The sequence below is a fragment of the Opisthorchis viverrini genome (assembly GCF_000715545.1).
Source record: "Opisthorchis viverrini unplaced genomic scaffold opera_v5_440, whole genome shotgun sequence".
NCBI lineage: Eukaryota > Metazoa > Platyhelminthes > Trematoda > Opisthorchiida > Opisthorchiidae > Opisthorchis > Opisthorchis viverrini.
Window position 1 is genome coordinate 246,934 of NW_008752103.1, and position 66,083 is coordinate 313,016.

The following is a 66,083-nucleotide window of genomic DNA, read 5'->3' on the forward strand; positions in this document are numbered from 1 at the left end:
TTCACCGTTGATTCACAGGGGTAATCAACAGTGTTGTTTGGCGAAATAATGGCACATCTCAAAACCTGGTACTTTCCACCAGGCTACCAACTATCCACTGAAAAACCTTTCAGTGAATCGGTACATGTGAATTCTGAGTTGTTTGTTACTCCATTACTGAGTCCACAGGTGACTTTGTACTGGCATCAGTTTTATGGGTCTGTGCTGGCTCGAAAATTTGCGGTCGATATATATATATATATATATATCACCTGAAGGAAANTACACCGATCCAAATGCAGTAACTGGCTGTGAGAGGAAATATTCCCTTGTCGGAGTTTCCCACAGATGGTTCCGCGTGCGCGATATATTCCACGGTAGGAAATTATTCACGGCTTAAAAATGTCACAGGGATTTATTGTGACGCTCAACAGTTGACACAGACACAGATTTGGTTCCACTCGTTCAGCAGTCAACAAACAGTTCAACGGAGCTTAAATACGCTCGTTCAGCAAGAAGTCAGCGCGCCGGGCCGGAAAATTGTGTATTCGTAACATTAAAACAAACGTCATGATACAATGTGAACGACAGTTACAAAGTGTGGTTTAAGGAGGAATGGTAAATGTGACAACGGAATGTAGACACTACAAGTCACTGCCAGTTTGTCCAGTCCCGACGCCGAGGTTGGACTCATATCACTCTCCTGAGTGGTTTGTCACAGATCCCAGATACTCATAAACTGAGAAGCATTTACTCCGAACCTCATTCATGTATTTGCACACACACACACACACATACACACACACACACTAAGCAGACAGAAGTTTAGCAGCATTCACCGTTGACTTAGTCTGTCAGTAGAAAGAGATCCCACTATCAAGTTCTCCGTCTGACCTAGCGATCAGCTAACAGCATGATGTTACTCCTCTGTCAAAAACGAAACAATGTTCATCAGTAGATTCACTAACTGTTCTTTAAACTTTTTCTAAACTATGATTCCCAAATCCTCTGCAAGCGTTTTTTGATTAATTGGAACGTACACTCTGTTTTGCAAAGTAGTTGCAGCACTGATCCACACGGGATACATTGTTCCAATCTGAAACAGGAAAAACGGAACTGCACTCGATTCATTTGGTAAATCACAGTTAAAGTGTTTCTGAATGAGTAACTTGGATGTTTCAATTGGTTTAGTATTTCTGGCTGTGAAACATTGCTCCTTACTTTTGATGGAGCGGCAATGACTGAAAAAAGTACTGATCGACCTCGCATGGACTATCATGAACTAATTGGGTTAGCTCCTCAAATACATTCATATAAACTCACGCTGCTGCTGTGTTTGATGGAGGAGACTGTGCTATATGGAACTCGTACGCAGCTAGAACTGACTGTATTGTGCCGGTCTGATCACGTGATCAATCGATTCCTGCTTCAAATCATCCGAATTGTGCTTATTCCATTTTCTCACCAGAGACAGTCCACATGACTCCAAAGTATATTGCATTGATAGCTTTTCTCGCAGTTTTACAGTTTCGAGATCTTCAAGCAAACTGTTCGAGGGCAATCAAACAGTTTATTCCACAGTCCATCAGAGAAACCGGAGGATATCGTAATCTTTGTTGAAATGAAACTACAAGGATTATTTGTATCTAGGTCTCAAATGTTTCGAATCGAAGATCACAAAGGGTGATGATCAATGTTATGTGCACTACGTTCGTAAAATGGGCTTCGATTCGGCGGTAAAGGCCTGTGCAACTTTGGGCGCCAGGATTATCACCATATATAATGAGGAGCACAGCGTAAGCCATCATATGTGGCTTTCACCAGAGTTATACACTTCATTTGTAGAGTCAAATTTCCGCGTGGACTGAATATAGTTTCTATATAAATGCAAAACGTTTTGACGCCAAATCGAACTATTTCATGTACTATGATTATCCACCGAAGTACACGTATGTTCAATCATTTCAACGAGATAGTGACCAATGATATCTCAGGAATATCGGTTGCGACACCAGCATTAAAGGACGAGACTGTATGATTGTTCGTACCAATGGAGTGTGGTGCACCGCCGACTGCAACGAACACCACTCGGTTGTGTGCGAATTTTGATCTGCTGTTGCTAGAACGTCCGAAGCATAACCAAAATGATGTTATGGTAATCTTATCCTGAAGGTTGAGTACTTTCCTTTTCACTCAGTTTTATTGGGAGGTAAACCATCATTTTTGTGTGAGTCAGTCACTAAGCATGAGGATAGAGATCCGTATTTCCTCTTTTGGTCCGGACCTGAATTTTCAAGCAGTCGATCGCCAATCATCATCACATAGTCCGTCAGTCAGTTAATTCTGTAAACACTGTTAATCTCGTGTTGTTTTTTTATCATCTACCGGGCTTCCAACACAGCGATATTTCTTTGAATAGACAGATGATCCATAATAACGCCCTGGTATATACAGAACGGGTTCCACTAGTTACCATTTGAAGATACCTACGTTGCTTTCTGCTAACTGCTACTTTGAAACTGCCGAGTCTCAGTTTCCATGTTGGTTAGTGCGGTCACAGTTAAATAGCTCATTCCGAAATATCCACCAAGCAGACACTACGTCCACTCGCTTTTCTGTCTCCTAAGGGAGAGGTTCGTCTCTATTATTTCGCTTCGTGTCTGGACGTTTCGCTAACTGCAACTCCCGACTCCAGGATAGGACTCACCTAACAAAATACAACAGATTTATTGATAATAAACGATTGCAAAGTTACTGGGAGTGTCAGGACATTTAGGGCGTATTTTTTACTTTAATTAAAGACTGTCCGGCCGATGCTGAGTGATTGAGTGACATCGTCTCCAGGATCCGCCTGAGCACTTGAGTGCCTTCGGTTGTCATTGATTGGCTGCCCGAACATCGCATCGATAGTTGACTTTAGCTCGGCACTTTAGCCTTATTCCTTAAGCGTTTCTTATGAAGCTGATGGTCCCGAATAAGTTTCAGGCATTTTTAGGATTCTGACCTTCCTGACGAACAACACACGAACAAAGCGTTTTAGCCGACAAAGGATCAGGTCGTGATGTCATATGGCGATAGCTTCAGTCACTGTAATTGTACGCTGCTGTACTGATCTGGGTCGATTAGCTGGCGCCTTGTAAAAAAACGCGGAAGCTTCGGCTAGGTATCACGTTGCGTGCAGTGCCAGCTAAATGTCGTACTACGGAGCTGGTTATCGTCTTCCTAGTTCCAGAGGCAAGTCAGGGTGAATTGTGTTCATTCTTTGGCCGAGTTGTTTATTCGTGCGTCCGATGTATTCCGTTACACAGCAGCTAGAGAGTGAGTATACTAGCATACTGTGGGCGTGAACAGACACTCTATCCTTGAGATTAAAAGAGCACAGACGATTGCCGGTGAACCAGGTTCGGAGTGTTGCGGCCGGTAAAACTTTGTTCAGACTGGCGGAAAGTCTTCTGTTCGGTAGGTCGACCAGTATATCTCCCTTAAACGCGAGGCTAATGTAAACTGGTTTCCTTCCAACTGTGGCTGTGATGGTGTTTGCTTTTTCCCTGTTCAAATGCTTTGTAATAAACTTGTCGGGGAATCCATTGTCTCTCAGGACAACTAAGAACTGGTTGCTTGTAACATTCACCCACTATTTGAGGGTCCAGAGTTCTTCTTCACTAAGCAATCATTTACAATCAACCGTCATATTTGTAGTTTCATCCCAACATTCTTCAGTGGCTTTTGGGTGGAATAGGCACCTTTAAAGCAAAAAATTGTGAAGTTTATTGGGAATGTATTAGTGCACTGTTGATGATGACCATATTACAAATAATAAAGTTTTTACTATGGTCAACAGTGGTGGGTTGCAACACGCATAAAAATAAATGTAATGCGAAATGGGAGCAACTGCTACACGTATTCCATAATTGTCCGTGGACTTGGAGTGTTTGGCTGACTCCTTGCTCCCTGCGCGCGCGCGAGACTGTGTGCTGACTGCGTTCGGTTTCCTTGTATGTAGGTCCGTTTGCGCGTACGTGGGCGCATCAGCACGTGAATGGTTGGTACGCTCACTAGACGGTGCATACAATCGACGTCTGATGTGACGTGGTTGTGGGCATGAAAAGAGACAAGTCTCGTGATCTAGTGAGCGACTGTGGGCTGAACAGTCAAGTGTGTGGGTGACTGGGTCGCTGCAGATGCGGCTGACATCCAACTCGAAAGTCTCCGTGGCGATAGTGCCAGAGTAGACCAAAGCCTAGTCCACGAGCTCAGCTACTAATCTCAGCGTCAAGAATCTTGAGTTTCTCGATTTCTGTCATATCATTCGACAAAACTTATGGTAGCAAGGTAGGTGGGACTGCTCTTCTCACTAGATGGGACGCAAATGTAAAGTGAGTCACCTCTCGGCTTACTCATCTCTGATTGCTATTGGTGGTACCAATAAAACATGTCCACAGCTTACCTCCACCGATCTGTCTAGAGAACTTTGATCGCTCGCCCTCACTCCTTACCGTCATTCGTGTAATTGGCCTCGACATGCGGTATCACATTCACGAACATACGGATTTATACCTTTTTCTCAATTTTGCCCAAATGTACCACTTTAGCCCGTTTGTAATGATTTTAAGTCTTACCACTTAGTCGAAAAGAAGTGGTAGTCTGATCGGTCTTTCTTCTCTCACACGTAGTGGGTGGACATTGAATAGCAACTCACACTCGGCTCGCTTCACCCAGAAGTCGTGTTCTTCTCCCTGTTGTAGTCATAACAGTCGTGAGGGCAGCCAGTATGGTAGCCTCCCGATTACCTGGTCGTGGGCGCAAAGCGCCCAAAAAATAGCGCTTGCCATGCTTCCTTACACTTTAAGAACACTCATTGGTCATTCCCCTTCCGACGCCTTGTGATTTGGCATCGACTGTCTCAACACTGTTGACAGTTAAAAGCCTGTCTTAAGTATACCCACTGTCTACCTCCTACTTGTCTGTCGTTTTTTTATGTTATCGCCTGTTACCTGTACAAGTGCATGTAAAGAACGAACTTGTCTTCTCATACCTAGATTTGGCAACAGAGCAACAAGTGAGACCACTGATTGATCGTCTCAGATTCAGCGTTGGGATAGGAAAATAAATCGCCTTAAGGAACTCGCTGAAAGAAATACATCTTGTCTCAAAAGCATACCAGAGTAGCACAGAGCCAGCACAAATCTCTCGCAAAGCATGTGTTGTTTTTCGCAATCGATAAAAAAACGGCTCGCTCCCCTCAAGGGAAATCTCAGTCTATTATTACAAAATCACGGAGTTTTCACTAGATTACAAGCATTGTCGAGCTGCACTCTTTGCATACTTCATTGGGTGTTCAAATATTGTCATGTTGGGGCCGCAGCAGGTTCGGATATGTTACATTTTTCTTGGTTCTGTTTACCCACCGACAAACCACGTAACCTAGAACGTGATCGGAAGCAGTCATTTAATTGAACATGAAATAAAGATACTTTCTAAGTGTAAGTGACAATAAGAGCACACAGGACTTACAGAATCTGCTTTGAGTCATCACCTTGATTGCTACCCCCATGAAAGTACCGCCCGCTTAAGCTCGAAGCTCGCAAGTGTTCGGATTTTTGCCTATTTGAAATCTGACCACTTCTCTGATCCGACCATATTTTCTTTGATTTTTCGGGTTCATAACAGAGTAGCTCTGCCTACTCATCGTATATCCTGGGCTTGTACTTATACCCCACTCAGACTTGCGGTTAATGGTTATGAATCTGAAAACTAAACTGTAATAGTAGCATTGAACCGATCTGACATGGATTTTGACATTAAAACTTAGACGAATGGTATTCAGTGGGCACTAGTCCCCTTAAACAATTTGTGCTCTAACTGATTAAGTTCAGAAATAGACAGCAGTAAATTAAACTGCCCATGCTCAACTAGATTAGTTGGTCTAGTTCAACCTAAAAACTTTTTCAAACAATGCACCCGGTATGGACATGATTTCTATGACAACAAATTTTCTAGCATAGAGCCTCCTGGTAGTATCAGAAAACCAAATTACGGTAGGCTCCGAATAGCTCAGGAGCACAAACAGGTAGAATCGAAATCTTATTTTGATGAACCCATTACGTAACAGGTCAAGCGCCCTTGAACCCGCTCAGCGTCACTAAGTCTGAGTAGTTCCGATCACCGCCTGGGATCATTGGTATATGGCTAGTGGCTAGCCATCACGAGACCCATTTAATTTAGCTGTTTGAAGCAGCGATTGCAGCACAGAAGATCAGGGAACTTCATAACAAAATCGGGGAGCACAGGAGAAAAATAGACGGGCTGTCGAGGGACTCAGATGAATATTGAGCGTTACTGAAAGACTGAGAAATCGTGAACATGCACCGAAAAATAGACGGGCTGTCGAGGGACTCAGATGAATATTGAGCGTTACTGAAAGACTGAGAAATCGTGAAACATGCACCGAACACAAAATAGATTTGGCAAATGTTGAAGTTTGGAGGCGGGGACTATAGTCCACCCCACAGAGACTGATGATCGAGGGGCTATAAATAGACAAGGACCCTATTGTTAACAGAATAGAAATCACAGAGGCGGTAAACGTGTGAAGAACGGTTTGGATTAGTCGAACTGACACGTGACGGTGTATAGTTATAGAAAAGAGGAGCCGTGAACAGAATTAGCATACATCTGAATTGTGCTTAACCTAACCCCCCTTTCATCCCTTACCCTCGCAAATAAAATGTCGTAGCACTTACAAGCCCACACAGACCGGTAAACACTCAAAGCGAATCATCAGTTGAAGCGCTTTGAACCGGAATATTTAAAAACCGAATCCGATGGAAAATAATTTGAAACTCCCCTAACCCATTAATCGTAGGATTAGTGGGGTCACACAAACCTACAAGGCCCCTTAGCTGACACTCAACACTGATCTAGTGTGTTAATATGAAGAGGTCTTACTGGATGGTTCCGCGTCTGCCCTAAAACCTGGCCAAATTAGCGACCTACTCAATCAGCCTGATCCAACTTCTGTTTCAAAAACGAAACGTTGCCGAGTTAAAAACCGCCGGTCATTTGTCAAGACCTTCTGAAACGGTAACTCTTAATAGTTATGTATTAGTTTTCATTGACAGCGAACACTTGTGAAAGATGATGATGAGTTTAACTCGGAGATCGGATTTGTTCATTCTCTAAGGCATCAACCAATACCGACTTGTAATACGGCTCAGTAATCAAAACTCCTCCGATATCTTGAAGATTGGCCAAATTGAGATGTGAATCAGCTTTTGAAACACAAATCCAGTCAACAGCGTAACAAACATAAGCTACATTCCAATTGGAGGTGTGTGAAGTGCTATCGCAGCTAGGTAAATATTACAAAAAACAAGTATTAATCTGTAGAATCCTTTCAGCGCATCCCTGTCATGCAACTCGAAACAGACACATGGACTGAGAGAATGCTGGATTGACCAAGTCTGGAAAGGAGCAACCGAAAACCCAAGGTTGAGGTTCGAACCATGAACCATTCGGTCAGTAGTTCATCAACCTAACCTCTGATCTAAATGTCGGGCTCGGTGAAGAACCCAATTTTCAACTAAACCGACTGACCAAATCTGATCAGCCGATTAGCCAGCTGATCAGTGGTGTGCTAACTGACCAGTGCTTGACCATCGATCACACCCTTCTGGCAGCCGACAATGAGTTCGCTATTTACCGACTGCAGTAGAGTTGTAAGCTTTCAGTCAGCTCGTAAAGGTATTCTGTCAGTGACCTGAGGTCTAGAAGATCCACTTTTGTATGCGTAAATTACAGGCATGGGGTAATGGCTCCACTTTTCACTAATTAGAGTTTATGCCCAGTCCACCAAGTCAGTCAGGCGGTTGTCCTAGAGTAAAGCACGCTCCCCAATGCAGATGCACGCAGCGATGTCCAACAGCCCTTAGTTCAAAGAAGGGGAATTTCCCGTGGCTTCTGAGGCAAAAACATAAAGGAACTTTTCGTGTTTTCGGTATTGATCGGTCCCACAGCAGACAGCACAACAATCTTGGTGACTTTGTCTCTAGGATCCGCATCCTCACATAAAAAACGAACCATTCAGCCATCCCATCGTCAAAAGTGCGTGTCTACGAATCATTCGCAGTTGTGTTTGTATAATTGGTGATGGACAGTGGTTGCCATCCACACGGTTCCGACAAAAGTGTTTTATCTTAGGTATCAGTCAACATTGTGATTTAGGGGTCGTGAGTCAATTCTCGTTGCACCCTATGGCTGCTTTGTTTATTGGTGACACTTTGTAATACACATGTGTAGATTGACGAAAACTGTGTCCTCTAGAAGGATGATTGGGTGTTAGAAGTTCCTTGTTAAAGATAATTATGTAAATAAAATAAGTGAATTCACGCTGTTCTGTCGACATTTTGCACCTGCTCTAGCGCGAGATCCAAAGGAGGCGTGTTAATGTGCCTACTACAAACTTTTCAGTAGCTTAAATTAACTAGTTGGTTCGGACGATGGGTTTTCATGCGAACGCACTGGATTTTTTCAAAACCTCAGCACGCTCACTTTGTAATGTCAAAAGACGAATGTTGCCATCGATAGCGGAATAATTTTACTTGATGATTGCAATCCTCTTCGGGTTGCCATGTTGGGAACTCATTCAATAGAAGTCGTAGGTTCACCCTGCATATGAGGTATAAAAGATGTGCATGTAACGTGTAAAATTTCCTCAAGATTATTGCGTATCTCCTTTGGTAAACAATAGGGCAGTCCAGTTGAATATTCCCCTTGGGTGCCGTTCGCAAAGTCTGGAAGTATCTAAAGGGTTGGTAATTCCTAATACAATCGGAAAAAATGTGTGAACAGTTGAAACGGACTTCAGACGGTCTGTTTTTTTGTACATCAGATTCAAGCCACTTGTATAGAAGACTCCTTTTCAATGATAATCACATACCGCAACGTGTTAAGTCGGCTAGTCTCACGTTCTTGCTTGTCAGTAGAGTCCTCATTTCTTGGTCGTATATCAGTTCCTTCTCCTAGCAGGCCTACAGATCACCCAATAAATATCCTTCTAATTGCTCATGTTCGACAGACGGATCCTTCTTCCACCTTACGGATCCCTTGTTTAGGTTGGCAATTTTTCAAACGTCTGGTTAGCTGGTTTCATGTTGTCAGAAAGAAATAACAGTGGCAAGTAGTACTCCAACACTGAAAAGTCGTCTAAGTTTAGACTAATTGTCTGACTACCAATACTTCAAACTTTTTGCGTGTCTGAAAACCCCTGTTACTGAACTTTCACAGATGGAGTTTGACATTACATGCCATCGATAACTGATTACACTTGATCGCTCCTTTCATTTATTCAGAATTAAAAGGTAGTTCGGCCGCTTGTTATGAAGCACTGGTGCATTTTGTCATTTGTGCATTTGTAGGGGTCTATCAAGGAGATCTGATGCAAGTATTTTCGGGTGGTGGTGATGAACGCCTCGTTTGGCCTGTCCAAGACTGCTTCACATACCGGAGCGGTTTACTCACCTTCGTCGTCAAAATCTCACGTCAGTCCAGACACCTATGGGTGTCCCCCATGTAGATACTCTTCCACCGTCCTTTTCCCTTCTTTTTGTATGTTATTTCATTTCAGTGACCGAATGTTTATCCGGTCAAGTATGCTGCGCTGTGGTTGTGATGTGCCGGGACGTCACACGAATTTCCAGGACTGGCTCAATATAAATAAGGGGAGGTCTCAGTGCCATTTGCTGGCTGGTCCAGGGTAAGTCTTGAAATTGCCAGCAGGTTGAGGTTCCAGGTACAGAACTTTCAGTCACGCTTAGGTTTGATGGTTCCAAATACCAAAAGGAGGAATCGGGTTAGGAAGTCTACGGTACTACCTATACAATAGTGAACAAAATTATACACAGCAAACCTCAACTGTCCATGTTCGTGGCGTTAACAAGTCACAGTGCACACCAAACAACGCCGAGCAAAATGCTGGATCGTGGGTTGCAGCTGTCGCTTCCGAAGCCACCCTAGTGATTATGATTGGTGGCGCAATTATACGGACATCATGACACAGCAGATCAGGGAAGGCTCAACAAACGGGGAACGAACACCCATGGGTACGTAGGTCACATTCACATATGCAAATGTGCCAGTGTCGGGCGGGACAGCCTTTGCGAAGAGGTGAATGGAAAGTGAAGATAATAAGTGCATGGGCGGAGTAAGCAAGTGACTCCGGAACTGATCATGAGGTCAGGTTGGATTCAATACCGTGGTGCACTGATTACACACTTCTGAAAGCGATGCGAGCTAAGGACTCCAGTGGTCATTTCAAGAATGTTCATTGTATGAAGAAGCACAGTGCTCACATTTATTAAGATCTAACTAGGAGGAAAACCCTCAAATGTAGAAATCGAATTCGGCAAACAGAATTTATTATGGATTGTTCCTATCATCCAAACATGACGATTAACATCTTGGTAGACCACAGCAACGCCACTGTTGAGTGACCATATAACAGTGGTAGTTCCAAGACATCCGATCAGTGGAACCTGAGGACAAACCGAGTCCACGCCACCCTAATACCGACTAATGTGTTTCTGTCAGAAATGAGCTACGCCCTTTAGAACAACCCCTTATTCGTCGAAAAACCGTATTAAAACGGGTAACAGATCTGGCGAGCAATATGACTGGATTGTCATCTAACCCAGCTCTCTTGGCTTGCATTTAAGAGTGCCTGGTCGATTCCAAGGTGCTTAATAATAAGCGTTATATCTTGCGTGAGGAGAGATTGAGAGCCTTATTTTCTGGCAAACGAAGAGTGTCAATGAGCCGTCTGAGGGAGTAAGTCTCCTAAAACCTTGCGATAAAATTCAGAATTATGATAAGAATCTGTCAGACCGAAATGCGGTCGGTCAAAAGCTACCACGGAGAGTAAAAGATCAACACTGAAAAGTGCACGAGGTATAAATGACCTTGGAACACACAGTTTATTGAATTTGATATACTAGACATTTTGTTAGTTGCTGCTTTCAAGCCACTTTACTTTAATCCAGACGCCCAGACAAGGCTGTGTTACACCACTTAAAATCAAATTCAGCTGAAAACCGGCGTAATTTCGACGCTCAGCAGCTGAGCTTAACACACAACTGTAATTAGCGGCTGGCAAATCAGCAGTCAAAATTTTGGTGAATCCCCACCGAGAGCGAAACGGTGGAGTTGCATCTAATTCCGATGCCATTGCTATAGGTTCCGTAGAACTGCACACGTTGCGATATATTGGATACTAGGCACCAACTGGTGGACATTTCTAAAGCGATATATGTTTGGTGGAATATGAACGAGATGGGCAACTTTTTCCTGCATAATTCCTGGATGCCTCGCTAATATCGACTGGGAAGGCGATTACTTCTAAAGGCCTGTTGATAGAGGTGTAGTTCGGGAAGTGATGAAATGAGCGGCTGTGGAACGAAGCGAAACTTGTACAGGTTGCGATGGTCATTTTGTATTTGCGTGAGGAAAATCCAGTGGTCTCTCTGACAGCCGAAGACGAGCATAGACATAGAGAAGCTAACATTCATACGGAACATTGCTGTCGCCTAGTGCCATGCTCGAGAAAAGACAAGCATCCTCATTCCCCAAAGTCTGAATAAAAAGACTCATCCTAGGCCAACGTTTCCCTCGCAAGTGGTTTTTTACTGACCGAAGTACTGATTCTTCGACGTAATCCTGGCACATCGTGCCTACGCTCACAATCACGTTCGCTAAATCATGGTCCCTATGTTATACTTCCTGCTAAGTTGTGAAGTAGGTCGGTTAGGTCCTAACTAGATCACGAGCAAGCGGCATTCAGGCAGTATGGAGGGATAAATATGCATGAATTTGAGGTCGACGGTTAGCATACATACTATCGAGAGGTCAGTCTCCGAAGAAAAGACGCCTGCAGTCTCATTGCCTTGAAACCTGGCTTTGCGCTAAATTTTGGCTGAGGTTACGAAGCCTTTCTGTATGAGTTTGGGTGTCTTGGCGATATCTCAGATGACAAGAACATGCGTCCCACAAGTGGATGGACTTGGTCCACATTGGCCGTCGACTTGATTGTATCGATGCCCTTCTTGCACCGAAAGAATCGATAACCAACACGCAAGTCCGCAAGTACTTTTCGGACATTGTTCCAGTCACCAACCTACAAAATCCCGGAAAGCTGCCCTACTGCGCGCCATTGATGATCCATCGATATATTTACTGCATTTCTGAAATCCGAACGCAGTATTTAAGCCTTCAATATATGTATGCCATCGATTAAAGATTTTCGGCGATTCAACAGCTCGTGCAGCGCAAAAAATCGTTCACCTTTAGCACCCTTTCGGTACCCAGCTGCACTGCCAACGGAAGGAGGCACGAGAGCTGGTGTACTGCCAGGTTGCCCATACCTAGACAGGAGCAGTCAAGACGCTTTGGTTGGGTTCGAATCACGGACCCTGCGGTCCGTAAGCTGGTGCCTTAACCACTGAGCTTTCTCGATTCCATGCAGCAGACTGGTGGTATAGCTAGAATTGCAAGAGCCGAGTGTTCCCTACTTCACTAGACAAACGCAAATAACTGTCGCTGTGCAGTTCTCTAATCATACATTGTTTATAATTAGTCTACGCTGCAACCAGTTGAAGATACGATTAGGATAACAATGAATTTGAATATATTTGTAATGCGCTTTATTTTCACGCTTCCAGTTGTGTTAAGTTTTAAAGTGAACGTCCGGAAAGTTTCCCCAAAACTAGGTTTATCCTTCCTAGGCCCTTTATGTTCACTTTTATCGTCGATGACCCCATGGGGTGCCTGATACAAGGAACTATGAACCCATTTTGGAAACGCTAGAGAATTCGGTTTATGCGGATGATATTACTACTGCGTTTAACGATCGGGTACATACAAATTCTCCCCATGTAGAAAATCAGAAGCGGTCCCTCGTTTGATGCGCTTTTCGCGCCCAAAGAATAAACAGCCTAATCAGGGAATTCCCAAGTCCTTGGAAAGATCAGCAAGAGGATGTTGAATTTGACCGATTCATGTACCCTGGCAGCCGCCCATACAGCAACTGTGTTGTAACTGACGAAGTCCGTGCACGCGTAACCAAAACAGGTGCAGCATACGTTCTGGTATTGCCTTCGACGCCAGAAACGCACTTTAGTGAAACCTAAATACCGTGTCTACAAAACAACCAACAGCTGTTGTGCTTTGTAGTTGTGAGACTTGAGACTACCCTTCAAACTATTAAACACATCTTGGCAGCAGAGGGCGCTGCAACACAGCGAGTTCCGTGAAACAGGGCCTGGTTACTGATTCCAACTGCTGGAGCATTGCCGATGAAGGGGGGTTAGAAAATACACCATAGTACACTTTGTTTTCCACCCTTGGGAACAAGCGGTTCGCAGTAAAAGGGCCATAACTTTGAGCGAAGGCGGGAAGTACTAAGCGGAAGCAGTCTCCTGGCCGGGTTCAGTTAGTTAGAAATTTGTACGTGACCCATCCCAACGGTGAACACCCGCTACCTCCTAATCGGATCGGCTAGCTGCAGCGTTTTCGCTGTATAGTCTGTCCATGATGAGTGGGTTTCAAAAAATATGTTGCACAATCCCCTGATAGCGTCTCACCCCAGTGGAGTGGTTAGATGTTTTCTCAATATCAATCATCTCATGTCTGTTTCCTCTAAGGTTTAAAACTATATGCACCCGATCCCCATCTTTCTGTAGCTTTTTACTCTTCGCTGCGACTTCCTTCGATAGTGTGGCTCAGCAATCAGACATAGGTGCTGGTGCTTCTTACGTCTAAGTTTGGGTGCTTTTCAAAACAACCAATATCATTGTCATCATCAACAGCTTGACATCAGTGTTTAACACCGATGCTTCGCTGCCGTACACCCATGATTTATTTGAAAGGCTTATTGTCAAGAAAAGAATAAAGGTGGAAGGGAAAGGGGCCTAGTACCGGTTACTACAATCATTCGGAGGTGCCCACACCTCGACATTCTAGATAGAAACTGACAAGAACGCCACTGATATAGATTGGTCGCTATATCTTGTAGTGTCTCAACCAGGCGCAGTGGGGATCACGCGGTCCTCATCCTGGAAGGCGAGTAGTACCGAAAGCACCCGAGCGTTTCGTAATCTCCTTCATACTCTTCTGCCAGGTCAAGGGTTGGCCACCTTTCTGCTTCCGCTACTCTAAATTAGGCATGAAAAAAGCACTCTCTTCGGCAAACGATAGTTAGGCATGCGCAACACATGCCTCAACCAATTCAGCTTCTGGTGCTGGGCACATTCTTTAATGGAAGTACGCGTTTTACGACCCAAAACTCGTTTTCTAATTTTCTCGTTACGGATTAACCGACACCAACCCACACGATCTATGATTCTGAGACAATGGCTGTCAAACACCTGAAGATGTCTCAGTTCCGCTGATCGAACAGACCAAGCCTCACGAGCATACAACAAAACAGCCCGCACCGCAGCTTGATACCCCCTGAGATTCAGGGATGCACCAGTTTGACGCCATAGGTTTCTGAAATTAGCAAACGCGACCCGAGCCTTGCAGATTCGTACATTTACCTCATCCGTTACATTACAATCAGAACTAATGCAACTTCCAAAGTACGTACAACGGTCCAGTTTATTTGTGTATGTGCAAATAAACTGTGGACCGTTTTACGTACATACGGCAGTGAAGCACCGGTGTTGAACACTGATGTCATGCTGTCGATGATGATAATGAAAATGGTCCACAAATTCGAGTGCTTCCTCCTGGATTGTAAGTAGCGTGTTCAGTGTCTGCATGACCTTATAGTTTGTGGGTGCAAAGTGAATACCCAAGGACGCGATGACTTCGGTCAGTTCACTGGTGCCTCCTCCTTCTCTTCGAAGATGAGGACGACGTCATCCGCATATTCCGCTGAGAAATTTCTATTCAGGCTTACATTCACGGGTTTTCAGTATAGAGAAAGTGGGTATCTGACGCTTTCACCTGGTTCACGATCTATTGCTTGCCTATCTAAGAGAGCTAGCTAAGTACTGATTCAAAACAAAACAACCAACCCGTTCTGGTGGATTGGGAAAACGGGACTACTTTCAGAAAGGGAGACAGGCTAAGCTGACCAATTGTCCTGTATGTTCTTTGTTACCTGTAAGGTCGCACGCGGCTACACAAATGCATCCTCGATCAAAAGAAGGATGGTGCTATCCATAGTGCTGACGCTTCCCTTTCACATACTTTTTCCTCCCCCTCTCCCTATATAATTAATGACTCTATCCTTGTAGGCCCGGTGGTCAGGCCTGATAACTCAGTTCATCCGGTATCGGCTTTTCAAGTGCTCTTTCTGTCAACCTAGACTCGCTTGGCATTGATGTGTGTTGTGTCAGAAACAAGAATTCAAAATGCAGTGTTTGGGCTAACCTCTCCATCACTCTCCACTCGCTTCTGGTTGCGCACCAATGGCGAACCAGAAGCCGCAGTGAGCAGGATGTGCAGGGTTCGGCATCACTCTATGCCATCGGGCGGAAGGATCCTCGCTTGACTGGATACCCGTTGACAGTCGCCTCTGTGCGATTCGTCTGGCAACGTCTCTGAAAGATTCTCATAAGAGGAAAGTTGATCGATGTTTGTTTAGGGACTGCTCACGCCCCTACTGAATGTAACTCTGACACCACCAAAGACAGGTTTAATGACGCCCTGAATGCCGCGTTTCTGAGAGGTGAAAACTCAGATATCATTGGAGATATGAAAGAACAAACGGGAACGCTTAGCGCACCTGAGACCAAATTAAATGGTCGATATGAATTGGACTCGGCGCGTACGGACAATGGGGAACGATTGCTTCAGCTGTGCGCTGACTGCAGGCAGTTTTTGTGCAGCGTTAACCTCCAAAATAGCCAAAGTTGCCTGGCCACGTGATGTCTTACAACCATTTGCCAGACAAGAACTCACTTTCCGATGGCGGTTGTCAATAACTGACCGCCACACGTTTTGGAACACATTTGTGGATTTCGACCGCAAACTTGTCCAGAGTCGCTTCTCCCTCCGTTTCCAGGGCCGCGCACTGTGTGGGCGCTGCAGATCCGGTTGTCGGGCGAATTTACCAAGATCATCTCCTAGAGTCTCTTCCCAATGTCCCAATACCAGATGCGAATTCATATCGGGACGAGGTTGCCACCTCCTTACATAGTGCTGAGAGCTTCGCTTGTGGCACGGCTCACTCAAGCACTGGATATCTAGCAGAAAAGTGGCACTGCTCAAATCTCAGAAAAATATCCCAGCCAGTCCCGGTCAAACTTGACCCGACGAATTGTCAGACATCAAATGAAAGTAAGCGTGTAAACCGACCGTGAGGTCTGGTGGACACGGAAAGCTAATAATGAATATTATTGAAATTGATCGGTTTGACCGGTTACCGAAAAACACCTGAGTGAAATCTTCAGGGATCAACTTCAATAAAGAACACTTCGACCTATGGGCCGAATAACTCCAACAGTTTACTTGATAGCAATCTGCTATTAACCTGGAGCCCATAGTTGACATACAACCCTAGACGGTGAGCGTGGAGCCCTCTACGGCCTCGGAAGTTTATGACACCATATGTTCTCTCAAGTACCACCAAGCTTCTGGTCCGGGTGATCTCCCAGCCGCATTATTCAAAGATGGGATTGATGTTCAGAATCATCGCACGCCTGATTTATTTGCCTGTACTGGGGAAATGGAGGATGTCCCAGACAACTGGGTAGAGCCTGCGATAGTGCCCATTTTATAAAAGGGGCGCGTCGTGAGTGAGGTAACCACAGGGGGATCAGCTTCACCTGTTGTAAAGTGACTACCGGCGTCACTTGTACTCCGTTGTGAAATACCGACTTGCGAGCAACAAGAGGGATTCTGGTCTGGTTGCGATGGCCAAAACTTTACACTCCTTTAGGTGCAGAACACTGTCGTACGTATAAACGACCCATAGTTTCAGTACTGTTGGCAACCCAAGGTGCATTTGACTTGCTTAAGAGGTCTGTTCTTCTTAACACCCTTACTCATCACGGAACGCCACAGAAGTTTGAGAACATAGTAGATTCTTTGTATTCTGACTTCCGGAGGTGGGAGTATGAGAAAAGCGCCCCACAAACTTCCGTTCACAGAGCGGTATACCCCGGTGGTGCTCGCTCTTCGATCTCATGTGATTTCGCGACCGATGAGATAATGGAACGAATACCGGAAAATCTTGTTCAAACAGCCTCTGACGAAAAGCTTGTTGATCTGGAGTACGCAGATGACATCGTTCTGGCCTTCGAAGTGGAAAAGGGCAAGGTATTTTCGGATGAACTGCCAAGTCACCAAGTGCAAGGTTGTGCTGGTGAACACCCTGTCAATAAACAAATCACTTACAATCCAGGGACAGACACCCGAAGATGTGGATCGCTTTACACATCTTGGAAATCGTATTAGTTCTGATTGTAGCCTAACAGATGAGGTCAATGCACAAATCTAGGTTTGGGTCGCTGTTACTAATTTGAGACACGTATGGCATCGAAAGGGTACACCCCAGAATTTCAAGGCACGGGTGAACCAGGCTACACTACTGGCCGTGAGACTAGGGATACTCAAGCAGCGAAATTGAAACTTTTTCGGGTCTCCAAAAACCAATCTCAGGAACTCAGCTCATGTGCGTTGGCTCTAGCGAATCCATAGCGAAGCGACTACAAGACGTGTTCTGTTGTGCTACAGGTACTTCGATTGAAGAATGTATGCGGCGCCACAAGCTACGTTGCTAATGCCATGTATTCCACATGCCGAACCGCAATTTGCCGAAGAGAGTGCTGTTTTCCATGCCCAATTCAGAGTGGCAAAAGCAGAGGTGGCCAACTCTTGACTTGGCAGAGAGTTATGAAGGAGATTATGAAACATTTGGGCGCTGTCGGTACTAGACACCTTCCAGGATGGGGATCGCGTGGTCCGTATTGACTGGTTGAGGACGCTTCAAGATGTGGCTGCTAATTTGCGTCAATGGCGTTCCTGTTCAGTTTCTATCCAAACTACCTGCGTTTGGAGGACTGTAGGAGGCTAGCACTAAATCCCTCTTCGGTGAACTTCTATTCCTTTCTTCACAATAAGGCTCGTACGGCAGCAAAGCTACATTGTTTAACACTGACGTCATGCTGTCAGTGATGTGATTCGGTTCATCCTACGGCAGCCCATATACTGGAATGACTACAAAGCAAGCTGGGGTTGTGGTGAGAAACCTTCCAGTAGTTGCTGGTACGTTCATACGCCACTCAGCGCTGCCAGCCAATATACCTGCATGCGAAGCCCCTACGATTGTAACTGTCTAAAGGACTACTGTAAATCACTGAACCTGACAACTCTTGCTAACTCTATCACAGTGAACCAGTGGGTAGCTCAGACAACCATGGGGGTGAGATCGCCGTGTACAACTGACTTAACAACGCTTGTCGCATAGAACTCACCACTCCCAAGATTTGCAGTGGCCCCTTCACAAAAACCCGCGTGAAACTAGTGGTAGGTGTTAACGACTTCGAGCCAGTATCTAATAAACACCACAAGGGAGAGCTCTGTGAACAGTCGCGGTAAGCAGTCAACAAAACTTAGAGACTTGATGGTTGCACGTGGACGGAATGCTCCAGGTGGTGGGCGAGACAACAGGCATTACATACTTGACCGGATTGGAGTTAACCAGCGCTGTGGAAACGGCTTGTTGTTGCCGATACGGTGATTCAGTGGCCTCGAGAAAATTTACTGGTATAGTACTGAAATGAGTCAAACGTCCCAGATATAGCCCATGTTCCGATGCACGCATGGTGGGCCTCATCATGTGGAGAATCTGTATCTTAGAGGCACACGAAACTCACTACAGACTATTGCTTATCTGTGAAGGCAGGTATACGGCAAGATCACCGATTTCGACTGGCGTACGATACCGGTATGGTGACTTTGCTGTCCATTGGTCACTAAAACGTGCTCAGTTGGGTTCCCAAAAGGGTGATCCGGAAATCGTTGATGACACCGTTATGCTGGGTGAACTCCATGTGCTGAACAAGTCGACAGACTACCTATGCCTCCGAAAATTGGAAACAAACACGTTTGAGACTAAAAAATATTCTCTACATAAGAAGTTTCAACATGAGGTGCAATAACCCATTGGGTAGCATACTCCAAATACCATCATTCTACCCAACCGGCACGATAAACAGGAAATTCAACGCAATACCGACATACAGCTGAACACCAGATTGTGCGAAGGATTCGGGGTTGCGCAAAAAATCAGGGTATTCAACACCGTGACTGTCCAGTAGTGTGAAACATGACCCGTATGACCATAGGATACCCATTTTTTTCACCACCAGTGTCCCCAACGTGTAGAATTGGTTATCTAGGGATGTCCAATAAAGGGACCCGAGAATGTTGTCACGACCGACGGCGAAAATGGCTAGACAAGGAACTCGATCTCTACGTGATCTACAGAGTCCGTGTTGGGATTATGATTCAGGCAGATCTAGCTCATGTCAGTGCCTGGGCGCGGTTACCCGGAATAATGCTGAGGCCGGCCGACACTGACCTAGGAGTTGCTCGAATGTTAAGCCGACCCGGGATACGAAAAGTGATCACAAACTCCACCGAAAGCTGATAAAGTGCTCAGCAGTCGTACTCAGCAACCAAAGAGAACGGCACCCAGCTACCGAACAGGGATGATGAGTGTAGCCAAGTACCTTGCACATGAGCACTAGAGACGGAATATGAATGGTCTCGCATCCTCGACACATCTACATAAGAACCGACAAACCACGTACAAATTTTAAAAAAATCCGTCGATTGGGAATTGACGTTGTGTGCACCTTTAAATAAGTCGTCGGTCCCCCTCTGGATAATCGGCAAAAACACCCCTTTAGAAATGAAAAACAACTTATGCAAATTCGTCGACCACGAATCCATAAACCTTCTACTGATACAACTGTTAGAGAGGAATCTCTCACAGGTAGCTGGTATGCTAGTGTTGTTATAACCAAAACCATTGGTGCCAAGCGTACGATGACTAATCACGACAGCAATTCATCAAGAAATCAGAGCCCCATACCAAGTTTACAACACTGAGAACGCAGCAGATGTCAAGTAACCGAACTCCGCAAGATGTTAAGCCAACTCCCTGTGTTCTAAGAAAACAGAAGATAAGTGTGGACACGATTCACTCAGATGGAGAACCAGTAAGAACAGCTCTAACACAATAGACCCCGGTTGAGACTGCACAACTGGCGAAGGGAAAATGAGCTTTCGAAACAGTTAGTACAATAATCAGTTTTACGAAGTGGCTGGGGGCAATTTGGGAACATAACGTTTATTGCTGGCGCGACTGACATGGCCTGTGAAGGTCGTACGCGGCATGCTTCGGGCGCAGGAAAGATGATGGGTCTGGAAACAGTGAATGCAGAGTAGGACAAACTAAAAGAGCTGAACTAAAATAAGCTGCTGTTTGTAGTCTCGATCGCTTCGGCGTGGCGGCCTGGGTGACCGAAAACATGCCGATGGAGCATCCGGAACCAAAGGAGAGGACCGAGCATCCAATTTGGGGGAAGGCGATACGTTGGCGAGGTGAAGTTAGAAGAAACAGGAAAAATTGGGTTCCAAGTCAAAATATGGTGGACATATTCAAAGAGACGTGACTGGAGATATGAAAAAGCACACACACACCAAACACGCAGGTACGGGGACACGAAGTAATATAAACGGCGAAGATGTAACATAGGAAAACAAACAATAAACAGATTATGCGTAAAATGAGAAATCTTCATGACTGATGGACGAAAGTCGTGGGAGACCAGGAAATCATGCACTGGAAATAGGCATGAGAACAGCCAACAAAATCACGAGTGAATCGGTCGTAGCGGTTGCGAAAATAGGCGCAACGAGCTTCGTGTTCATCCAGGGAGCTAACTGGATAAATCACTAGTAACAAGATAGTAGGATGGAAGAATATGGGCAACAGTCAGCATATAGCACAAAAACCTGATCTCGAGGGGATATGTGTGAGTATACCGAACAATCGGTGGCAGGACGCAGAGTGGGCCGATATCCAGCCAAAAACGGGATTGGACAAGGGATGGACGTCAACGCCCGAATGCGGAAACCAGGAGAGGAAGAGCGCTATTTACTTGTGGACAGCGACAAAAATTGGACAGCACAGTTTGGCAAGACACGATGCCGCAAGGTTCGTTATTCTCGGAAGCACGTCCACCGTGTATGATATGAAAAACGCCCGCGGTTATACAGGCATAGAAGAAAGGTCCGGATCACATGAGCCACAATATCCCTGGAAAATACAACGTACTTGATTTCCACAGGACTCACAATACTAGGTTCAGGAATGACAAGAAGCTAAAATACTGACGGAACAGGGATATATGGGTGGCGCAAAAAGGCGATGGGGTAGCTAGATGGGCAGGACTAAAAATCACAGTCAGAATAGAGTTGTTGCAAAAAAAAGACAAGTGCACAATTATGGACGCGTGTAGGCAGGCGTACGCACATCAACAGATTATGATGAAGACAAATACTGCAAAATAGCATAGGTGGTTAATAAAGGCATCTTAATAGTAGTAGTGGCAGTAGGGATAGAGAACTAGACGGAAAAGTATGAATAATAGTAGTAATAAGAATACATAGTTCGACTACAAAATAGCACGTCAGATTATGGAAATTAATTTATTAGTTCACTAGTGAATATGGAGTAGTACATCAAGTAGGGTGACCGGAGAGCTGATTCGACGGTCCCCAGCCCACAGACACCGGAATGGCTGTACGATCATGGTACACAAGGCGCATAGAGGACAAGCAGCGGAGTAAAATGGGCGTGTGGAAATGATTGGCCAAAAATGAGAATACGAATAACGGTAAACAACAGATCTACTACTGCTGCTGCGGCAAGCATGAACCAGAGCTGCCAGGTATCATTCTCACACGCACAGACACCTCATTCGAAAATGAAATGCAACAGTCGCCAAAGTTCATTCACAGGGACATGGGTAAATCGGAGGATGCTGACAATCTACAAAGCAAAAACTGAACAGAAAGACGCTTGGGTAGGTCATCGCGGTGGGCGACGGAACAAAGATGAGCGACTTGGAGGACCAAAAGTTTCACAATTAATAGGGGGCCACCGCACTACACTCGAAACAACACTAAAGAGTGTTGTCATTGGCACAACGCTTTCGGATAGAAAATGGAACGATGGACAGAAAATGCGGTACGATCACGTGCCGGCTTGAAACCCGATTGGCAGGAACGAATACACGTGTCTACGATACGGGGTGAGCTCGGGTTGGTCGAAAAACGGCTTCTCATACACATGGCCGGGGCGGACAAAATGACTCAGAGCTTTGGTGGAATGAAATGAAGAGATAAGAGGCAGTACTACTATGTGAGATGACTTGTAATGCGGATTATCAAGTGTGCGGATACACGCAAGCGAGGTAGGCGATCAGTCTCTGAGGTGGTGGGATGAGATGCTGGAGAGTGAATAGTTAAGGTTTGCATTGCACCGGTTATGGAACGGAATTTGTCAACACCAACACTGAGATCACAGCTTGAACAAAATTGATAGAAAGGGTCAAGGGATAGATGGACATCAGCTGTAGGAACAGAATCCGCAAGAATCGACAAAAAAACGGACTGGGTAGAAAAGCAGGACTCCAAGGGGAAAAGGGAACGTGTAATGAAGAACGGAGTTGATTTCAACGTAAAAAGGAGCCGGATTAGACGGAAGAAATAATGAGGCAGCAGAACAACTGTTCACCCTCTCACCACACATGCAACCGTGGAAACAGTATACGTCATGGAGAAGCGAACAGTCGCCGAAACATTTGATAGACACAGCAACATGGCGAATGGATTTGAAAGCTAGGAAGGGGTGAAAGACGGAAAACCAATCGGTGCGTAAAATAGTTATTTGTGGGGTCGTCCAGATAAGCCGGAGGAACGATAATACGACGATAAAAAACGGTGAGGATGGCACGAGTCGGAGCGGTGGGGGCGGATGCATTCGTGTGGCGAGACGAATAGCACTCCTACCCGTAGGCACATATAAAGTGAGCATGTAAGGCAATAGTATCAATGGCATGATTGGGCCGGGGTGGGAGGCATAATAAATTGTTGTGCAGAGGATCACAATTAAGGCAAGTCGTTCTGACTAGTGCTACAGCACACATCAGTACAGCGTTGCAGCAAGGAATTGAGCGTTTTGCCTTCATTGTCAGTTTTGTGGCAAAGTCTGAAAAGCTGATTGACTGAGTGAGTAATTCAGATGCATCAATGCTAGTGTAACCTAGCAGTTGGAGAATGGACGGGAAATGAGTCATACACTCATTGAGTTTCGTATGAAAGGATATTGGTGTTTGTTCAAATGCGGAAGCAAGACGTTTTTCACGGGGACGTGGAGGAGTAAAGAAGCATAGTTTGGAAGACGTTACAGTATGGTCTTTCAGATAAGCCGGAGCGTGAATACAGCGCCGTTCGTGAGATCTGCACCATGAAAGGTCAATTTGCTAGTGTATTCCTGAAACCATAACACCTAGACGGGATGAATTGTGAGCAGTCGTTGGCTTCTTCGTTGGAAAGGCAGTGTTCGCAGCAGAAACAAAGGTTGGGTTGCCAGACGGATCACAGAGTGTCCAGCTGGAAGCTGTAACGGATGTATCACAAGGTGGACTGAATTGACTAGGTGCGTAGTTCTCCCGAGAGTTCATGTTCTAAGAAGGAAAAGAGCATAAAAATATGAACTAGAAAGCGGAAGTGACGAAAGCACCTCGTTAACTAAAGATCTATAAAAAAAATCGCCCAGCTGTAACAAACTTTCGGTGCCTAGCTGCCATGCCACCCGAAAGAAGCGCGAGAGCTGGGATACTGCCAGGCTGTCCAAGCCTACAGAGTCGAGAAGCCGGGGTCAGGTTCGAACCACGGATTTCCCGATCAGTAAATTCGCGCTCCAAGCATGAACCATCGTATATGGCACATCGGTTAGATAACATTATATGGATGTATTGATGAAATGAGAAGCTCCTGAGAGATAGCAAATCCCGATCGATGCGACATAGATGCAATTCGTGTTACCAAATCAAGAGCAACAGTGATTTCTAGTCTTTGGCAGGTCAAAATGACCGAGAGCTCGGGCGTATCGGTTACCGAAGTTTAGTTGTATCTGTGCCTCTTTTTATCACCTGACGGCAAAAGGGGGGCCCGCCTGACAAGTACTCGCCCATCTGTATTCTGCGCAAGAAACTCAAGGCTGAAATACTGTCGTACAGACTCCGGAAATGTCATCCCAGTGGGTCATTAATTGAGGATCTATGGTACAGGATTTGAAAAACATCAACTACCGGAATACCGATGGCTTTTGGATCTCAGGACATATGCCCTTCAAAATAGGTTTAATAGAGAGAAGATCAGGACCAGAAAACTCATTTTTGATATGGGGATTTATCTTATTGCAATGGGTCCCAAAGACCGAAATATGGACAAATGGGCAAAGTAACTAAAAAAAAATGAACTAACTCTCTGCAATTGGAGGAACTTTTCCGGTTCCGTAATCGACTCCACAGTAAGCCGATCACCCAGGGCGCGCATCATTTGGAAGGCGTACTCAGGAGACTGAAGGCGTACCAAAACACTCCCCGATGCTGGGTTCAGAGCGTGGAAGTAAGTCAAACCATAGTGGCACAGGAGGTTATGTAGAAGGTTCAAGTTTGACCCCAATCCACCGGTAGGTGTGGGTTGGATAAGCAGCCAGGGGCCAGATGACTGTTGTTCCGCCATTCCACCACCACCACCAACAGCCGGTTGTATATTGGAAGACTTCAACCCATTTGGATGCGTCATGGCTATAGCACCGTCAACGTGTGATGCGGACCAGTTTGAGGTATTATGAACGTTAGTCCGATGGTAAGTAGGTTGCCAGGTGTTGCTACCCCAGGTGGGGTGACTTCGATTCTTTCCAATAGCAGCACGTTGTCCGGCTACCGACCGCGGACCTAATAGGCAATGCAACGTTGGAATTTAATACCGAAAAAACGTTGGGAATGAGGTCTGCTCAGCGCCTTTGCCACTTGTCTACGCCATCCGATGGGGACTGAACAATATTTTTAGCCGAATGAACAAACATGGTTACGAGTTTATACAAAAATTCGACCAGATGCATGAAGGTCTGCTACGTCTTTGTCACACCAAACGTGAGCTTTCCAACTACAGTGCATGGTATACATGTTATTGTGTCGTACAACCTATCAAGGTACCTTACTAAAGTAGTATCCTACCACAATCGTAAGCCGAAATGTATGACCTAGTTTTTCGTTCAATTCTTCAGGCTTGACAACCACAACTAGGGTAACTACTGGAGTGAGCCGCTACATAAGTGTGCTGGTCAAACACTGGTCTTTGAAAGTAAGACGTCCACGGAAGCTTCAATCAACGTACGACCACGCAAGTTCGGACCAAAGCTGAGTACCCGGAAAGGCTATGCCCTGGTACTCAAGACTCAGTTAGTCAAGCCAAAGTAGTACGGTATCCAAACTCAGCTAGTTAAAGCTCGCGGGATCAACGAATATGGCTTCCCGACAATGCACACCATTACACCATGTTTACGACTCATCGGTTGCGTCTTACACTGAAAACAAGTGCATGATGGAACGGGTCTGAAGGAACAATTGAGGTATATTTTTGACTTGGAATTATTTTGTTTGGCAGATGGTTCTAAAACCTCAACGAAGCGGTCAAGCATAACGCTCAGCAATCGCTCAGCTGTCACACCCGGTGCCTAGCTGCCATGCTGCTCGAAAGAAGGGCTGGGATACTGCCAGGTTGCCCAAACCTAGGCAAGGGAAGCCGATAGGCAAGAAAGCGCTCAAATCCCTGTAGGAACTCCGAACTCGACCGTGTTTATACTAATGGTTGATGACCTTTGTTCATATTTTGCAGGCAAATTAGCGTAGCTATTGAGACCATAACTGCTTCGATGTACATCGCTAGTCCATCGGAACCAAATTAATTTCACAACTTGAACCTGAGCAAATGAGACTGAGCTGCGATCTTTTGTTGAAAGCTTTCTCCCCGAAAATAGTTATACTAACAGATTAAAACAAAGATCTGCTGACAAGTATTCAAATAGTCACGGAAAACTGTTGGTAGGACAATCGTCTAGTGCCGAACATCCGAGATTGAGCTAATCGGACCCGCCACCATTGCCATCACAACTCATTCGGAATAAGCAACCCTCTAACAGACTGGAGAAACTGTCGCGAACCAAGAAATCATTACTATGGGAAAATCGTAGAACACAATTAAAGACCTCTAGAAAGATCTCGTCGACAACAATTATCACATTTATTCTATATCCACCTTTCGACTACAAACACGAGGCTAACAATGCCCATTAAAAACTGTCCAAACCTGTGGAAAACCAAAACAGGAACACGGAAATGTGATACTGGTGGGGGTGATTAAATGAAATAGGAAACCGGAACGTCTGTTCAATGCAGCCTCTTGGCCATCGGATATGGATTCAGACAAGTGAAAGTGACATACAGGCTAGTTTAGCTTTCAGTAAGGGATTCTGCTGGAAGGGTAAATTAAATGTGGAATTTCTTCTGTATTCAAATGAGATGAGTCATTTTGTTGTTTCGCCGTATGGTAGTTACATCCATGAGAACACCCGAGGCTGGATATGAGACCCTTCGCATCTGATGGAGTGAAAACAGCTCCTTATCCGGTGCAGAAAATAAATGCATTTACACGGTGTCATCATTGTCCAACTAATCAGTCGAACCCAGGTTCAAACTTGCAAGATTTGCTTCTGTTGGAAAGTGGAAAGGGAGGCCTCGGTGCCTATATTTTTTCTGAGCAGTTATTCTAGCACCGGTTAGCTGGATGTGCAAACTGTGCAAGGGGACCAAAGCATATTACTCAAGCTGATGATTGACGCACCGCTGTTCTGATTTTGCAACACGCTGTCGGGGTACTCAAAGGGTTAATGAGATTAATTGGCGCGAAAAGGAAATTCAAATGGGGTTTGAATGGTCTTCAACCGCATGTGCAACGCGAAAAGCAAACCCTGGATCTAGAATAGTGAACTTTCAAAATAGCGATGTCTTTCAATACAACCAGAACCATACACCAGATAGGCATAGATTAATATTGTGAAGTTTAGGGAAGTCGCTTTTCTGGACAGTATACGCTTGTGGGATGCTAACCGGTACGTTATCGCGCATGCATATTCAAACATAACACGATCCGGCTTCAGGTGACAGACGCCGTCGTACTTCGAGTAAGAATAAACGAGCAGTGAAGAGTAGAATTATTCGACGTTGTGATAAGACTACACCCACCACTACTACACCTTAGCACGACGGTAGCGTCGGAATCATCAAACAATCATAACCCATGTTAGTCCCCGACAGTTTGGCATCAATATTTACTACTGCTGTATTGCTGTCAGTAAGAATTGTGGTTCGGCACCTTTGGTAAGCACAAATTCGAAGTTTGAGTGGACAACCTTCATTCAAACAGAAGAGGAAAGTTTGGGTAGTTAAACCACGCTAACAATCGCAACTGTCCTATTGTAAGTCACTGGACAACTAAGCCGTTTTAATAAACTACACTGAGAAACTGAAGTTCCGACAGCAAGAACCTGAATTCCAACGCTGTTAGCTGTTCCGCACAATGTGCATTATGCCCTACAAATTTTCTCGTCATCAGTAAACAAATATTGACCTGGAAATACTGCTCGATTTGCGGAATTCTACAAGTAACAATCACTCTTCGACAAATATGGTTGCGAAATCACACACGAACCCGGGACCAACGATGGAAAGTCAGCGTAAAACCGATCAGGTATGCAAACGACACATCCTAAACGAGTTTGAGCAAGCTCTGAACTGAGTGGGATTCATATTACCGCACTGTCTGCCTATCGATTTAACTTTTCGAAAGCAAGAATGAGTGTTTCTGGGACGACAAGTAGGGCCTCTTTGATCGGGATCCGCTAGGATTTCGATACCACGATAAGTTCACAGGACTTCTGTATGTACGTGGAAAGAAAGCAGACATGAACGATCACACCGAGAATGTAGATTCAGTCGAAGAAATGAAGATAATCCTCTAGCAGTGGTTGTCATACATCTGATCAGTCCACCAGTTTTGACAGGCAACTAAGGTGAATTGGAATTAGCCAATACTCACCGGAAACATCCTTATCAGGGTTATCCATGTTTCCGCTTCTGTAAGGTGTCCATGTGCCGATTGTCGGAAATTCTGTTTCTCCATCCATTGCCGCTAAAATAGTGCAAGAAAAACACGATTAGAGCAGTGGGTTAGCGAAGAAAGCGCACAACCCGGCCAGCTGCCAGTATTTACCAATGTAGGGAGGTTGCAGAACATCCTGCAGCAAATCTCATTAATACACATTTCAGCTGATTTCAATTTGGTTTGTATACCAAAAGATGAGCGTTCACTGCAACACCTTTTCGGCGCCCAGCTGCCATGCCACCGAAAGAAGTACGAGGGCTGGTATCCTGCCAGCTTGCCCAAATCTAGACAAGGGAAACCGAAAGGGTTAGAACCACGGACCTTTCGGTTAGTAAATTCGCGCGTCATCCCATTGCAATGGCAATGAATCTGACCTTGTTCTTCGGTATCAGTTGCTTACCGCCGATTCCGTGTACGATACACTTTGTCACCCATGAGAGCATTCACAGGAGTATTTTTGAATTTCGTGAGGAGCGGTTGTAACCAGTTACTAGCGAAAACGTACTATAGCAGATGTATTGCGAGACTTTGTTCTACAACCGCACATTGCATTAAGTGGACACCGTTTCGATGGATAGGATAACCGCATTAAAAACAAGAACGACAGTGCGTTTAGTCGTTGTCTTCATGGGTCCGCAAAACCAGATATGACCACATGAATGGAGACCATTGTGGAGGAAAAGACTGGGAACCATCGGTGGAGGTTAAACAAGCACGGAGGATCACATAAAATCTCGCAAAATGTACGTTCAAAACATGTCAGTCTTTCTCCAGTACCAGACGGTTTCAAAACCCTCAACGATGCTGACGGTATTTAGCGTGAGAAAACTATAGAGATGGCGTTATTAACCTACATCCTCCTGATGATCCGCCAGGTCGGAGACGCAACTCCATTAGTTGTTGTACCAACTGATCTGGATTGGTCCGACTGTGCTGAAACACACCCAGAGTCTGACCGTTGTTGTTGGTGAGTGATGCATTGCCGGAGGGGACAGATGAGGGAGCGTTAGGATTCAGCACGGATATTCCGGGGCCGTTAACATCTCCCAGGGGAGAAGACGAATGCCCCAGGGTAGATGAAGCTGCAGCTGCGGCACAATCCTGTGCATAGGCAATATTCAACTGAGCTTGTTTGGCTTTCAGCTGAGCCTCGATCTGCTGCATTTGACCCTGCAGTTCCGTAAAAAGGTCTGCATATTGTGGCTGAGAGCACATTGTTGGATTGTTTCGGTACATAATTATCTGTTGTTGTATGCTCTGTAATATAAAAAAAGGTCGGTGTTCAATATTACAGTACCAGTAAGATGAGTTTACAACAAAGGCATGTGCGCAGGCTTGTGACAATCGTGTAATTTATAGTGAACTCAGTCATGAGATAATCATTCAGCAGTAAAACCCTTCTGGTGCGTAGCTACCATGCCACCCGAAGGAAGCAGGAGGGCTGAGATAATGCCAAGTTGCTCAAGCTTAGACAACAGCAGTCGACATGTTGAGATTGCGTCCGAGCCACGGATCTTCCGTTCCATCATGAGCTGCCCTCTTAGATGGTAATCGTTTGCCCAATCCCTTCGGTCATCTCTGTGTGAGGATGCGTATTGCAGTCACTTCGTCCACAAACGTACAAACTTAGATGTTCCACACAGAATATGGTCCTTGGTGTCGAAACACTACCGAAGCAAATTATGTGCGAGAAAGCGCATAAAACGTATCACAGACGTGGAAGTGACCATGGGTATTTTACAATCTATGGCATATCAGTGCTTGACACCTGCCGTCGATCCTTCCGCACATCAATCATGTGCAAGTTACATAGGATGAGAGCCACGCGATCGGTTATTACCAGTAGAATCTGGTTAGCACAGTTAAGCTGTATACTTAAGTCAACTTGCCCACCAACAACAGTGACGCTTACTGTCATGAAAAAACAAAGTCTAAACTTTCGAGTGCCGAATACACCGTAGCGGGTTGTCCGTAGAGAGTGTTCACTTTTCAGTTCGCGAGAGACGATAGCATTTAAGCTATTTTGGACGCTTTCGCCTACCTAGTTGGAAACACACCAGCCTTTCAGCTGCAACACCCTTTCTGTGCCTAACTGCCATGCCACCCGAAGGAAGCACGAGAACTGGGATACTGCCAGACTGCCCAAGCCTAGACTGGGGAAGTCGAGAGGAAGAGGCCAATTCGAACCACGGACCTTCCGGTCAGTAAATTCGCGCTCTAACCAGTTGAGCCATCTCGCTTCCACCTGGTTAGAAAACTGATGACTCAAAATGGTATTCGATAGTACGGATTACCTGATGTTTTTTGTGTAAGTCCTGTATCGCTGAAATGATGGTCATTTGCCGGGCTGAGCGTTTTCCTGTGTTAGGTAAGTTGGATGCAAAAGGCGTCAACGCGCCAGGAATACCGCCCGGGTTCCTGCTGTGAGATGATAAGAAGTTAGGTCCATTGGACGGAGTTAACGCGCCTGGCAAGGTAGCACCCGATCCGCCATTGAGTAATGGGGGAGGTGGCTGACCCAAAAGTGAGGTTCCTGCGACACCAACGGAATTGTTCCCGATTGGACCGTTCATGGGGTTAGATGGAAGTGACAAATTCAGGGCAGATCTTACCTGAAACGAAATAGACTACTGATATGTAAACGTTCTATGACGACTCAGGACAAATCTAGTTTGTCGTACTATAATCAAAGGACTGAAACCTTCAGACTACTGGATGAATGAGCTTCCTGTGTGCTATGCTATACCGAGGCAATTCTAGAACGCGTTTCTTGAATTTGACTGCCGGATTATCGCCACAACCCTCCCACATCTCAGCATCGTCTCATACATATGCTCATAATTAATCAATGGAACAACCTGTGATATTGGACTGGTCTTTAAAATAAGTTTCCTTAACGACAGGTGATAGCTGTTTTGACAAAGACTCTACAACGGTTCCGTTTAAAAATGTAAAATCCTTCGCCAAGTCACTCCAATGAAATGGTGCGGTCCACTTATCCTTAATGCACGGCGTTATTGACCCACAAATGAACAAGTCGTTTGGTACCCTGAAAAAATCCATGGTTTGTTTTCCGTACTATTAGGTGCCAGAGAACTTATCTGGGCAAAAATATCACAGTAACTGCTACGTCTGAAAAGTATCAGTCGGATGAATAGTGGTAGTAGAAGAGGGTTTCAGTGGCTTGATTAAAGCTTGAAAAACAAAGATCCAGCCAGTACAACTCAACAAGACGCCGAAACGGTGAAGGTCAACTACCATGGTAAGGTGTGCTGGGAGGAAACCCGCGCCAAAATTGCCTTACCGCCTCTGCTACAGCTGAGAAGCGTAAGTCGAACACGATTGGCCAGAAGACCGCGCTACCTGCATGTCTAGCATCAAAGCGAGCTCTAACTGGGGGAAGCGTGGCCCAACAACTAATCATGTTTCAGTGTCCGCCGAATGCCAGTCGCAAGTGCCACGTTCAGAGGCGTCCGAATTTCCAGAATGTTTTCGCCTCATACATTTTAAATATGACGCTTTGCGCGTGACATGGTTATGGACTTTGTACACCTTTTGCCGAAAACGCTATTTTCGAAGGTACAGACAGAGGACTGAGTTAGGGCATTATCACTATCATAAGATGACAGCTAATGGTCGGGACTCCCTGTCAGGATGGAGTATACGATTACAATGCGCTTTTGCCATCGACAGCCGACGGTTTGGACAAGATGCAAAGATCCAAATCGGTTGTCTCACTGTTTATCGTGGGACAAACGTTTCACCATAGACACAAATGATGGAGAGACCAAGTTCCAAACATGGATGGCAGTTATCCTCGAGGACACAGGATGATTCCATGAAAATGCTCACGGGTAGAAAACCCACGCTGTCCGGTGAGACAAGGAAGAGTAGGCCGAGTTCTCCAACAACAGAACAGGTTTTTCTTCACTGGATATAAATTTCATTACCAAAAGACTTGGTCTTTCATTTTCACATCTTTCAAAAGCGGAAGAAAACACAGACTTCATTCGAAATTCAAGCTGGGACGGGAGCTAGTAGCAGTCGGTTCCGTAGCACTCTGAGATGCTACATGTCCTGCGAAAGCATGTTTTTCTTTCGGACGTTACCTCACAAGAGCAAATGGCCTTGGTGAGCAAGCGGTCCGCGGTTTTGCGAAAGCTTATCTTCAGATGGTTTGCGGATGCAGTATTCACCTAATGCAGTCCCTGCTCAACTGACACCACGTGGTCGCGTTGACTGGCCCAGATCGTAGATTCGTGATATGCATTACTATTTTTCTGAGGTAACTGTGGTTTGTTGGCTATTTAGGGGCTGAATTCTAGCCATTCACCGGTTGTCTGTATGAGTCAATGCCTAGTCCAGTCTCATGAAGTTTCAGTGAACCCAGATATTGACACCTGTATTATCAGTAGGTTAGCTGCAGGTAGATATCTTAATGAACAGTCACGTAACTAACCTGATTTAAGTAGGATCCGAAGCGGAAATAAGTGGACCGAAGACATTCCACAGCATAGGGAGGCGGTCCTCCCATCTGCTCTTTAAGACAAACTGGCTGACAGGAGGAAAAAGCGGAGCTAAGTGTAGGAATGACGGACTTCATACACGCTGAAAATCCTGCTCCTACTAGGAAGTAAGAGACGTATACACGCATGCCCCTAGTTCGGCAGCGGCTGCGCAATCAGATCTGGGTTTCGGACCCTCGTGCAGTTGAGACACTGCCATAGACCTCCCTCTTAATAAGGCGACGCAGAAAAATGGCTGCTGGTGGCGTTCTTCCTCAGTGTGGTCATCAGTAAGACCGGTAGTTGGCATTCCGTCACAACCCTGTGTCATGAATTCTTAAACTTCACCCTCGGTTCAAAAAGTTGGTAATCATCAGGATATCCGACCGTCATCCTAACCCAGTGAGAAACCGCACGGGAAATGTCCTGGTAGCTGGTGCCCGTTCACCATAGCCCACTTTCTGTGGCGAAATTGCGCGCCATTTACAATCCAGAAAGCACCCAGACCAAAAATTATGATTGTGTTTAGTGGTAAACTCTAGCTGAGCTCGATCAAATCCATCATTCCCATCACCTTAATTCCCGGGCTTCCCTTGCATTCTCAGAAAACCCCGACACCCGTCAGTTCCACAGGAGCTTACTTAGATTTTGTTACCGCCTTTATTGTCCACATGTGGTCGTACCGTTATTCCATCTTTTCCCCGACATGATTGTCAGCTCATTAAACTGCTACCAAAATGTACGCCGATTGATATGATTTTCGTTTATTTTCCAGTTGAAATCGTTTAAGAGTTCATAAACGAGTGTACAAAACCCTACTTGACTTAACCATACCGAGGAAAACCCATGATTGCGGCCAACCATGTTCGAAATCTCCGCGCAAACTTCAGCCTGTAGAGGTCACTCATCAGATCACGCGTCACAAACACTCAAACCACGTGACAATTCCTGTCCCACTTGCAACCTTAGCCGACAACGTGTACACTACAACTTCTCACCCATTTTTGTTCACTCTGCAACCATTTGCGTCACGCTTAGGAGCTTCAACCACATCAGGTCAAGTTGTATTCATGTTCGTACAGGCATCAAACATGAAGAGACACTCTCCCCTCTCTTCACACTGCACACAATAAATAGGCATACAACTCTGCCCAACACACACACGCGCCCGCACAGGGAGCAGGAAGTCAACCACTCCCCACAAGTTCACGGACAACTATGGAATACGTGTAGCAGCCAAACTGCGGGGAAAACACGTTCCCGCCGTCCGGACTTTCACCAAGGAACTCTCACAGACGATAAGTTCCTCTTTTGACTTGCTCCCATTTTGCATCGTATTTATTTTCATACGTGTGGCATCTCACCATTGTCAACTATACTAAAAACTTTTATTAGTGCAGATACCTTCTGATTTGTATTGTCATCATCAACAGTGCACTAATAAGCCCACATAAAAACAGAGTTCCCCAGGAGTTAATGCAAAATACATTGTCACTCGACTTCTGGCTGGAAAGTGCAACTCTAATCCTCGCACAACCGGAGGCAGCGTATAAAGCAGCTGAGGACTCAACATGCTTAGCCAACCTAAGGGATTTATAAGGATGTGGCCGCTGCCCCATACAAACAGACAGATATAGATGACTGCTAGATGTCGATCTACCCCATAACCGAAGGGCAACCACAGGGATTCATGGTCCTATTCCTACTCTGAACAGTCATCCAGTGGATACTAAAGATGACGAGATATCCTACAGGCGTGCGTCAATGCTGTTATTTCTCGTCTGAGTTGCTCACTATAACATCCAACGAAGCCCGTTAGAAGGGAAACTGAAAGACTCTCTCCAAACCTTTCTTTCGTCTCGGGGTCGTGTGGCGCTAGAGATGCTGTTGCACACAAACTACACGTTAATTCACCAATTACGTCCCAATGAGTCACGGATTGTGCTTTATGCGTGACAGTCATTCAAGATATTCGTGAAGTCGCACAGTAGGAGAGTAAGAACATGGAACGCCCCCTAGGGGTACGTGAAACTTCAACAGAATCGCTGTTAACAACGCTAGTGACAACGAGACGTGCAACGAAACTACGAAATGGACGGTTTAGTGAAAGGCAATAATCTAACCTGTTGTGTCAGTTGCTGACGAATCAGCTGCGGGTTCGGATGGTTCGCCATGGTCATCATTGGAAGAGCGCTTGAATTATTTTGAGCCCCTGGAAGTTTCGCACGCTGATTTGGACCAGAGAAAAGGGGCGGACCAGCCCCCGAACTGGTTAACATTGATGGGGCACACACGGATCCTGGATGCTGATTAGACTGAGTGAAATTGTTCGTATTTTGAAATGGCGAAGCCATATTCCCCAAGCCCGACTGGAACCCAGCGGCACCCGAAGATGGCATGTTGATCGCCGAGCGCGTGTTATTGAATCTCTCACGCAGCTCGTGCAGAGCACGCTCTGGATCCATATTACAGTCAATGAGCGCGGGTAATGCTTCTTCTTTTTTGAAGCCATGACTCATGAGATATTTCACAGAATCAGCGCGATAGGTATTGTTGAACGGATTGATTACCATGCGTTCCTAATGTTGACACAAAAGGAACGTGAATAAGTGTCAAACAATGACAGGACATTCCGTGTAAGTTCTAAACTGACGTGACTAGCAGCTCTAGCAGAAAACCCCACAGATCGCGAATACGCGGCATGAACAATTAGTAAACAATTGGAAGCTAAGAAGTCTGCCACGAGAGTGATTGACAGACCATAGCGGCGCAATCATGAACGGCCATACATGAGCTTTTTTGTAACAAAATAAAAAGCCTACTGAAGAAGAGATGCCTTGTAAGTAATATACACCACAAGAACATGTAACCTTAGATCTTCGAGAGTTGTATATTCCCAGAGGATAAAGATACAATGGTAAGTGAAGGTTACAAAAGAGGTTAGGATCGATCCCACAGGAGGGCACAATACAATTGGAGTGCAGAGAGAACAGAGAATGAGACGAGTGGATGTTATCAGAATCTTGGGGAGACATATGCCATGGAAGTAAGGATGACATAGAGAAAAGGATGCTACACCTAGAGATTGCTAGTAAGGGATAATGTGGGACAAATCGGTTGCACAAAACACACTGGACACTGCGTAAGGTATCAAACAGTGCTTCCGCCTGTACACCACTGGTGAACCAGAGGGTGCTATGTAGGGGTCGGCACCGCTCTAAGTCACCGGATCCTGCTTTTGCTGGATACGCGTTGACAGCCGCCTGCATGCGATTCGTCTTGCAACATATGTGGATTCCACAAACGGGAAATTAACTGTGGTCTGCCTGCCGTGTCTATTTACGCTCCAACCGACTGCGGCTGACATCAGATAAAACTCTTACGACGTCCTTAGTTCGCTGCAAAGGCATCTCAAGTGTTCAGATCTTAATGAGGTTGCCGTGGATCTGAATATACACTTCGGGCGAGATTCAATAGGGTGATTAAATGGAGGTGGACCCGGTATAACATAACAGTGGGCAACTGATAGGCCCTGACCGCAGACTGCATTTATGCATGACTAACATCCGGAATAACCAGAATCGTCCAGCTACATGGTGCCCCCCAACAGCGTGTCCGCCACAGGTCCGAATTGATTACACTGCTACCGAGTATCGGCGGTGTGGATAAGCAGCAAACTGTCACTTCTAAGACACGCGGATTCTGATCACGAATTCGTCCAGAGTCGTTCCACTACCCGCATTTTGGAATCGCACAGGCGGCAAACAGATTTAGCAACTGACAGGCATGAAGATCCTGAAGTTAAACCAACTTATCAGAACCATCTGGAAGCGAATTCAAATGCCTCACCGACGAATGTCAACTCGCTCTGGAAAGAGATCACTGCATTCTCGCACGACGCCGTGAGATGTACATGTAACGCGGCGCTAAAAGGCGAAATGGAACACCGGATATCAGATGTCGCCGCTAAAATCAGAGAAATGTTCCCGCCGGATTAACAGAAGTCGAGTGAAAATAAGCGACCGGTCCTCCGAAACAGCCTGTGAGTGATACTATCAAGGATCACCCTCAATAGAGAAAAACTCGACCGCTGGGCACTTTGGATAACAATTCCCATGGACACGATGCTGCTCAGTCGGACCGCCAAACGGTATTGGTTCCCTGAACAGTGAACCTGGAAACTCCTACGACCTCGGAAGTTTTTTGACTGCAAACAAAGGCACGTCTTGATAGGTCAGAATGTGAGCAAATCAGGATCGGACTTTCTTAGATGAGCGCTTCGAGTATCACGCAGATTCTGGTCCGACCTAGAGGAGAATTTCGTGGTAAACCCGTAAATGGAAGTGCAAGTCTTATCTTATGCAAGTACAAGTCTTATCTCCGTAAAAAGTTATTTCCAGTTACCGCGCCTTCAGATACAACGTATTGCGCAGAACAGCCAGCCAAGGAAAAAGCTGGAAGCGACGAGAATCTTGGAGGTGGAGAAATAGGCACAACAAAGGGTGAAGAAAAAACTGAAGTGCTCATCATCATTAACAGAAACACCAGATGAGAATGCTAGTTATTCACCGCCGTACAACGAAGTCAATTTATATGAAAGATGCTCTATATCGGAAGGATAAATGGGGCAGGGAGGAGGGAGAGATTTAGGCTAGCCTAACACGAATATTCGAGGTGCCCACACCTTCGACTCCGTCAGACAACCCAGACAGAAACTGAAAAACTCCAGCTTGATCAATCGCAGTCGAGGAAACAGGCTATTCAGAGTAACTAATGCAGAGTCGAACTGAAGAACATTCTCACAGCCGAAAGTGGAGAGGGAAGAACCTCAGAGGCGTAATCACTGCAATATCGAGAGGCAACAGGCACACGTCTTGCCTTGGACAAAAGGTAACGGGAAAGTGGATGGATGAGTGAGCGCAGGGGGCGAGGGAAGAGGTGTGAAGGCAAACCTCACCCTTAGAAACAACAGCAAAACGGAGGGCATTTTGAGACATGAGGGTGAGTCACTTCAGTGATCTCGGGTTGGAAACAACGGAAGAAGGAAAACAGATGGACTGGTTTCACCATTCTGTCCAGTTCGCGTGCGCTGTGGAACAAGACTAAGGGCTGTCATAGTTGTTCGTTGCGTTGATCGGCAAATAGTCCAGAAACTTGACTGTCGAACAATAAGACTCGATCGACGGTACCCATTTTGAAACAAACGAACAACGTATTGTCGCATTAGGGATGGTAGTCGCTAAGAGAGATAGAAGGTAGGTCCACTCACAAATCCTGCTTTAAGACACGCAGTACACCCTACACTAGTTGCGACAATAGGGATACACCGTGCTCACATCTCTTGCCTCTTCAGTCTCGCCTTGAGGTCAAATGGTAGGCGCAACCAAGGAACCATACAAGGGATCTTGATTTAGCAGTTAAATTTACAACTCCCTATGAAGGCACTGCAACATCCCGCTATCCCGAATTAATGGCTGATTGTCAGTTGTAGCCCAACTTTCCTCGAGAGCGACGTCAAGTCTGGTATCTGAGATACGAAGCGGGTATTCTTTCAAAACGTAAACAACGGTACTAGGAGAACGTTCGCTCAAAAAAGTAGTACTAAGGTGGATGCTTACGTAAATTACAAATCACGTGGTCGCATAAATGGTTATGGAACCACCGAGAGTTTGGCCTACAAACTTGCTGTCGTGTGCACGAACCACCCGCGTAAAAAGTGGATGGGTCCGGTGACTGTTATGAGAATTTTACGCATCCAGACTTGGTCCTGTATAGCCTGGGGGATCACATGAATCTATAGATAGTGAGGATTCGAAGTCGTCGTTTTTTTCCTTGCATAAGTCGTGCTTCGCAATTCCGCAACAGTGTGCTCCAATGAACAGGTTAGACTGCACAGCAATCATGACCGTTCCACATTATATTTTCTATTGAAATTAAAAGGTTCTGCTCAACGCTATTAGGGGATGGTGGTTTCAGAGAAGCAGCACCGTTGACCCGGAGCGGTAGCCATTGCGGACTTCCCTATAGCACGTACGGACTTGTGTAGCCGTTCATCAAAACACCAGGGGCGATCAAGATTAATCATTCCAGCTGCAACGTAGGGCAGCGAAAAAGGTAAATAACGTCCATTTTACCCGCTTCTATGCGAAGTGTTCGATTGAGTGTTGAAGGGTGGGCATACCACATGTTTGCATTAGGTTTGTGTAGTAACGGTATTTTTCTCAGCTTAGTTCTCGGTCTGAGCCTCGCAAGCTAGCGTTCACGTCAAAACAACTACCAAAGGCGCACAAGGTATATTAACGCCCAAAACGAAGTCAGGAACACTTGTACAGCGCTTCATATATACAGCGCAGGCAGCAATAACTTTCTAGAAATTCTGACGCGTTCTGGATGCGCCACTGGCAACCGGCATTCGGACAATACTGGGTCATGATTGGCTGTTGGGTCCAGAATTTCGACCAATCAGATCCCGGCTTGATGCCGGACCGGCAAGCGTCGCGAACTTTTGGCCAATCCTGCGTGGGTTGGGCTTTTCGGCCGTAGCAGCACCTGACTGTGAGCAGTAAAGCGGGAACCGTGTGGAATTCCGCCTAACAGTTAGCACTAAACTTCCCTTTTCCAATTTTACCTACGTCTTAAGGTAAATCGACATGAATGCGTGGCAATGAAGCATCAGTGCTTCAGAGCCGGCGCCGATGTGAATGATGATGAGCATTCGGACTCTGCTGAAAAGCCGTTGTGTTAACTGTGGCCCTTATGGCCACATACTAGAAATATTCATGTGGTTCGTCCGGTTCGATTTTCCGTTCGATGATGCACATCTAGACTTTGCATAACTAAGTTCGACTTCCAAAAAAGCGGAAGAGATGTAGAGACTTTGCAAAGGTGTTGGGTCTTGGTGGACGATCGCTCCCTTGGCTACCTGCTCCGCCCACTATGGTATGATAAAAGACACGGTAGCTCTACACAGCCCTTTATGGAGAAAAAGGAAAATTATTATAACTGTATTGATAGGGTAATCACAGCGCTTCACAAGGTCGTGCTAGAATCTCCGTGAGGGGGGCGAGAAGCGTCGAGTCAAAGATGCTCGCTCCGGATTGGCTGGTATTCTGACCAATCAGGTCCGTGTCCTGCACGTGACACATTCGTCCAAACGATGTGTTGTTCGGTTATTAGGGACGGCTGGCCCCTGGACAAGAGGTTAAATGGCGTTACCATCATACGAGTTGCATTTCTAAGGTAACCCCATCCATCCACCTTACCACAGATGACTCATAATCAACCGTAAAGCTGGTCAATAGTCACCATTTAACCGACTCATTTAGAGGGACAACGCACGAAACGTAGGTCAGGCCATAGCGCCCGAAAAAGTTTCACCCCTTCATTTTAGTGAGGACAGTTGCGAGAATACATTGGACAGCTAATTCCGAGCACAGGGTAGGCGAGGACCGAACAATCCCGAGAAACAACCGTGTCAGTAGATAGCCGTCGGAATCACCTTTGACCTAAAGAAAAACGACGGGTGCATCCACCTTCATTGAGGTGAGGAACTGCCTACATGCCTATTCTCCGAGTACCAGAAGAGTAAACAAGTTAGTAGGTATAGTAGTGTCACCGCCAATGCTGTGAGATGAATCAGAAGATACTAATTCAAGATAATCCAAAACACAGTTCCACGTAAGCAGGGAATGAGCACAGACGAATTCCGAGTGTGAACAGACTTCCTGCGTGCGAAGGGTACACACTGACAAATAAACTCACCACAGGTACCTGACCATTTGTTGCGAGATTGTTTACGCTCTGATTACGACGCTGTTCCTCGGTTGTCATAAATGAGCCACCGACATTCGAATTCCACTGGAGAGGACTTGCAGTTGCAACAGGAAAGCCGTCCCATGAAGTGGTATTGACATTACCGCCTTCCACCAACATATTACCATTATTAAGACCTGAAGCATCACCACCGCACCAACTAGGGATTTCATCAGTTTGGCTGACACCTGCAATGGTGCCACGCGCACTGCCAAGTACGGGACGACCACTGTTGATAGTACCATTTCCAGGAGTCCACATTTCTAGGTAAATGGTGACACAGAGCAAATTAACCAAAGTGCAATCAAGAAAGTTTCATAAACGTTCGGCTGTGGCGGTAAAAAAAGTAACCAGTGTACGGGTGACCTCAAGATCCTAAGGGTTCATAGGCTGTTTTAGGTTGTCCGATTAGCCTTTGCTCACTCAATGTATACCCAAAATCAGTGCCTCGGAAACACGACTCTACGAAAATTACACGTTCATATTCTTGTGAAAACAGGTTGTGTTGAAACTTAGAGCCTAATTTGCAAAAACAGGCAAAAGGACTTGTCTAGCATAAGAAAGACGTACATAAACCAAGTGCAGTTTCTGGCCACAGTTATGATGCGACAGGAAGGCTAAAATACTTGTAGATTGCTCAGATCACCAAACAGGTAGCAGAGATGCCGAGGTTGAACTCAGATTACTAATCCTCTGGCCAGGAACTCCTGATTTGCGCATCACCCCGAGCTTCATTCAGCTGTGACCTAACATCCACCGAGGGCTGGGATACTGCCAGGTTGCCCAAGCCTAGACAGAAGAAGTCGAGAGTCAGAGGTCGGGTTCGAACCACGGACCTTCCGGTCAGTAAATTCGCGCTCTAACCAGTTGAACCATCTAGCTCCCGCGCTTAATTATTCATTGTTACAGTAACAGACATAGATGACCACCTGCGAGATTGCGTTGGTGGTTGCGTAGGTAGGTGGTAGTTGGTAGAGACTGGTGCCCCTAAATGCGTGCCTGTTCGATAGAGAAAACGACGCAGTGACCAACCAGATACTAGTTTTGTGGACCGATGTAGCTACGTTTGAGAGGTATGACAATGAGGAACAGCTGGTGATTTCGGACTGTGAAGTGGCCAGTGAACGCTGTGGAGGAAAGGTTTTATTACAAATGTGAATATCAAGAGACGAGAGATATATACTGAAGGCACTAACTCGACAGTATGAAAATCAATGGTCGAGTGGCCTTGTTCATCTCCGCCAGCGACCAACTATTGGTAACGTTTCAAGGCCTAAACCTAGGGCAGTTGTCAGTGCCACCGAACTGACCAGTAATGGCTTTCATGTTTCCAATCTTACTTCCCTATAGAAACCCGCTGACTGCATCCAGAAAAAACCAGGCACAATCTACGGAGCACTACCAAGTAGGAGTTTCACTGAAAAGCAATTAGAGTACCTGAGCGATGCGGACCGCGGTAGTAAACCAAATAAGAACAATGCTACAGTGACAATGGCGATGGGACATTAGTTCACAACAGGTGTTGACCCTGACACTACACGAATGAATACAAACGGTGACGCTTTTTCCTACGTAAATACTAAAACCCGTTTATTACTCAGACAGTTATCATACCGTTGGAATACCATCCTGTTCTGTCGCGTCTGCTACACTGCGCATTCGATGAAAATGTATACGACGAATGTTATATTGTCTGAAATGCAAGAACTTACTGTCGGATTGATCCCAAGGTCGATTTGCGGCTCCGCGATTGAGTACAGAGTTAGAGGGGGTTGGTACATTTCTCCCACTAGCGGTGTTTAGAAACAAAACTGGAGTAGTGGATGCTTGACCGGAAGTCGATGGCACAGGTGCACTAGGAGGGGTCAGGGAAGGGTGCCATACGGAGCCACGAGCAGCAGTGTTTTCATAGTGCATTTCCCAAATAGCTGTACCCGTGGGTGTTTCGTTGGTCCAGACATTAGACTCTAGTGTGGATTGTGCTTGGAGGGGAGCGCGAAAGGCTGTAAAACTGGTGCCACTACCCCCACCACTTGGGCGAGGAGCTGGGGTGGGCGTTGTGATCCCGCTTCGGACTAACTGGTCACCGGCCTTCAACAGGTCAGTGAAATCCCATGGTATCGTTTGGTCGATAGGCCGCCGACCCCAGCCTTCATTGGAATTAATAAGGTGATCACAGAGTTGCTCAGTGGATAGCGTAGCCAAAGAAGAGGAGTCTTCAGTTAGACTGGGGTTCTTTCGAGATGAACCTACAAAAGCAATAAAACGATTTATAAGACACCCAGCTGGGAAGATGCGTTACGAGAAAGTCTATGCTTAATGCGTTAATCTTTATCAGAAGTGATGATTTACAAAACCCCGTGAGCAGTTGTTATGCAGCACTTGTAAACCGCTATTTTCCATCCTCAGTATTATGTTCCATTTTCTTATCAATATCCGTCGCATTACTGTTTGTTTTACTGAAATACAACTCCAACCGCTTGCTTCTGGGGTTCAGCGTGACTTTGGGACTTTTGCTGAGTGACTGTTGTTGTGACTGCCGGTGGGCTACAGTTGTCTGCTAATCCTAAACGTGAAAAAAATTTTAGCTTCACACACTGGACTCATCTATTCACACCTGTGGACTAATATTGCGATCACCGGAGATTTGGAATACCAGGAAGGTAGAACTCTCTTGGTGTGGTGGTCCAACGGGATCTCGGGCTAGGGAATTTCCTATCGTAACTGTGAGTCAAGATTAATTTGGATTTTTCTCCCTGTGACATTGTATCTGACTTACATTAGTAACCTGTTCTTTCCACTAGTATCTTCATAGGGCCGTTACCCACTACATAACTGGTGAGCCCGCATTTTTTGCGTTGTTCTATTTTCCCCGGCAGCTCAGATTCCCCATAGCTTTAACCCATTTACATAGTTAACTCGGATTAGTCCAGTAACTTACTAGTTCAACCATGTCCAACGAGGACGAACTCAACACTGACTTGATGGAAAACGCCATTCACATGAAACGCCCAGCTTTTGGAGCCAATAACCCCAGAGTGTGGCTTATCCAACTAGGATGTTACATCCAATTTCGCCGCATTACTTCACATCAGACCATGCGTTTTTGCGTGGTTTCTCCGCTTCTGACTGAGGTTGCCACAGAGGCTATTGACGTGATTGATCTCATGTCGGCATTAAATCCATACACCACACTCGAAGCAGCAATGATTAAAGGGACATTCGCCTCAGATGAAGCATATCTACAAGTTGCTTGTAGGAGTCAAACCGGGCGATCGCACGCCCACACAACTGCTACGACACATGCAAAACCTAGCCTGCGGCAAGCCGTCCGATGACGCAATTTCAAAGCCATTGTGGTTGCAGTGTCTTCCCTTAGGTACTCGCCAAATTCTGGCTACCCAATGCGATGTCACTCTGTCGTCGCTCGCTGAGACCGCGGATAAGATTCACGAATGCTTCTCTGACCGTTTAATAGCTTCAACCTCACAACACCACATTCAGCCTGATGATCACCCTGTTATAGCACGCCTCAATGGAATGCAGACGCAAATCGATCAAGTCACGCTTTTTCCTACGTAAATACTAAAACCCGTTTATTACTCAGACAGTTATCATACCGTTGGAATACCATCCTGTTCTGTCGCGTCTGCTACACTGCGCATTCGATGAAAATGTATACGACGAATGTTATATTGTCTGAAATGCAAGAACTTACTGTCGGATTGATCCCAAGGTCGATTTGCGGCTCCGCGATTGAGTACAGAGTTAGAGGGGGTTGGTACATTTCTCCCACTAGCGGTGTTTAGAAACAAAACTGGAGTAGTGGATGCTTGACCGGAAGTCGATGGCACAGGTGCACTAGGAGGGGTCAGGGAAGGGTGCCATACGGAGCCACGAGCAGCAGTGTTTTCATAGTGCATTTCCCAAATAGCTGTACCCGTGGGTGTTTCGTTGGTCCAGACATTAGACTCTAGTGTGGATTGTGCTTGGAGGGGAGCGCGAAAGGCTGTAAAACTGGTGCCACTACCCCCACCACTTGGGCGAGGAGCTGGGGTGGGCGTTGTGATCCCGCTTCGGACTAACTGGTCACCGGCCTTCAACAGGTCAGTGAAATCCCATGGTATCGTTTGGTCGATAGGCCGCCGACCCCAGCCTTCATTGGAATTAATAAGGTGATCACAGAGTTGCTCAGTGGATAGCGTAGCCAAAGAAGAGGAGTCTTCAGTTAGACTGGGGTTCTTTCGAGATGAACCTACAAAAGCAATAAAACGATTTATAAGACACCCAGCTGGGAAGATGCGTTACGAGAAAGTCTATGCTTAATGCGTTAATCTTTATCAGAAGTGATGATTTACAAAACCCCGTGAGCAGTTGTTATGCAGCACTTGTAAACCGCTATTTTCCATCCTCAGTATTATGTTCCATTTTCTTATCAATATCCGTCGCATTACTGTTTGTTTTACTGAAATACAACTCCAACCGCTTGCTTCTGGGGTTCAGCGTGACTTTGGGACTTTTGCTGAGTGACTGTTGTTGTGACTGCCGGTGGGCTACAGTTGTCTGCTAATCCTAAACGTGAAAAAAAATTTTAGCTTCACACACTGGACTCATCTATTCACACCTGTGGACTAATATTGCGATCACCGGAGATTTGGAATACCAGGAAGGTAGAACTCTCTTGGTGTGGTGGTCCAACGGGATCTCGGGCTAGGGAATTTCCTATCGTAACTGTGAGTCAAGATTAATTTGGATTTTTCTCCCTGTGACATTGTATCTGACTTACATTAGTAACCTGTTCTTTCCACTAGTATCTTCATAGGGCCGTTACCCACTACATAACTGGTGAGCCCGCATTTTTTGCGTTGTTCTATTTTCCCCGGCAGCTCAGATTCCCCATAGCTTTAACCCATTTACATAGTTAACTCGGATTAGTCCAGTAACTTACTAGTTCAACCATGTCCAACGAGGACGAACTCAACACTGACTTGATGGAAAACGCCATTCACATGAAACGCCCAGCTTTTGGAGCCAATAACCCCAGAGTGTGGCTTATCCAACTAGGATGTTACATCCAATTTCGCCGCATTACTTCACATCAGACCATGCGTTTTTGCGTGGTTTCTCCGCTTCTGACTGAGGTTGCCACAGAGGCTATTGACGTGATTGATCTCATGTCGGCATTAAATCCATACACCACACTCGAAGCAGCAATGATTAAAGGGACATTCGCCTCAGATGAAGCATATCTACAAGTTGCTTGTAGGAGTCAAACCGGGCGATCGCACGCCCACACAACTGCTACGACACATGCAAAACCTAGCCTGCGGCAAGCCGTCCGATGACGCAATTTCAAAGCCATTGTGGTTGCAGTGTCTTCCCTTAGGTACTCGCCAAATTCTGGCTACCCAATGCGATGTCACTCTGTCGTCGCTCGCTGAGACCGCGGATAAGATTCACGAATGCTTCTCTGACCGTTTAATAGCTTCAACCTCACAACACCACATTCAGCCTGATGATCACCCTGTTATAGCACGCCTCAATGGAATGCAGACGCAAATCGATCAAGTCGCGGCCACTGTCAACAGGGTAGTCACCACACTGAGGCGGACTACTCACACACAAAAGTCCCGACCGGTTTTACGTAAACCGCACTCTCCATCTCGGAATCCTAATCGCTTGTGCTATTACCATACGAAAAAGAAAAGGCTGCGGCCACTGTCAACAGGGTAGTCACCACACTGAGGCGGACTACTACATCACAAAAGTCCCGACCGGTTTTACGTAAACCGCACTCTCCATCTCGGAATCCTAATCGCTTGTGCTATTACCATACGAAATTTAAAGAAAAGGCTCTACGTTGTACACCTCCATGCGCCTACGTCTCCCCTGACCAGGGAAACTCACTGGCCAGTCAGTAGTAGCGACAGCTGCCACTGGCCAGTCACCTAGTCGCCTTTCTTGCGTTACGGATGGGGCAACCGGAATGCGATTCCTCGTCGACACCGGTGCAGAAATAGGCGTTATTCCTGCCGGAAACTCAAAATGTTACACCTCTAACCCGCTAACGACACTCGCATAGCTAACTGCGATCATGAGTCGCTGACGCTAGACCTGGGTCATCGCCGTGCATTCCCCTGGATCCTCGCTGTCGCCGACGTTCCTGTCCCAGTCATCAGTGCGGACTTCCTGACCAACTTCTCACTGGCCGTCGATATCAAGCGTCAAAAGCTTCTGGATTCTCTGACGTCATCAATCCAGATCGACGCCTCGTTATACCCACTCGGTATTCACGTTGCCCGTACTTCAAACATTCCGGTTTTTGACGATTTAACCAGTTTCCTCGTTTGCTTAAGCCGTCCCATTCGATCTCGAGTGCGCCACATTCAGTTGAGCTTCACATAACGACCACTGGTCCTCCACTTCACACTCTCGCCCTCGGCGTATACACCCTAAGCTTTGCGTCACCAAAGCCGAGTTTGACCACATGCTGCAACTCGGAATCATTCGGCCTCCAAATTCATGTTGGGCTCCTCCTCAACATTTGGTCCCCAGAAAACCCACTGGTGACTGGCGAGCGTACGGCGACTATCGAGCACTCATTTATTGTACAGTCCTTGACCGCTACCCAATACCGCATTTCTGCCAGTGCCATTAGCCATTGGTGAGTTGAGTCCTGGGGTCCCCATCTAGAGAAGCGGCAATTGTCGAGCCGACTGAGCTTACTTTTTGTTTTCATACTTTTTTGCCAAGTCATACACCTCTCGGTCGCTTTCACTCACCATAAGACTGGCTGAAATGAGCCCTGCGAGGCAGACAGTCTTCTGATATGTGGAGTACATGGCCTAACCAGCGTAATCTACGAAGCGTGGGTAATTCATCTGTCACGAGTTTCTTCTTCCTACGACCATCTGGCGTACCTCAGCATTACTAACCCGGTGTTGCCACCAGACCTGACCGATAATCAAACACTGACAACTTTCGTACGTACGTAGAGACCACTATTTGATCCACAGTAGAGGCCGCACTGCCGCAGTGTAAAATCCGCCCTTAACAGAAAAACTGATGTCAAGTCGCACCATAGGCGTCACAGTTTGGTAAGATCGACCCTAGCCTTGACGATTCAAGAAATCTCATCTAGTCTGCTGACAGGGAATTATACGTCCACCGGGATAAATAAATTTATCTACCAAATCGATTGGATCGTCTGCAAGTATGAGGCTTGATGATGATGAGGCTTGATCCCACGCAGTCTTGCATCGACACTTCACAATTTGCAGATGTGAAGCACATTGCAAACCACGCGGAATTAATTGGGTAACCTAAATGGATTTTTGAAGGATCAAGGAGAGTAATATCGTCCACATACGCAATGTCTGTAAGCGGGATTCTCGGTAGCATTTCAGCTTCCGTGGTTTCAAAGACAGGCAGAGAAATTTTAAGCAGGATATCAATAACAAAATTGAAGAGGAAAGATAAGATAGGGCAACCTTGTCTTGCACCAGTTCATTGGTGAACATAGGCGAAAGCTTACCGTATACTAGTAGTCACCCACAGTTCCTATACAGTGGCCCCATAAAGGACAAATTTGGAAGGGGCACTACTGTTCGTCAGAGTCAAAAGTAGATTTTAGATCAAACGTCCAAGGTAGGACATTTGAAGGAATAGCGCTGCTCGAAAACGTTTCTCAATATAAGGATATGGCCGAAGCATCCTCCACCTTGCTGAAACCCAGTTTGATTCTCATTAACCGACAATGCTCAAAACAATGCTAGTGAACACCCATAATGAAGTGGGTACTAGGATGCCACAGAGGTTTTCGCATGATGACCGAGGTGCTCCATTCCGCTTGTATTGTCTTCGTTCCAAATCTCCTGGAGTATAGTCGTCAGACTTTTCAACAGGACCTCATCACCTTCTTTGAAGAGTGCGGGGTCAGACCATCCGAAACAACCTTATCATGTTGAAGAATTGATATTTCACGCTGGATTTATGTTGCTGATGGTGGCCTGGGTTCTCCCAGCGATGGTTGTGGAGACCAGTCAGTCGCTCGAGATGACGATTCTGTGAGTGAATTGCCAGACGTCTTCTTCGCACATCGTTTCGCTGACGTTTCTTTTGATCGGTTGATCGAATCAGCTGAAATAGGGGGCAGCTGCTGCCTGCAGCGAAAACCTTCATCTCATGTACTCTCGAAATCCACAACCGTTTTGGCAGGGCAGCTACCAAGGGCTCACCGCTTTCGTTGCAGAATAGAACATACAAAACATCTGGACTGTTACGTTGCACTCAAGCAATTAAATAGCATGTTGGACCTCCTCGCCGTTTGCAGACGGATGTCGAAGTTCAACTCGAGTCATTTTAGTTCCCCCCAGAACTGGTGGGAGGCAGCTAAATCATTTTCCAGTGTTTAGTGCATAACTGATTTAGTCCATAACTGAATTGAGGTCCTACGTTTTCTGGAGGTCACGTTTCCTAAACTCGCTCTCGGGCCGAACGACCGGGTTAACTGGGACCGGGTATGGCTATTCCTTGTTGCACAGGCTTTCTTTATTCCCCGGGTTTTGTGTTTCACCAAAATCAACCTTTGGCTCTTCACCGTTTGGTGATTGAGGGATTTCCGCGCGCCACGATAGTCAATCGTTCTTAGTACGTTTTAAAACGGAGTTCCCAATTGTGGTTAGAACGTGTTCAAGCAAGCTCAGGCAGGTAGGTATAAAGGCTGTGAGCACGGCTTTTTCCCCTTTCTTCAGTTACCGAGGCACTATCACCACTGTCGAGTCCTAGAAGTTTCCCAAATTAACCCGATGTTATTCTGAATCAAGAGTCGGCAAGCAGGAACCCAGCCTAGTGGAATTTGTTGACTAACTTTCCAGCGAGAGCAAATGAACCAGAATTTTAGAATTCTTGGGTTCCGAATACGCATTCGACTCGGTTGACCGGACTGTTCTCCTTGACAACGCGCTCACCAATACCGAGGTGAACATAATTCCCCTATTTTCTGACGCCGGAACGTGAAACAGTATACGAAAAGTTCCCTAAAAGCTTCGAACGCCAAGTAGTGTTCTTTTGCCCAGTCTCTCCATTCTTATTCGACACAATGACCTACGAGATAATGAGACGAATGCTGGAATGCACTCAAACCATGGTTTTCAGGACGTGTTGCAATAATAACTCGGGTTCATTAACTGGTAATTGATCAGCTGGATGCTGATCTGTTCGCCGAGCTTGGCAAATGATTTGCAGATCAGTTAGGAGCAGTTGTTACTTACAGTTCCTGCTTTTCAGGACCGCGGACGAAATCAAAGACCGAAGTGAACTTGAAATGGGTGCATGGTGTGTAAATCCACCAATCATGGTTTCAATCAAAGAATGAGGGCGGCAAGTGACAAGACATGTTGAGCAAACTTATGAACATCAGCGTGTCCAAATGAACCATAGAAAATTCCATAACTCGAGTAGTTTCCTTGCACCAATGCAAATTGCAGGTCACGATATTAAAATAGCTCACCAGTTTCAGCATCAAAGGCGCCGGAGACAGAGACATGGGGCGTAAAACTTGAGGAGGTGCAGCTAGTGGACGTGCTGGTGTTCGCGGCGAACTGAATATCGGGATCTAAGAGCGAACTTATGGTATGAAAACTGCAATTACTTGCTGCCATTTCTGTTGGAGTTGAATCATTAGGACAAATAGAACTCGTCTTCCATACATTATCCTGATCCAAGGTAGGGACAGGGAAAAGTAGAGGGTCACGCGATGAATCCCATAGCTGAAATATTCAAGGGTAATCCGAACAGTGAGGTTACCTCTACGGAGGGGGCCCTGTCCAGGGCATCGTTACTGGAGTTATGGAGACCAGGTGCCCATGGTACAGAATCTGAAAGACTGAGGTTCTGGTCAATGGACGGATACAGCTTCGGTGCAGACCAAATTGAAGGCAAGTCGACCTCATGGAGAACGGAACCTATAGCAGCCCATGGCACTAGGCACATGAGTTATCTGGTGTGACTTACTCGAAGTGGCCACGTCGACCGATTTCTTTTCTTCGCAGCCTTTTTCGGAATCTCTGGGGGACACTGGAGTGCTTCAACAAAATCAACAGAGAGCCTACCGATACCGTTTAATTTGGAGTGTTTTGCAGATGTAGAAAGCTTCGTGGCAGGTGCCCAAACATCAGTTCTCGTAAGTTCACTCTGTGCTGCTGAACTCCAAAAATCGTTGTTGCCCCATAAATTAAACGGCATTTGGTCGTCAGATTGAGACATCTAAAGTTGGATGGTCAACGAAGCATAGAAGAGTGAACACACGGCTTCCACTAATACCAGAATATGGCCGGCATCGCACTAAAACCGTGAACATAACTGACGCTCGTGAAACTACGAAAGCTAGGCTAGTAGTGTGAGCTGAACCCCGGGAACTAGAACAAACCTGGGCCGACCAGTCTCACAACCGTCGAAGATGGAGGCCAGTGTTCTCCATGAAAAGCCAATTGATGTATTAAAACAATAGGGGCTGATGTCAAGTCCACCCGCGGATCCTACAGAGATATCCCCAGTGGCAAGGGCTTACGAACACGATTCTATTCCGAAATAAGTAGGTGAGCTCCAATGACTAGTCGCGGTGCGTACTCCGGTACCTTCGGATTATCTTCAAATAAGAGATTCAGGTGTAACCTCTCAATAGCAATCGTGCGTATGATGCAGTAGTGGAAAATTACCTAATGTTCTTTGAGCGAATCACCTCTACTTTTTAATGGATTATCACATAAAGCACGCTGTATACACAATGTTATATGTGCCTGGATCACTATGTCCTCCAGAGCACTAAATGACAAAAAGGATAAACTAACAGTTTCCCCAGCGCCTAAAACGTGGCGGCAATTCCTCGCCTATCAATGTAGCTACTTGCATCCCCTTGACAGCACCCTCTTTTAGATCAGTCAGCAAAGAAAAGTCATTAGAGGACCATAAAATTGCGGTATGGACCCCGAGAAACCAGAACTGGGTCTGAAAACCTCTTCAGATTCTTAGTCAGTTAGTTTAATACTAGTGGCGCTAAAGCTGCATAATTGTAATCCGATAGTTAGACATGGCCTATTGAGTCATCTATCAACTCAACAGCATATATTCGTGTGCAACTGCCTGTGCCCATCTAATCTATACGGCCTTTCGAAGGTGCCGGGAAGAGCATAAAAGAGTTCAAAATAAATAGGCGAACGACACAGCCAAGCAGCGTAGTTATTTCCAAGGTGGAAACATTTAACCACCTTAATAGGTTCCGATATGGTTGAAACAGTAAGCCGGATGACGACACTTCCCTACAGCGGCGGTTTAACTTTCTGGGCCAAGTGTTGCCGTTAGCGGAGTGCTGCATTTTTTGGCTTGAGGCCTCCATTATTTCGGATCCGTGACCGGGCTCAACAAACCCTCAAATTCTAGGCTGATATAAACTAATTCGCAACCATTTATACAGGACTACACATCATGACTCCGACGCATCACACTTCACGGTTTCTGTGCGAAGACTTCCATGACTTTTTCAAAATGTCGACAGGTTATCACGGCCATCGCACTCACCCCGCAGCTCCTTCCCGAGGAACGAACAACCGCTGCATATTCCGGTGGTACCTGATGTCAGAAACAGTAAGATTCGACTCATCGATGACTGTTTCCGTACACAAAGCGCTGCCGATGATAAGGCTCACTCTCTCCATTCGTGTTTAATTGCAAAGTCAGTGGGACAATGAGACGAACGCAAGGTCTTACAAACGCCAGCGTTCAAATAGCGTGCGACGAAAACGTCTTTGACATGAAATTCGCAAACAACGCAGTTCTAGTCTTCGAAGAGTAGGAGAAGACGCAGGTATTTTTCGACGAACGGAACAAGGATACCCAATCCTTTGGTATGCACTTTGAACCCACAAAGTGTAAAGACATGCTCCTGGACATGCAGTCACTGAACACAATCCAGGGAGAAGCAGTCAAATTTGTGGAGCCTTTCACGTACATTGTAAAATGTGTTAGTCTTGATTGTGCTGTGACAGATGTGTTCAAGGCACGAAGTTCCAAACCCCGGGTCTCGTTTGCTAATTGGAGGCACGCATGGTGGTTTATTCTTGAACCTAAAGCAAGAGTGCAGGCTCTTTTTTATATGGCTGTGATAATTGGCCTGTACTAGCAGTAGAACCGGGACGTCTCTGGGTGTGCAATACTCCTTGTCTCAACACCTTTGCTCGTGTTGATTAGTTTCAGTGATCCTGTAACTAGGCCGTTAAAAGGCGATTTTCCGTTTAGCAACGGTGTCTTCCATTGTAGAACCTGTCGTACACCAGAAGTTGCGTCCATCAGGTCATGTATTGCATGTACCAAATTACCGCTTGCCGAAGCGTGTCATTTTTGGTGCGCAATTCAGAGTGGCGGGAGCAACGTGGTGGTCATCCCTTGACATAGCAGATTTGTACGAGGGAGATAACGAATCGTATGAGTGACGTCGGCGCTAGTTGTCCTACAGAATGGGCTCATGTGTTCTTGGCTGAGCCTGGTCGGTGAATGCTAAATGGTACCAATAGCGTTCTTGTTGTCAGCTTCTATCAAGATTACCCGAATGAGTGTCTGGAGCTGTAGGCACCGCGTAATAGTTGCATCAAGCTAGCACAGCGTCTCCTCCCTGCCCACCTTAAGTTCTCTCCTCAAATCCTTCCAAATAAATCATGGATGCAGAAAAGCGTCAACTTTAACGCCGATGTGGTCTCTATGATGATGTCAGGGCTAGGTAAGGAGAGAAAAGGCCATTCAGATGGGGCATATGTGGATGGACAGGCAGGGTGCGTTTTGGGGGATAGATTGTTCGGAGTCAAAATCTATTGACCACTTAGTTAACACAAGCGAAAGTGGTGTCACTCTGGCAGTGCATGTTACCTGGATACGGAAGTTTATTTTTTCTCTCAAAAAATATAATTAGCCTTGAAGCCCCTCGCTAAATCAGCTAAATCAGGGACACTTAGATCACATTGCGCGTAGCTGTCTTAGTAGCTAATCTGCTCAGTTAATGTAGGCGTCATTGTGAAGAAGGAAGGACCGTCGTTAGCTGTTTGATTAGGCTTTCACGTACAACCGTCAGTCGGTCTGCATAGCAATTGGCCTCGTGCTTACTATGAGAAGCAAAGGTGGGCAACAGCGCTTGCAGGACCGCGTCGGCGACTGGATTGGGTTACCGTGCATAGCGACGCTTCTAATCAGCATCTAGGCGCCAACCTAACGGTTACGATAAGTAGCCAAGTTAGACAGCAGCGCATATTATCATCATGATTGCCGGCATTGTTTGGCCTTATTTTTCGCCAATGTATTTGGGCATGATGACGTATTCTGACTAAGGAGAGAGAGTATTTTTATTGAGACAGATGTTGTTGAGTTGGTAACTAACAGCCAGGGATTTCACAACGCTGCACTGTCTGGTCGTGTATGTCTGAGAAGTGAGATCGTCCGCGAAGGTTCACACCGTCACCAGTATTACACGATGCATCAGCTCCTCTTTCATCGTTACACCGAATAGGGGTGTGTTGAACATTGACTCTATTCTATTCATTCTGTTTAGTGTATTTTTATATGTCTTTGTTTTACGATGCGATTGAAGATACGCCCGCGATATTCGAGAATATATGATATTCATTCGTCCATATTCGGACTTCTATACTACGCGTACATTCGGTAGTTAAGATACCTACCACTATTCTAATTATCACATTTGGCGTCGCGATCCAGAATTTTTTCTCTCTTCATGACAATGTTATCTGAATTGGAATCGCTCAGTGTAAATTCAACTGCACGAGAGGTGGAGGATTATTTGGAACGCTTCAGCATTTGGCGTCTTACCAAATCGGATCTGGATGATAAAAAGATGACAGCTTATTCCCTGCACTACATTGGGAAGGATGCTTATGCTCTTGTGAAGAATTTGTCATTCCCTACGGCGCCGATCGATTGCACATTCGATGTTCCAAAGAAGTTAATTCTCAGTCATTTTAAGCCTATCAATTTTGTGGCCGCAGAACGAGCGAAATTCAAATCGTTTATTCGATCCGAATCCTAGAGTATTCGTGAGTTTGTCCTCCAGCTGCAAACACAGGCTGCAAAATGTGACTACGGCCAACAACTTGAAAGCCAACTGAGGGATCGCCTCATTGCCGGAATTATTCTTCCAGATCTACAGCAGAAGCTCCTAGTACAGAAAGATCAACCCTTCATATCAATCAGAAAAATTTGGGAGCAATACCAGGATGTTAAAGAAGTAACTAAATGCAACGAGACCGTTTTATTTAATGCATCAAAGTTGAAAGGGCTGGAAGGTCGCCCACACGGTAAATTTGAAACCAGTATGCGTTATCATAACAAAAACAACCAACTGAATTCGAACATTCAAAATCGTCAAATACGCCAACCAAAAAGTTTCTTGGCAAATGTGCTTCGTGTGGACAGGACCACTCCAGATATACTTGCATACATCGCCAATCAAAATGTTTTTCATGTGGTAAGATTGGGCATATTCAGGATGTATGTAAGTCCAAAAGAGTTTGTAGACTGACTGTCGACTCAAATTCTGATATCAACCTTTGACTGATAACATCTCATCCATGTCTTTATCTGTGTTATTGAATTCTATGCATGTGTCGAAGACGCTCATATCAGGCTCTGGTAAAAAGCATAGTTTTATCATTGATACTGACAGCGTCGAATCCATTATTCCTGAGTCAGATCTTGTAGCAATTTATCCTACTTCTGTTTTAAAACCGACACAATTATATGTTAGAGGTATCACTGGGCATGCTTTACCGCTTCTTGGTTCATGTACTATACCAGTCAAAGTTTCCAGTGGTAACTTTGTTGATTGTAATCTTCTTGTATCGAATTCTGGTCCTTCAATAATTGGTCTCAAAGTTTTACGTGCGCTTAACGTTAACATTTCACTACTTACTTCAAATTTCAACGAAACCGAATTGAAACAACTGATCACGAGCTGCTCCAAAGTCACCGGAGGAATGCGCATACCAAAAGTGAAACTCGAGGTTTCTGGTGATCCGATTTTCCTCAAACGACGTATAGTACCTTTTGGTTTGCGTGAACCAGTGCGTCTAGCTCTAGATTCATTGTGCCAAAAAGGTATTCTGACACCTGTCGAGTCTTCCAAATGGGCTACGCCAATTGTTACGCCATTAAAGTTTGATGGTAAAACTGTTAGAATTTGTGGCGATTATCGATTGACACTCAACAAAAGCCTACTTCAACGCTCTTGTGCTACAGAAGAACCTGAAGATGTGTTGTATCGTCTGGCAGGATCAAAAATCTTTTCAAAAATAGACCTGAAGGATACACACTTGCAGATACCACTTGATGATGCTACTAGTGAATGCACAGTCATCAATACACCATTGGGATCATATCGATACAATTTCTTGCCCTTCGGACCTAACGTCTCTCCTGCTGTATTTCAAGATGCGATTAATTCAATTACTGACGGTCTTGAAGGTGTTGTAACTTATCAAGGTGACGTGATATTTCATGTTGTCGACAAGGTTACACACGATTCACGCTTGCTTGCATTATTCAAGAGATTTCATGACTTAAATGTTGCCGTTAATTCTTCGAAATGTGCGTTTTCCGTTTCCAAACTATCATGTTTAGGCTACACTGTTGATGAAAATGGTATTTCTCCTGAAAAAAGGTTTATCGCCCTTAGTCAATGCTCCATCCCCTTCTAATCTACCCGAACTTCGTTCCATACTTGGTGCATTGCAATATTATTCCCGATTCATGCCTAACTTTTCTCAGAAAGCTTATTGTCTATTTGAACTGTTATCTCTGAAAACATTTTCATGGATATCTGAGCATGAGAAAAGTTTGCGTTCTTTACTCAATTATCTCAAATCTGATGCTATTTTGAAACCATTTTCTGCGAAAGGTCATTCAACTGTTATAAATGATGCGTGTCCAACTGGATTAGGTGTTATTCTCGAACAAAATAGCCCTCCCGTCATTTGTGCTCCCCGTCGACTAACACAAGCCGAACAGGGCTATTCTCAAACACGGCGTGAAGAGCTTGCTTTATACTGGGGTGTAAGTAGACTACACAAGTATCTTTTTGTAAGCCATTTACGATTGTGACCGATCATGAAGCCTTGAAATTCATATACCATCCTATGAAATCATTGGCTAAGTCATCCGCACCATGGTTCGACGCTGAAGCATCGCTCTCAGTTCGTATAAATATGACATTATTCATCGTAATGCTAAATCCACTCAGCACGTTGATTATCTATCTAGAGTTCCAGAGAGTTTATCACAATCTAATGTTTCTGATTGTTTGCTAGTACAACCGCTTCCGATTAAACGAGACGAGCTTGTGCGTGATACCCGCAAATACTTTTCATCCGTTATCTCTGTATTAAGAAGAGGATGAACGCATCAAGAACGTCGTCGATTTCCTGCAGTTATGCTCGTCGAGAAGGTTTAGCATTGACACCTGATGGATTGTTGTGTTATAACGATCGTGTCGTGATTCCACCAACACACAGAAGTGCCATTTTATCCGATTTGCATTCCGGACGTTTAGTCATCGACAAAATGAAGTCTCTTGCCAGACTTACTTGTAGGTGGCCAGAGTTGGATGCAGACATTGCGCGTACGGCTAAGGATTGTATGAATTGTACACACAAAATTCATTCCAAACCATCCAAATGGATTCCTTGGCCATTGTCCTGTGAAACATGGCAACGCATTCATGCAGATTATTGCGGTCCATTTTTGAACAAATATTATGCACTGGTGATTGTAGATTCCTATTCACGCTGGACGGAAGTATTTCTCAAGACATTCCCGAGTTCCGAGTTTACTCAGTATGTTTTGAGGAAACTATTTAGTCGTGAAGGTGTACCAATTGTTTTGGTCACTGATGACGGCTCACACTTCACAGCGAAATCCCTCGAATATTGGTTAAAAGGGCTTGGTTGTCGTCATTTATTTACTGCTCCCCGTCATCCACAGTCTAATGGACTTGCTGAAAATTTTGTTTAAACTTTGAAATCTGCCATCAATTCTATTTCTCCTGCTACTTTCCATGATCTTGATCGAGGTATTGATAATTTCTTGATGCAGTACAGGAATGCTGTTCATTCAATCCCTGGTAAGAGTCCAGCAGAGCTATTCAAATCGAGATCCATACGCACGAACATGGAATGCATTGGGACTGCCGACGTAACATTTTTCAAAGGTAACGATCTATGTCCATCTACCGGTGTTGTTATTGGGAGGAACGGGAATCGTATGGTCACGGTTCTTGACCTCGAAGATCTCTCAAGTCACAGAACGTTCGTTGATCAGGTTGAATTCAATGCTAGAGGTCAGTTTGGCGACAATGTGTCTGTTGCTTCAAACACTAACGACCTTTGATTCTCTTACAGATGGTTCTGATGGGCATGAAACAAACACTGAACCTGACAATCCGACGTTGAGAAGATCTGAACGTTTCAGTTTCCAATCTATTGGAGACTATAAACACCCGCACGCTCATTCATCCTGTGGCGGATGTGGTGAACATTGACTCTATTTTATTCATTCTGTTTAGTGTATTTTTATGTCTTTGCTTTACGATGCGATTGATGGTACGCCCGCGGTATTCGAGAATATATGATATTCATTCGTCCATATTCGGATTTCTATACTACGCGTACATTCGGTAGTTAATATAACTACCACTATTCTAATTATCACAGGAGGGCGTGCTTCCAAAAATTATGTTGTGCCAAAGTTCGCTGAAAATCCGTCTAATTTGTTACGGTCGACAGATTTAATGCGTGCAAAAATTATTTGCTATTTTTGTGTGGAATTTGCAGTAAGCACTCTTTCAGTGCGATCTCACCTATAGAGGGCGCCTCGAAATCACTGCTGGCTCCCCGGGAGTCGTGCGTTGCAGCACAGCAGAATTAATCACAATGACTAGCCTTAAGTGCCTGTATACAAATACCCAATGTCTGCCCAGTAAAGTGGCAGAATTAAACGCCTTTTACGACCAATACAAACCTCACTTGGTGGCAGTGACTGAGACTTGGTTGCAAGCGGAAATATCGGACAAGGAAATCGAAATTACAAACATGAGTGTTATACGACACGATCGAGCCACCCATGGCGGTGGAGTTGCACTATATTATGACAGTAGTCTTCAATGTGCTGAAATACCTGACGCTAATCTCATCCTTGAAGATACCCTCTGGTGTATGCTGAAGTCAAACAAGATAGATGCGTGCATTATTGGTGTCATTTACCGCTCTCCAACCGCAATGGACACTCACACATTCAGTATATGTGACCGAATCCGTCGCGTATGCTCTTACTACTCCATTCCCATTCTCATTATGGGTGATTTCAATTTTCCCCAGCTTTTCGTCGCTTCATACTCGCTCAACTCAGTTGAAGCACACTTTCAGGAGCTGTTAGATTTGGTACCTTTATTCAACCATGTTAACGAATGTACGAGGTTTCGTGGAACAGATCAACCTTCGTTACTTGACCTTATACTAACTAGTGAGCCATTTATGGTTGAACAAATCATATATAGACCACCACTGGGAAAGAGCGACCATCTCGTGCTCTTGTTCGATTTCACTTGCTCCTCCGTACGTTTAAGCGACCCACATAAATATGTTCTGAAGACCAATTTTCGGGAGATAATCTCAGCCTTCCAGGACCTAAATATGCTGGATGACGAACACGAAAATACTAATAGGCGATGGAAATCATTCATAGCCCAGCTGCAGACCTTGATTGCAGACAATTCGACAGAGGTGCCTCGAGCCACCTGCGTACAGATGTTCACAGTGAGGAGTCGAACAAGAAAATGGATTACAGAACGTAACATCGCTTGGTTTCAATATAAAACGAACCGGACCGACGAACACTGGGAGTCGTACCGAAAGTTGCGGAATAAAGTCACGTCACTAATCAAGGAAGACAAACTACAACAGCAATTCAAATTGATGACTAGGATGGAGAAAAACCCCAAACTATTGTATCAATTCGTGAATGCGCAGGCTAAAGTTAAACCAGGTATATCTGCCATAAAGACAGAATCGGGAATGACTGCAAATGCGTTTGAAACAGCTAATGCCCTTGCCACATTTTATGCTTCCGTGTTTTCTCCTGAAGATACCCGCGCTCCTATACAAACTGTGGAGGTACTAACGGACGAAACTTTATCGGACGTGCATATTGATCGGGCTAACATTGTCAAACACCTTCGCGGCTTACAGGTACACACTTCACCTGGTGGGGATGGCGTTACACCACTGCTTCTGCGCCACTGCGCTGAACCACTTAGCTATCCTCTGGCTAAACTGTTCGCTAGTTCTCTGGAAGAAGGGTTGGTACCAGAGGATTGGAAATGCGGGATAATAGCCCCCATATTCAAAGGAGGTATCAGAACGTGTGCATCTAACTACAGACCTGTCACTCTTCTCCCAGTAATATCAAAAGTAATGGAACGAATTATAGCAGAAGCCCTGAAATCGCACCTTGAAATTCACTCCTTGTTGAGCGATAAACAACACGGATTTCGACAGAATCGTTCTTGTTTATCCAATCTCCTCGTGACACTCGATGACTGGACACGAGCAGTCGATGCGGGAGTTACTGTACATGCCTGTTACTTGGATATATCCAAAGCCTTTGATCGAGTCGATCACAGTATCCTTCTTCGGAAACTTGAAATGTATGGCGTGACGGGAAATCTGTTGAGCTGGCTGAAAGACTATTTGAGTGACCGTTCGGTCCAAGTTCGTGTCGATGGAGCGTTTTCCGATAAAATTGCCGCCACAAGTGGTGTCCCTCAGGGTTCGGTTCTTGGTCCAATTTTGTTCCTGGTATACATGAATGACCTGCCGAAACTTCTGCAGTGCAAAACCGTACTTTTTGCTGATGACATAAAAATCTGGTCTGAAATTCATGGAAAGGCTGATTGTGATGCGCTACAGCAAGATCTGCAAAGAATCGACGAATGGTCCATCCAAAACCGGCTGCCGCTGAATTTCCAGAAATGCAAACTCATAAATCTGGGGAAGAGCTACCACTTCCCATACAAACTGGGATCCAATGAACTGGAATGGGTGGCTGAGGAAAAAGACCTCGGCGTCTGGATTTCTAGCAACCTGAAGCCGAGTAAACACTGTCTATCAGTATATCGCAAGACCTCGGCACTGCTCGGGATGCTTAGGAGAATATTTTATCGTTTTACGCCTGAAATTCTCCCTATTATCATGAACACATATCTCCGGCCGACAATGGAATACGCGATCCAAGCCTGGTCTCCATGGCTGCAAAAGGATACACAACTGCTAGAGCGTATCTACCACCGCGCGACCAAGCTGGTCATTGGCCTCCGAAACGTTCCCTACAGTGAAAGGCTACGTAAACTCGATTTGTTTGATTTAACTTATCGGCGTATACGAGGAGACCTCATCCTGATGTTCAAGATAATAAACACCCCTAATCACCCTTTAAAACATTTGTTCACAGTTAATTTGGCCCGACAGACCCGACGGAATCCATTGGCCGTTGACATTCCATGTTCCCGCATTAACTGTCGGCGCTACTTTTTTTCAGTCCGCGTATCCCTCACGTGGAACAAACTACCAACATCTGTTGTGGATTGTGGTAACCTCGAGACTTTCAAACATTCGCTTGACGAATACATAAGATCTCACCCAACTTCCCTCATCAACATTTGAGATGCAGATTACAAACAATAGAACATATATGTCATATCATTCCGTTTATCTGTATACATACACACACACCAATATCCTTTGGTCATTGTAAAGCAAAATGCTTTTTAGACCAATATAACCTTGATTTACCTTGATTTACCTTGATTTTGCTGTCGTTCTTTCTCTTGTAAACCGGTTATAAGGTGCAGATTGATAGCGGTCGATAACCTTCAAAATTTTACTACCCAAACAAAATGCGATGAGCAAAATATCACTGAAACTTGCTGAAGGATTAGACTAACTCTTCGAAAACTTCGCAACTTCGAAAACCCGATAGTTTTGCCTAACACTGTTTGGATTTTCCTTTATTGAACGGCGAAGGGATTGGTGTGCGCAAAGTTAAAAAAAGCAAGGCTCAAACTCGTGTGATGACGGATTTGCTAAGCCAGAAGCGGGTGTATAGTGTATCATGTGTTAAAATTTCCCTGATCGACCGGGATTTGAAAGACACTTTCTTAACTTACCACCATAAAGAGGCCAGAACCCATTTCACCATAAACACTTTTTCGGGGGTTCCGACACAATTCTTTGGTAGCTGTGCATTAGGCAGTTGTTACCCATGATTTTTATTCTGAAGGTTTTCAGCAGGGAAGTGAAAGCTATGTAAACAGATGAAAAGCCAAGGAATGTTGTTCCTTGTTGAATCGTTTCGTGGGATGTGCTGGTACCGATGAAGTGCTGGTACACGTGGGCTCCGTGAAGAATGAGGACTAGTTTGAACACGAAGAGTGAACAACCAACATGCACCCTTGGAGGGAAAAAAACTAGCAAGGAAAACTGCCTCAGACAATGTGGGCCCTTTGTGTGTCCAGAAAACTTGAAAGACATTGGAGATATATCCTTAAAGCGTCCGCTATATGAAAACCGGCTCGTCCTCGGTCCGAAGTGAACATAATAAGTTCAGGGAATAAACAAGAAGTAACATGTGAGAGCAGTAGATAAAATATCAAAAGTTACGGACAAAGCCATCGTGGAGGCTGGCTGAATTGACGGCTGGTACCTTTTACCTTCGTGAAAGTGATCAAATGCTGAGGGGAATATAATGTCAGTAGACGTCTTTTCTACACAAATGGACCAATATTATTACTGTGAGCTTGTTCACTGCTATACAGAAGGTTAAAGGACTCAGAAAAAACTAATATTCCATATACCGGAGCTGAATTACCCAAAAGGTCACCGGAATATATGCGATGTGGCCGAAATAAACGTCTCGTGGATGATGAGCATACGATTTTGAGATTTGATCGGAAGAAGTCATGTAAAATATGCGTACTAAATAAAAAAAACCTCAAAAATTCTGACGAAGTGACCTAAGTAAGTAAAAATACCAGCTTGAGATTAGTTTTGTTAGCGCTGGTGCAAATTTGCTAATGAGGTCTTTCACTATCTGATCTGTGTGCAGAATTAAGACGTGTCATTTCATTCATTTTTCCCTAAAAATGTTTTTGCAAAAACGCTCGTCAACTTGCACTCGCTTCCTAGGATACACTCGGTTTCAACCACGAGCCAGGTCAAGGGCTGCTCTCCACAGCTGTCTATGGACCACAACGTGCAAGCAGAATGAGCGTTAACCGAATGGAAGATATGGTATAAGGTGTTACATCTGTAAGGCCTGGCGTCGCTTTAAATGTAAGGGCGTAAAGTAACACCAGATACGCCAATTATGTAACTCATTTTACCCGTTTCTCGGCGCAATCTGCTTCTACCTCAGAGGTCCTATGCATTCCGTAGAAAAAACGGGCTATCAAAAACGAGATCAGTTTCTCACTATTGAATGTAAAAGATAAGTGTGAACGTTTCATGTTAATCAGGATACACGGCGCAAAACTGGCGCCTCTTTCTAAAGCAAGAGTAATACACAAAGCTTAGATCGGCCAGGACAAAATTTGATAGTGGAATTTCCCCAACCGAGCGCCGATGACTGTGGAAAAGGATATTCAGCTCTCTGATGCAGCAACCAAGACCGCCACGGTGTTATTAGTAGGCAGGCGAATGAAGCAGAGCAGGCTGATCAACTGGGGTAGTATGAAATATCAGAGGAATTATTTGTTGTCGGATAAAAGGTGCCTTTGGACAGCAACCAAAATTCGTCTTTTATGACCCTCAGCCTTTCTTTCCCTCAAAAGTGTCACAGTGTGGACCAAAAAGTGACTCGGCCTGGTCGACCGAGAAGGTTGTAAACGATCCTCTACTACTCATTAGGAACGTCTGGCTGGGCGTTTTCAATGGTTACCCTGCCTGAGTTTTTATCACTGCTCTCGCTTCAAAGTTTTTAGTCCAGTTTCCTGTTTGGCCCGGGCACCACAGACTTTTTCATGGCGCTTATATAGTGGATGATAGAGCAAGGAGTGAAAACCACGGGAATTTACGGTAAATCACATGTGTTCTATTGCTGGCTTTTGTAGCGTTTGCTAAGCCTAGAGGTGCGGTAGCTAGAAGGAAGGGGCAAAAATGCATAGCTAAAGTTTTCCTCAGGTCAGACATAGATCGGTAAATTGAAACGCCTGATTGTTAGTAGAGAGAAGCGCAATATGTTGATTGAAACGATAAAAAGGCTGAAACAGTCGCGTCTTTTCATGATAGTCCTGACCCTGACACCATCTTATTGCACTATTTCCTACATTTGTTTTTTGTTGAAAAAAAGCAGATGACCTAGTGGAGAAGGTTGTGAAGCATCCTATTAATAAATAAGGTCACAAGTCATTTTACATAACCGCGTTTTTTCAGACGAAAAACAACTTGTTTAGCATCTTTGAGCCAATTTTCGGGGGTTAAAATTCCGGGCTTGGTTGACAAATATGTTGACCCAACATGTAATGGATCTTTCGGTTAAAGCAATTCAGCCAGCGGTACGTTCCATAGATATAAACCCGGCCTGGTGCATTTTTTTGTCGGCGGGTCAGCAGGGTGCATTTTTCTACAGAGCGGGCGGGTGACACCTTTACTCTTCTTGTGGCCGCAAGGCGCGAATTTCCTCCGTACATGAGGCGGCTCTGGGGGATTCCTTGGAGATAACTGCATTGCCACGGGGTATGTGGTACACATCATTTTAGCGGTTGAGCAATTTGGACTCTTGCCAGAGGAACGGGACGCCAGTGTCTCTGAAAATTTTTGTAGCTTTCTGCTGCGTTGAAGCAACTAGAGGTTATCAACTGTAAACACCAGGCGAACAGCGGCACATAAATTAGGATGGGGAGGGAGCATTCAAAAGATGTATCGTTGCATCAATACTGCACTAAACAACCGACTTACATAATCATACCTCTAGCAGGGTGACCTTTTAAATAAGTGTTGTGCAAAGATTTGGCCAACAAACTCTTCTAATTTGGTAGGTTTGACGTGTACGACAGATTCAAACGTATTTCAAGTATCCACTCGGATACATTAGAAATCGTGCACGTGTTATTTTCAATTTGAAGAACATCATGGACCATGTTTCGCTTTTGACACAAAAGCTTCATCAAGTCAAGCAAACAGTTTACCGAATTGGTCAGTTGATAAGACAGACGGTTATAAGGTTATAAGACAGCCGTTAATTGTCATTCCACACTGATCTAGTGTGAACAGGACCTATTGATTGTTTCCCCCCTCTGTCTTATAACCTGGCCAATTTTGTGACCTGTTCACTTGGCCCGATGAAGCTTCCGTGTCAAAATCAAAACAGTGCCCAAGTAAAAACAACCGATTGTTTACTAAGCTCTTCTGAAGCGATAACTTCTCAATCGGTTCCAAACTTTTTCCTATTCATTGAAAACATCTTGGACCTTTAAAACATGCCACACTTTGGTTTTGTTTTTTATCTGGTTATCCGATGGTGTTGCTAGCGCATCACCAACTCCAAGCAAGTCCCCGTTTATGCTAATGTACGGTCGACAGCAGCACGCTTCAAATGATAATGAAATCGTGTTGTTGCCGGAAATACGCTTGTCTGCAGGGGAGCTAGGAGACAAAAGAGAAAATCTCAAGAAAGCTTGACCTCCGTTCAGGAAAGGACTTGGCAAAAACGGCAAGTAGAAAGACTAAATCGTTCCCCATAGGCACGAAGGACAAGTGAAAGAATCATCAGAATACCGGGATCACGGAAGCTAGAATGTCTACGACAAAATCCGTTTGTCGTTACGGACCACCGGATGAACGCCCATAAAATTCAAAACGGTCAGAGATCGAAATGGCCGCTGGCTATTCGCACCATGAGATTGATCTCTCGAAATCTACGGCATTTTCAGACTTGCCACTTCATAGTGTAGAATGTCTATGTATAATGTATATGCTCCTGTATTATTGAAACTCCTTTACTATGGCGATTTGTTTAAGTGAACGAAATCTCCAGTTCAATAAACACCGCCGACTGTGAATACGTTACCTGATGATAAAAAATCGCGAATTGTGAAAAAGGTTGACTCACATACAATGAACGTAACTTTCAGGTATTTTTCCACCGGAAAAGATTTCTTCAAAATTCTAGAATTTAAATGGCCTTTGGAGGCGCAACATATGCGTAGGCGCATTCGTGCAAACAAATTTGGTCGATGATTTTTGTTGCCAGTAAAAACAATTCCGTAGTGCACGCTAATTATTTGCTAAACATCGTGCACGTTGGCTGGTAAATTACAGAGTTTTTCATTATAGGTCCCATATTATGCTAGAAAGACCTCGAGGTTCATCGATC

At 45.2% G+C, this 66,083-nt stretch overlaps 2 protein-coding genes across 2 annotated transcripts; one reads left to right on the top strand and one right to left on the bottom strand.

The window, feature by feature from the left end:
• Positions 1–1,629: 1,629 nt before the first annotated feature.
• On the top strand, positions 1,630–14,395 carry T265_15340 (hypothetical protein; the record flags this gene model as incomplete). Its single annotated transcript, XM_009177644.1, is given in 7 exon segments — positions 1,630–1,775; positions 9,757–9,829; positions 9,924–10,079; positions 12,238–12,445; positions 13,671–13,771; positions 13,790–13,940; positions 14,259–14,395. Coding segments are annotated over 7 exon segments (903 nt in total), but the record flags the coding sequence as incomplete, so codon positions are not given.
• Positions 14,396–20,130: 5,735 nt separating this feature from the next.
• Positions 20,131–50,870, bottom strand: T265_11084 (hypothetical protein; the record flags this gene model as incomplete). The annotated part of the gene is made up of 14 exons (XM_009177645.1): positions 20,131–23,741; positions 24,544–25,019; positions 28,222–28,314; positions 29,142–29,544; positions 30,582–30,899; positions 34,916–35,371; positions 40,554–40,867; positions 42,317–42,853; positions 44,323–44,859; positions 50,116–50,220; positions 50,257–50,374; positions 50,412–50,587; positions 50,619–50,681; positions 50,717–50,870. The coding sequence occupies 14 exons, from the start codon at positions 50,868–50,870 to the stop codon at positions 23,538–23,540; spliced, it is 3,954 nt and encodes a 1,317-aa protein (XP_009175909.1).
• Between the last annotated feature and the right edge of the window lie 15,213 nt (positions 50,871–66,083).